This window comes from Salvia splendens, chromosome 21 (assembly GCF_004379255.2).
Source record: "Salvia splendens isolate huo1 chromosome 21, SspV2, whole genome shotgun sequence".
NCBI classification, from domain to species: Eukaryota; Viridiplantae; Streptophyta; class Magnoliopsida; order Lamiales; family Lamiaceae; genus Salvia; species Salvia splendens.
The window spans coordinates 27,462,603-27,514,584 of record NC_056052.1 but is presented as its reverse complement, the minus strand read 5'-3'; the positions used below and the strand labels follow the sequence as shown (position 1 = coordinate 27,514,584).

Here is a 51,982-nt window from a genome sequence, read left to right as displayed (position 1 = left end):
GATGGGCTTCTGGCAGCCAGTGGGTTAAGGCCTCCCCTTAACGAGCTACTGCGTACCTTGAATGAACCTTCTCACATGATGTCGGGCCGGAGTGTGGAACCACCAAGGCGACGGAATTGTCTTTTTTGCTGCAATGCAACGAGGAGAAATCATTATGATTTTTTGAAAATCATCTGAAACAGGCATGAACTTTGCATCCAATCATGCTGTTCACTTTTGGCCTTATTGTGTACTTCTAGCGAGGCGTATACGTCACTTGTATCAAGACACAAATTCAACCTATAATAGATTAATTTCCAATCAAAATTTGATCAAATTATAATTTCTCACACATTTCAAAATTTGAAATTACAAATCACGAAGTTTTAAGAATTTTCAATTGTCTCACAGTAACTTTTTTAGGGCAAATAATGTGATGACATGGATGACTAGACGCCGCTTTGAACCTAAGAAACTAAAAACATAAAAAATAAAATAAAGCAAATTTGGTCACATGGGACAATTGAGAATTTTTAAAACTTGTCTAAAAGACATGGGAGAATTTTGTGATATTACATGCAATTAACACTAATAATTAAAGGGAGTTACAAGGAATCTAGTGTGCAATATGGTAGGTTTAAGTGGAAGAATGGAAGCAGCTGGATCCTAACTACACACTCATACATTGTTTCCATACACTCAAAACAATAATCATAAGAAATTAGAAATTACTAGAAAAAGAAAAGGAAAGTCTTGCATAGCAGTAGTTCGAGTAAATTGTTCATGAGAAAGCACAACAGATGAGAAATGAGAGGCACAGAAGATGACCTTAAGAGTAAGATATCTTCATCAGAACTAATCCTAACTTTTTCTGTTCGGGGTTCACCTTGAAAGAGGTGCGCTGAGAAGCATGATATTTTCGGACGAACTCTAGTAGAGCAACTCATCAAATACAGGATCTACACTTTGTCCCCACTTCTCATGGTACAGAGCAAGGAGTTTTTCAGCTGGAGTTATACCTGCATTACGCATTTTCAGAGCAAACATCAATCCATTTTCGTTGAGGGGCAGTGCATGTATAATCAACCACTAAGGGGGTGTTTTCGTTGGGTGATCGTAATAATGAACTCAGGATGGAAATATAGTGACAATCATTTGTCAAATCTTGTGAACTCATTTTAGGTACAAACAACGGGTAAGGAGTAGGAGGTTTCAAAGAGGATTTCATAATCCATAATACTAGTAATTTTGTCAATACTTGATAAGATGAGAAGTAAATTTAAAAGGAACCCAAGAATTAATGCATGAAAAGTAAGTTCATTTGCAAGGGCGCCATCCATCTTGTTCGTAATGAGCTGTTAGACATCTAGCACATGTGTAACTCAGTAAATTATAAAAAGATAAGACCAAGGGATATTTGACCCTAGAAGTTTTTTTTGACCTACGCTGCTCACCTGTATTAACAACTTCAGTCACCTCATTTAAAAATCCAGTTTCCTTGTAACCTCTTCTTTCCAAGCCATCCTATGAGAAAGAAACACAAAGATAAACAGTGGAAAGGAAGAAATGATGGAAGATCACTCCACTCATGTCCCAATAACCGAGTAAAAGCTATACTATGTACAATCAAGCAAACTGGGAAAGACAATGTTATTATTGTTAAGTCACCTTAGCAAATTTGACAACTTCTTGTGCGACATGCTTCAGCAGGCCATCCCGAAATGGCGTCTTTAGCCCACTCTTTGGGACCTACAACAGAAAATTCAGTTAAAAGGGGTGGATCTTCATGGCCCAGTATAAAAGAACCTTGCAAGTTCAAAAATGGTATTGCAGGATAATAAAAGATATCTGAAGCAGTTACTCATCTTCTACCGCTAAAGACAACATAGCTCCAGATTTCAACCATCGAGAACCCAAATAGAAAGGTGACCATACTTCAATACAGATATGTTTGCTCAAAAACTCCTTTGTATGCTTTACTCAGCACTACAAGTTGCAGAAAAGAGGGCATAAAAAGGGTGAAATCCTTAGTGTGGCCTAATTCTAATGACTGCTGATGTAGAAGACCGGACTCATCATATGAAGCCAATTCTGGATGGAACTTCATGCACTAAAAAGCTTGTATATTGCAGCAGGCACATCACACATACATGCAAAGATGCGTATGCACATGAATACCACCTCTTTATACGAATAAAATTCCTTGATCCTAAATCAAAATAGTAATTTTTGCACATTTTAGTTACTGTGAAATTAAGCAATGAACTCAGCTACTAATAACGTTAGATTCGGTGCATTGCTAGATGTACTTGTTAGCAGCTGCAACTATTAGAAAGAGATGACACTAATAGCCAATAATGGACACATATAAGTGTAAGTATGCAGAAATATTAAAAGCATAGTAGCAGTTGCAGGAGCTGAAAAAATAACAAATTAGAATTGATTAAGTAATTTGCAACAGAGAAAAATCTATATGTTCAGAAAGTTGGGGTTGTCAAGGAGTGTTCAGATTGGAAGATACGAAGCTAAGGAATGTAGCATGGCTTGGGCTTATATCTCTCATAAAAACTAAATCCATTTTCGTGCTGATTACTCTTCTGCCCATTATTTCAACACAAGTCTCTTTTTATTTGGCAAAGCACACCAAATTTTATATCCGAAATTAATGCTCTAGCCCAACATTAACCAATTTTGTAAAGATATTTCAATCAATTGGAATAAGTTATTTTGGAATAGCAACATAAACTGAATCAAAATCATAATAACCTCACCACTGAGATACGCAGAAATCTTTTAACTTATTCATAGTCAATGAATCAATAAATTTCTATTAGCCAAAACACACAATTCAGAACTCAAAGAATCTGCTTCTTATATAGTACTATAGTACTAACAAATAAGATTACCATCACAGTCAGCCTACTGATCATGTTACCTTATTTCTAAGCATTTGTCTTTCCTCTGGAGTCCAATCTGCTGTCATGTCCAGAACATTTTGTAGAGAGACCTCATCATACAAGAGACCAACCTGAAACTCAGTCATATTAGTACAGAGATCTGTAAAGCAACCAATATAGTGCTAAAGAAACCAATTAAAAGAAGCGGGAATTTTGAATCAGTAAAGTTTTATTAAAAATACTAGAAATTCTTATGTTCGCTATTTTCATAATTTGATAAATTTAAGTGTCTAAACCACATAAGTAAAAGAACAAGATAGAATACTGTGCAACTAAGAGAATATACCCAAAATGCAGGTAGGGCACATAGTCGCCTCCAAGGTCCTCCATCAGCACCCCTCATCTCCAAGTATCTTTTAAGCCTAACCTGAGGAAAGATAATAACAGAAATTAGTACAACTGTGAACATGACTTCCAAACATTTTTTGCTGAATTGATCACAATACGAACCTCTGGGAATATTGTTGTTAAATGATTCTCCCAATCGTTAAGAGTTGGATATTCACCTGGAAGACAAGGAAGTTTTCCAGCCAAAAAGTCCTGTAGAAGACTTATCAGAGACGATAACAGTCACCCAGCAAAATTACAAGAAAGCAATCTATACAGGAAGAATAATGTGGAGATAAATACCCGGAAGGACATTCCAGCACAATCAATATACTTTTTCTGCCGATAGACAAAGTACATTGGGACGTCAAGAGCATATTCTACGTACTGTTCAAACCTGTGCCAGCAAACAAACACTCATGAAATACAAGTAGTCCATTAATATTGAAATTCAAATACATGTACTCAAAGTTCCTAAGGATTTAGTGACAACATAAGAAAACTTTAAATAAAAAACGTCAAAAGCAGCCAACTAATTTGAGCTTTTGTATTATGTTGTGTATACTTAAACGATTAGTTAGATATGCATCTTCCTGCAACATTTTGGGATCAATTAACTAAAGAAGCAAAGTGATAATCTACAAAAGATAACATAAATTAATTAGGGAGACGTGCCAGTACTTGTAGACTGATAACATAAACATACAGCTAAAAATAGCTGGTTGATAAAACAGCAACATTATTGTCGAAATAAGGCCTCCAAAACTTCACTCTTTTCAGCTGGAAAAGTTGCAGGTGAATTTTAATTTTAGCCAATAGAAAACGAGAGGTTATGATGCTCAGTGTCAAGAGGCGTAATTTATTCCATAGCATAAATCAATTTAAAAAGGGTAAGGCCTTAGAGATCACCACATTAGAAAAGGTCAACCAGAATATACAAAGTCAATTGTTAATCAAGTTTTACAAGAATATGTCTAGAGATTATACCGAAATGGATCTGGTGTCAAGGGTAGTAAGGACAATCAGTATATTATGGTTATAAGAGTGTAATTAGATACTGCAGTTGGTACATGCAAGAACAGGCCAGTTCCTCAGATTTTTGTTAACATGGAGTCAAATTCACATACGTACAAGTCAACAATTTCGGTACATTTTCCAACATAAAACTTGGAGTGGGTGGGGGGCATTGCAGCTGTACACAATTATGATTGATGGAAGATATGCACATAGCAAGATCAGTACCAAGCATTCAGATAAAGTGGAAGAAAAATGTCCATGGTTTTCAAAATATTTTTTGATGCAGTGAGTCTTTATATGTACATGCTTCCTGAAGAGCAAAGAAGTTTGGATTAAATGCTTTTACTAAAAAGGGTGGGTGTAGAACCCTAAGTAGAAATTGTACTGTCTTTATATGGCAGCAGAGTGTCAGACTATTTCCAAATTTCCAATAATAAATATTAGATTTTTTCATCACAAGGGGACATACCCAAAGGAGTCGTAAAGACAAAAGGGAGCATTCCAGCTCGGTTATTGTCGGTGTCTGTCCATATTTGGCTGTGCAGAAATATGAAGTATTATGAGAATCAACTTCTTCAAAGCCTAAAATTAATTACATATAACTAAGGGTAGTAAAAAAACTGAACTGTCACAATCATGGAAAAGCATAACTACCTTCTCATGCTAAGATAGCCATTTGGTTTCCTTTCAGTGAATGGTGAATTTGCAAATAATGCTGTAGCTATCTGTTTAATAAATATATTAGATCCCATGTAATTAAATGGTTCCTGAAAAAGATAAATGCCAACTTACAGGCTGTAAGGCAAGACCAGTTCGGAACTTCCTTATCATATCAGCTTCAGAATCAAAATCCAGGTTCACCTTTATAAGAGAAACAGAAACCAACACCTGATAAAGCATCTAAGGAAGACTAAAAGAAGTACGTTGAGAACTAAAAGTAGAAATAACAAGCTGTAGATGAGAATTAGGGATTACTCCTCACCTGGACGGTACATGTTCTAAACATCATATCAAGTCCCAGTGACCCAACTTTGGGCATGTAATTCTTCATAATTACATATCTTCCCTGAGAAAATTATGTTGTCAGTATAGGTAGAAACTCATCAGATCTTACACAGTAGTCAAACCTTCCACGAATGGAACAGGTCCAAATTGAAATATGCAACAGACTATCCCACAAGGCCACAACTGAAGGAAACAGATATGTCAACTCAAGAAAATAAAAAATCAATGTGCAATGAAAAGTGGCTCTCAGTTAGAACTGCCATAAAAACCCACATAATGCATGGTTATCTACAATGCAACTAGGGAGAAAAGAGAATACACCCCTCAATAAAATTGAAATTTATATTTATAAGTTCATATAGATGTTACCTTGGGCATTATTGGTATGTCTTCTCGTCCCCGCGTGGGCTGGAAGCCAATTCCTAAAAATCCAATCCCCATCTCCTCTGCAACAGCCTTAACCTGTGCATTTCATAAACCAATTATTATCTGTTGAAGTCTGATTTGGCTGGTTAAATAGAGTGTCCACAACCACAAGTACAATAGGCTTGACATCTTTAAAAAGGACTAGACATGATTTACTAGTCTGTGGAAAGCTTCTCTTGTTAAGGCACATTTACAATTCTGACAAAATCTATTTAAAATGTGATTAAAAAATTTCGGAGTTCATGATAGGAATTGATTCTAGATAATTATTTTCCCACTCATTCAGGTTTATCATCACATTAAAATGGAACAAACATACCAGATAAAATAACTCAGAACAAATCTACAAACCTGATAAAGATGAGAATTGACTTCAGCACAAGTTTGATGCAGAGTTTCAAGGGGCGCACCACTAAGCTCAAATTGGCCACCAGGCTCAAGCGAGATACTTTGTTTATCCTGCCAGTTACAATAAACTTAATCAATCAGTGTGTTCTTAGCATCACATATGTCAAATATGGGAATAGACTATTCACTTGGAATCTAAGGTCTAGCAATATGTATCAGATAGAATAGGAGGTTATATTAACAATTGTGTGATGTTACATGGACACTAGCGTGTATAGCATAGACAAAGTATTGTGGAAATGACCATATATTTTTTCAGGGAACTGAAGAGATAAATTACATACTTGCTTGAGTCCAATAATGTTTTCACCTTCCATTATTTTATCCCAGTGAAATCTCTCAGATATAACGTTAAGAAGCTCTGCTATCTGTTCATATCTCATGGGGTTTAATGATCCAATCTCAAACCCAAACTTTTCATGTTCAGTGCCTATCCTGTACAAGCCAATGATATATACTGTGTCATCAGGTGTCAGATCTTTATTAACATAAGAACCATTAAACTATTAACTAGAGATACAAATCCAAACTGCTGGTTGGAAATAGGAAGTGATTAATCAATAACTGATGCTGGGTATTCAGGCCCAGTGCAAAGGCATGGTAAGGAACAAATGGACATTATCACATAACAGCGTCCAAGAATAATGATCTCAGATTAGTGGAATGTAAGCATGACCTTTCCAACTACAGTATAAACTGGAAAGGAACAATATGGCTAGCAATTTCAAGTTTAACCAGCTGAAAGTAATTGAAAAAAAAAATAGATTTTAAAAATAATCCCAGTAAACTGGTTGTTTCACAACAAAAGCAGGAATAGTAACACTAGATTGCATATTGAAACCAGAGGGTATTTTCAAAAGAACAAGATGCAATCAATATTTTAGTACCAAGAAAAGCTATAACTCCGACCTCCAGTTTTCCTTAGGCTTGCAACCCGAAGCAAGGTAAGCTACGAGATCTTCTTTTGTAAGTGGCTCGGTTGAGATAACAGCATCTTCTGTAGGAGGACTTGCAGCAACAGTTACCTGGCGCTCTTGCCTCCATCGCACTCCAATGCCAAAAGAACTTGAGCTTGGTTTCACCTTCAGGGAACTCCACAAAGGGGACCGCATACCTAAGGAGGTTTCATTTCTTCGGGCTGAGTCAACTGTTTTGGAAAATCTATTAACTCCATTCCACCTTGTTTTACACTGTATAACCTCAGAATGAATGCTGTGAGATGAACCAGGATGGGACATCAATGTCATGGCTGGAAGCTGCAGTGTCAATCACAAAAACATAAAAGACCCAAATATTGAGATTGAGAAAGATGTTAGTTAACATTCAGATCGACAAGTTGTTATACAATGTTAGTGTCTTCAGCGTCAGGACAGATACTCAATGTACGTTGCAGAAACAATTATATCGTGAACTAGATTTACAAAATCTTCACTGCTGCTCACTCATTTCTAGCAGCCAATTATACAATTGAGAGCAATCCGAAAAAATATCAAATATAGACTTAGAACTGTTACGAAAATGCTGAATAACAGTAATGCATTCTCAAACAGACTTCAATTGATGCCGAAAAAGCCAACAAAAAAAAAAGGAAAATCCACAATAGGTATATGAAAGCTTAGGATCAAAGGTAAGGAAACATACTGAACAAGACAATACCTTGAATCGGCTTCAGATAAACAGAACAAGAAACACGAGTCCTCTACAATGAAGTTGGCGTGTTTGATTTTTCAGTAGAATAAGAATTTAGTAAGCACCAAGCAGAGACTGAAAAGATGAAAAGAATGGCGGAGGAGGCACGGGGTGCAATGATGTGCGGCACCATCCACTCTTTTGCCGTGGTCCGTTCCATCTGCATCTGACACGTCATCGGCCTACCTAAATTTTGATTAAATTCCTTTTTTTATTTTTATGTTTTTACCAAATTTATTTTCAATTTTGTTGTTGAATGTCAACAATAAAGTGATTTGAGTAAAAAAATAATTACGAACAAGGTCCACTATAATAATTAAAAGCATATTTTTCTCGAAAATAATTTCGCTTTTGAATGTAGAACGTAAATTTAATGTTCATTCCCATCAGTAAATTGATTATACGCAACATTTTCGCTCCAATTAATAGGTTGCTTCGTGTACGATTTTGCTCAAATCAACATCTGCAACGGTGAGAGCATCCACAAGGGGAAATAAAAAAAAAAACGGTGAGAGCATCCACAACGGTGCTTTTATCAGCGGCATGGTTGTGGGCCCGGCCCCACTTTTTCTGTCTGCTCTCTGGCAAGAGCACAACACCCACAGTTGTGCTCTTCCGCAAGGACGAGCACAATTAACTTAAAATTCAATTAAATAAAAACATTTCCATAATTAAAATTCATTAAAAAAACCTAAATAATATTACAAATGACAAATAAAATAAAAACGACATAATTAAAATCCTAAAAATTAAAAATTACATAATTAAAATACTAAAAATTAAAAAAACCACTACTCGTTGCCGAATTTCGCCCACATTTGTTTGATTAGGTCTTCTTGTAGCTGAATGTGGTTTCGGGTATCGCGCATTGTGTGCCTTGTCTCGATCCTCTGGCCAACCGTCGTATGCTCACCTCGGTGTGGGGGAGACCTCGCTGTTGAGCTTCCGGCTTCATCCTCGTCGTAGAAGCTAGCCGCCCTCGGCCCTTCGTCGGCTATAATCATGTTGTGTAAAATAATACACGTGAACATGATGTCGACTATATTATTCACGTACCACAGCCGAGCCGGGGCCTTCACAATGTTGAATCGAGCTTGAAGGACCCCGAAGGCTCTTTCGACGTATTTCCGCGCGGACTCTTGACGCTGCGCACAAAGAACCCATCTCAGGTCGTGCGGGTTGCTGAGCGTCTTCACGAAAGTCGACCACCTTGGGTAGATACCATCGGCGAGATAGTAACCCATGTGGTATGTAGTTCCGTTGATGGTGAAGTCGATCGCCGGTGCTACACCATTCATCACATCATTGAAGAGGGGTGACGAATAGAGCACGCTATAGTCGTTGTTGGATCCGGCAACGCCAAAATATGCATGCCAAATCCATAGGCGGTAGTCGGCGACCGACTCAAGGATAAGTGTTGGGCCGCCGCCTTTGTGACCGCTTAAGTGTTGCCCCATCCAAGCAGTCGAATAATTCTTCCACCTCCAATGCATGCAGTCAATGCTGCCAAGTATTTCGGGAAAGCCATGGACTGATTCGTGAAGACGAAGCAATCGTTGGCAATCATTGGTGGTGGGTACCCGAAGGAATTCATCCCCGAAAGCTCAACGAACGCCCTCGCAAAAATTCTTTAGACAAAGGATTCCAGTGGACTCACCGATATGCAAATACTCGTCGAAGATGTCGGCCGTTTGCCCAGTAGCGAGTTGTCGGATGGCACACGTACACTTCTGCAACGGCGTGATACTTTGCCGGTCGGCTGCATCTGGACCTGTTTGGAAGAATTCAACACTTGCGAACAATGTGTTGACAATTCGCATAAACAAGCGCTTTGACATGCGAAAACGGCGCCTGAAGTAATCTGCCGGAAACCGCGGTTGGTCGGCAAAGTAGTCGGCAACGAGCCTTTCGTGGGCTCCCTCCCCGTCCCGATGGATGTAGCGGCGAGTTGATCTAGTTCGTTGAGGAGGAGGAGCAGGGGTATTCGCCGCGACATACGCTTCGTAAGCGGCACGATTTTGTTCGTAGTATTCTTGTTCTTCGCGCTCCGCTTCCGCCATTAGATGGGTGAAATCCATTTGAGGTTTTGAGTGAGGGATGAACATGTTGATAGTTTGTATGAGAATTATGAATGAGAGATGAATGAGAGATGATTTGATATGATAAATGGATGATGAATGTGTGTATTTATAGATGATTTTGGGGGAAAAATAAAAAAAATTCCAAAAAATTCAGAAAAAGGGCAAAAAACGGCAATATTTTTGGGATTTGGAAATAAATTTTTTAAATTTTTTATCACTGTTTATAATTAAATAACGAATTTTAAATAAAATAAAAAAATTATTCAAAGGCAACGGCTATGCCGTTGCCCAATCGCGTGCCGCCACGTCACCTGCTCGCTGGCACGGCGCGAGGGCAGCGGCGGCGAGACACGTCCGTGCCAGCGGCGCGGACGGACGCGGGTTACGGCGCCACCGTTGCGGATGCTCTAAGCTCACCGTCCGTCCTTGCCGCTGGCAAGGACACGCTTGTCTTCCGCTGCGCCTTGCCGCTGGCACAGACGTGCTCTATGCATAGAGCACGTCCGTGCCAGCGAGTAGAGCGACGTGTCGTGTTTCTATTGGCAGTTGGCATTTTATTTTTTTGTTTTTTTAAAAAAAATCGAAAATAATACCAAAAATTTTTTAAAAAAATATTTTCGAATTCCAAAAAATATAGCCGTTTTTTTTGAAAAATTTTAAAAAAAAATTTAATCCCAAAACCATCTATAAATACACACATTCATCATCCATTTGGACGAAATTCGGTCACTTATGAATTTAATTATGTAATTTTTAATTTTTAGGATTTTAATTATGTAATTTTTTTATTTTTAGGATTTTAATTATGTAATTTTTATTTTGTAGGATTTTAATTATGTAAATTTTATTTTATTTATAATTTGTAATATTATTTCAGTTTTTTAATGAATTTTAATATTATGGAAATGTTTTTATTTAAATTGAATAATAAAATGGTGGGACCCTTGTGCTCGTTCTTGCGGAAGAGCACAGCTGTGGGTGTTGTGCTCTTGCCTAAAAGCAGGCAGAAAAAGTGGGGCCGCCCATATCCGTGCTCGTTGGTAAGAGCACGGTTGTGGGTGCTCTTAACACCAATCAATTTATCATACTCCCACATACTTCAGAGAAAAAGGAAATACAGATATTTGAAACAAGTAGGAGTATATTTTTAATTATTAACATACTAAATAGTAGTAGTACATGATAGTGCACATGGTAACCCAATGTAGACTACCTTCTGCATTTCTAGACACTTTTCCTTTGCAGAACCAACCACCCTTTGTATTTTGGTCTATAACACATGACCAAGAACTAGAACATCCTGTACATTTGGGAAAAAATATCACCAGAAACCATCATACACACCTACTGATGTGGACGGAGGCCGGTCATCTTCAGCTGAAGCCTCCATCTCCTTCTCTGGCTCGAGCTCCACTGCCTCAATATCAGCAAGGTTCTTCAAGTCCACCACCGTGAGCTCATCAAGGTGCCGGACCACCAGGTCAGCTGCCCCGAGCTCGTACATAGGGTTCTTGCTGGCAACAGCAACGCACTTCATCCGTGCATCATGCGCGGCCTCAACCGTTTGATTCGAGTTCCCAAACACTATACACCGTTCGGGTATAAACTGCAGGAGCTGCGCTGCATACATGAACATCTCCGGGTCAGGCTTCCCTCTGTAGACATCCTCAGCAGTGACAATGACACTGAACACTCCTTCAATCCCAATCACTGCAATGGCCCTCTCAAGAGACTTTCTAGGCCGGGTGGAGACCAACGCAACGGGCACCTTGTGATGCACCAGAAGGTTCAAGAACGCCTGGGAGCCAGACCGGAATCTGTACATACCGCCCTGCAGAGCTTGGTGGATCTCTTCCTTCCTAGACCCCATCCTCTTCAACACCCCGGGATCCCTAGACCAGCAGAGAACCTCTGCTATAGCCTGCTCGTTCTTCATCCCTTCTATTCGTCTAAGCATAAAGGCTGGTGGTGGCGATTTCCCTTCTTCCTGAGCAAGAGTCAACCAAGCTTGCTTCTCGAGATCCGGATTGTCCTCAACCAGCACCCCTTCCCATTCAAATATAGCACCTAACCAACCACAACCCATCCTCTCCTGTCGAAGCAACGGGTTCTTAAGGGCAGGGTTATCAGCCTTGTTTTCCGGTGGCCACAGCCCCGGCCGGCTATCCACACCATAGTCAATCCCGGGAGGTTCTCGCTCTTCCTTGTGATATGAATGTGCCTCTCTTGTCAATTCTGCAGCCTGAGCCTTTGTCAAAGACCTAATCGGCTTCTTAACATGCCAGCTTCTCACAGAAGGTGAGATAGCATATTTCCTATTCATTGACTTGGTAAAAGACAGCCAATTATAGCTACTAAAAAATGGGCGGTGCCCTAAGAGAGATGTTGCAGCTATTGAATCCACCATCATTTTGTAATCAACAGCAGCCTAATTCTAGTATTTGGCTTCGCAGATCAATCCAAATAATACTTAAGGCAGTTTTTCAAACCTAATCGGCCCAAATCCCTTCAAAGACGACGATAAATTGCATGCTGAAATCACCAAAAACAGAAACCATATAATCAAATCTGTAAAGCTTCCAACTTCACCAATATTCCATCAAATTGAACATCCCAATCGATGAATCAAGCTACGCCCCACCCAGCCAAGATAATCAATTACAAGAATAGAGACAGCCCTAGATTCCTATAGCACGAAAGAAAACATAAAAATGGGGAGTACTTGCATACAGAAAAACAGAATGATTTCAGCTAATCCGAGCAGGAGACGGAAACAATCGAGATTACCTATTCTACAAAAGAAGAGAAGATTCAAACCTGTGTTGGGTGGTAGGAATGAGAAAGCTAAACTGTTTCTATACGGATCCTTGGAATTTATATTTATCCATGATCGAATATAGTAGTAGTAATAAAATTGAAAATATATTAGTAATAAATTCGGATTTATGATTCATCAATATCGTTTAGTGGTTTTGAGTTAACTCATTGGACACGGCAAAGACTCATAAAAGGACGTGCTTGCGATATCATCAATTAACAGTTAATTACTATTACTAATAATTACTACTCCACTTACTAGAAAATAGAAATGTTAAAATCATTTTGCATGACATTTAAGATGTTAGAGCATCCACAATGGTTTTAGACGAGCAATAGCTCAGTTATAACCTAGCTACAAACTCCTCATGCCATATCATCAGCACTAAAAACTTCTCATGCCACATCATCAGGACAAGCAACTAGACAAGCAATAGCCTAACCATAGTCTAGCCACAATAAACAAAATAATAAAAATAACAATTACACAAAATACGGACTTCAACTTACGACACAGATACGGGAAAATGCAATAATTTTATTTAAATTAAAAAAGGTACATTAAAAAAATTACATAATTAAAAAAAACTAACTACGTGCAGTCCTCCGCGGCCACAACTCTTCAATTAAATCCTTTTGGAGTCGAATATGAGCTTATACTTGGCGCATGTCGGCATGTGCTTGGAGGCGGTCGGCTTCATCGTGAGGTACCCCACTTCGTACGTTCAGGGCGGCCACGCTGTGGCTTGGACCAGCTTCATTACCGTTGTTGGCCCAACTAGTCAGTTGTATACCTTCATCTTCGACAATCACGTTGTGCATGATAATACAGGCGTACATTATATCAGCAATGCAGTCGACATGCCACAACCGCGTTGGACCCCTAATTGCCGCCCATCGAGACTGGAGCACACCAAATGCGCTCCACGTCCTTGCGCGCCGACTCTTGTCGTTCTGCAAAGTAGGCCTTCCTCTCATCTGATGCGCACATGATCGTCTTCACAAATACGGACCACCTAGGGTATATCTCATCCGCTAAGTAGTAGCCCATATCATGCTGGTTCCCGTTGGCGATAAAATAGATGGCCGGACCGACGCCCTGACACTGCTCGTTGAAAAGGGGCGACGAGTTGAGGATGTTGAGGTCGTTGTTCGACCCGGCTACCCCAAAATATGCATGCCAAATCCACAGCCGGTAATCAGCTACGGCCTCGAGGATCATTGTGGGATTCTTTCCCTTGTAGCCGGTCGTGTAGAACCCCTTCCATGCAGCGGGACAGTTCTTCCACTCCCAATGCATACAATCTATGCTGCCTAACATACCCGGGAACCCATGCTTCTCCCCGTGCATCTGCATCAGCTCCTGACAGTCTTCGGGGGTAGGGCTTCGAAGGTACTGATCACGGAATATTTCAACCACGCCCTGACAGAAATACTTCATACATTCAAGGGCAGTCGTCTCACCGATATGGAGGTATTCGTCCCACATGTCTGCCGCGCCTCCGTAGGCCAACTGTCTGATTGTCGCAGTGCACTTTTGAATAGGTGTGTGGCCGGGTTTGCCAGCCGCATCGTGCCTGAAGCGGAAATACAGATATCGACGCTCCAAAGCTTCAACAATACTCATAAACAGGGCCCTGCTCAGCCTAAAACGCCGCCTAAAAAGGTTGGCGTTAAACCGCGGCTCCGGTGCGAAGTAGTTTTCATATAGCCGCTGATGTGCAGCTACGTGATCCCGCTCAATCACTGCTCGGCGGTGGACAACGGGTCGAGGTCGAGGTACCGCCGGCTGCAATGCCCTCTGTAACAGCCGGTCTATCTCACGGGACTTATACGCCTCCAACGCTTCGTTCATTCGCCAGTCGTGCTCCTCAGCATCCCCACCACTACCACCACTACTACCACCCGCGCTACTCATTTCGCGTTGTTGCTCTTGTACAGAAATTAAGATAGAGAGAATACTCGTTAAAACAAGTGGTGCAAATGAAAATGACGTGCAAATCGCGTATATATAGTGTTTCGAAAATTAAATAAAAATAATAATAAAATCCGCTTGTATGTCGCTCGCCGATCGGGAACCTGCAATGGCGGCGAGCGCATCGGCCAGCGGTCGGGAATCGGCGTGCGCTCACCTTTTTTTCGCCGATTTGGCGCTCGCCGGCTCCAATGGTTCGGCGAGCGGACCGGCGAGCGCCAGAGATCGGCTAGCCGGTGGGCTCGCCGCCATTGTGGATGCTCTTAGAGCACCCACAACCGTGTTCTTGCCAACGAGCACGGTTGTGGGCCCGGCGCCACTATTTATGTCTGCTCTAAGGCAAGAGCACAACACCCACAGTTGTGCTCTTCCGCAAAGACGAGCACAAGGGTCCCACCATTCTATTATTCAATTTAAATAAAAACATTTCCATAATATTAAAATTCATTAAAAAAACCGAAATAATATTACAAATTACAAATAAAATAAAAAAGACATAATTAAAATCCTAAAAAATAAAAATTATATAATTAAATTCCTAAAAATTAAAAATACTTAATTAAAATACTTACAATTAAAAATTACATAATTAAAGCTAAAAATATCCCAGTGGAAGACTATTCATCCGGCGACACTACCCTCAATTGTTTTTGGAGGCCCAATTAGGGCTGGCAATTTTTGATCCAACACGATAATCCGACACGAATCCGCACGAAGTTAACCCGACACGGACACGAACACGCATGTTTAGGATTTGGGTCCTTATAGGGTCGACCAAATAAGAACCCAAAAATTTTGGGTTGGGTTGGGTCGGGTTGGGTTATCCGTTAAGAAAAAAATTATTATTTTGATTATTTTTATTAATTAAAATAATATATTAAATTTTAATTATTTTTATTAATTAAAAAATATTATATTTTAATTTTATTAGTAAAAATATGATTAATACTATTATTAATTATTTTTTATGATAAAATATATTACTTCATACTTAAATTTTATTAAAAAATAATTATTTTAACTTTATTATTTAGATTTAATTTTAATATACTTTAATTTTATTATTTGGATTTAAAAAATATTTAAATTAATTATTTTAATTTTTTAATATCTTATTTTATCGTGTAATATCAAATTTTAATTATATAATATCATATGTCGGTCGTTATCGTGTAGCGTTAAACTATATTGTGTAGTAACTTACTATCATTAAAAGATGACCAATATTTTTTTGGATGACACGAAATCCGCACGAGTCCGACATGAATCTGTTGGGTTGTACCCGATAAGAACACGATGATTTCGGGTTGGGTTGGGTTGGGTTGGGTTGGGTTGGGTCCCGATAAGGTTGGGTCGATATTGGGTTGACCCGATAGCGACCCAATCCGCACGATTTGCCAGCCCTAGGCCCAATATCATGGCCTCGTGCGATCGAAGTTGCGAGGGGGTCATAGTTGACCTATCGGCCATATTGAGTTGGGCCAAAATCTCCCACAATGAGTTGGTGGGGGTGGAGGTGGCGCATAGGGCACAGGAACGGGAACGGGAACGGGTTCGGGAGCATTGCTAGATGGAGTCACGGCGCGACGGGGGTTGGCCGCCGCCTTCTTCCTTCCTTGCGGTCGGCGTTGGGAACCGCTCTGGCCGACGTCGGGGCTACCCAAGTTAGCTCCGGCGAGTTGGCTAACCACGTCTTCGGAGCCGGTGTCGGATAGGGATACCTATTACCGACGTTGACCGTTTGGAGGAGCCGCTAGAGGAAGATGTTACGTCTCCCCTATACTTCGGATGCGACCGCGTCTCCTGCCAAATGTTGAGGTACATGAACGCCTTGTAGTTCATGGATTGTAGGTCGACATGGCAGAACTGGTGATGTCGACCTCGCTCCGGCCGCTCCCCTCCGACCGCTCTTCTTGGAGGTAATACCCCTTGAACTTTTGGATTTCTTCGTTGGCTCTGTAGATGGTTGATGTGTATTTTTCGAGCTTTTATATCAATGAACTAATAACACACAAGTAAATCAAATAGCTCTAAAATTACAACCTTTCTGCAAGAGTACAGATGTAGTTGTAGTAAAAGAGTGTCGAACCACAGAGAGGCGTAGGTTATTTAATTTGAGATTGATAAAATAAAATTTGATAAAGATATGATAAAACACACAAAGATAAACAAAACACAAAATTTAGAAAATAGGATAAGAAGAAAGCATTGCTCCTATATGTCTCGGACATATGAATTGGGATACTTCGATGGATTACTACGATCAAGACTATGTTTAAGAGGATTAAGTTTGTTTTACGCTCCCTACCCGTTGAACACTTCAAGGGAATTGAATACCTAGGATAAGCTGAAGACGTCTCCAAAGTTCTACTCACTAACCTATCACCACTACTAGGTCGCGTAGCAAGCTTTAGATTAGTTTCTTCAATTGTCAAACACGATAATTAAATCATATATTAACTTAATGCCCACACGGAAGCGCAGCAGACACCAAACCAAATTTATAGATAAAAACTATCGATCCACTCGAGACTATCTCTCTGAACAAGTATCAAATCTCGAGTTCCTTGCATATGAGTAATGGCCAAAATCTATGCTAAAGAGGCAATAGAATAATGGCTACAAAATTCTACCTATCTAGACGTCTCAAGATTAGTAGAATAATTAAACAATTCATAAACAAGAATCATACATAAATTAAACCATAAAAGTCATCAAAGTATCCAACAATTCACCCTACAACATATTCGGAGCAACAAAGAAGATCTAGCCAAACATACTAAAATGAATTACACCAAAAGAACTGTGAACCGTGAACTCCATGGTGTTCTCCAACTATAGAGATGGATGATCTCCGGAGTGAAGGTTTGGATCGTTCCTTCCTCTTCTCTTTTCTTTCTTATTTCTCTAATTTCTTGTCTCTGTTTCTCTCCCCCAAAAAATGTCCTCCCCCAAAAACGTCCTTTCTTTTTTCATGCATGAAACTGCTCCAAAAACTGCCCAAAATTGCCTATAGAAACTGCTCCAGCAGTTAGAAATGAACTACCCGGCCGGGTGTATTTTGAAACTAAAAATTCACCCGACCGGGTGATAGAAATTCCACCCATTCTGGACTCCTTTTGCCTTTCGAATCTCACCCGACCGGGTGTATTTTGTTGGAGCAAAACTCACCTGGGCGAGTGATAAGCTCTGGAGTCTCCACGCCTTCGAGAATCGGCCCGGACGTGCGTTGCGATGTAGGCCCGGGCGGATAAGTAGCTTTGCTGCGTGAAATGGCAGATAATGGTTCTGTTCGGAGCATTGGGCGTGCATTTCCGGCGGGTCTCCGGCGAAATTCTATCCTCTACGCTGTGGTGTTGAATTTTGAGTTAAAACGAAATGCACCCCAAGTGTTTGATGAAATGCCTCAAAGAGGATTATGCCCTTGTCTTTTACATAGCACACCAAGTGTTTGATGGAATGTTTGAGAGAGCTCCAGCCAGCTTTTTACATCCAAAACTTCGATGAAAACACGATTTGATGAGTTATAATTTACATAAAAATGTGTAGTCTAAGGGGGAAAATATAGAAAATATGCTTCGCATCAATGGCGTTGCGCACCATACTCTCGTTGCGCTCGATTGTTCCCTCCGGCCGGTTTTCATTGTACCAGCGACAAATACGCCATCAAAAGTGATAGCCGGATTGGTTCGTGCCAACCTCCGGATCTTCGGAGATTGACAAGAACGCCTTGAACAATTGCTCCATCTCCGCCGAAGTGTACGGTGTGCGGACACCGCAAGTAGGAGGAGTTGGAGTTTGGGAGGGGGCGGTCTTCCTCGCTCTAGGTTCGGGTGTCCACCCGTATAGCCCTTCGGGGGCATCTTGGTCGTTGATCGGGTAAGGCCGGTAGCCACCTGGAACGCCTGAACTTTGGGTTTGAGGAGAGGTCGAATATTCCATTTCCGGACTAGGAAACGGTTGTGAACCGAACCAATCGGGGTTCCAACCGTGGGAGCCCGGAGGGTGATCGCCCCGGCCAGACATTGTTATGTTGTATGAGTGGAAGAAAGATTGAGAATGGAGATGAGAGAATGTAGATGAGAATGGAAATGAGATAATGTAGATGAGAATTGTGTAGTGTGGTGTGAATTTTTTAGTGTGAAAGTGGGGGTATTTATAGATGAAAATGTGTATTTTTGGGGGAAAATTTTTTTAAAAAATTTAAAAGTGGGTAGAAAACGAATATATTTTTTTTGGGAAGTGGGAAATAATTTTTTATTTTTAATCGATTTTTTTAATTAAAACGGATTTTTTTTAAAAAAAATAAATTCAAATGCAACGGCTATGTTGTTGCTCAATCACGCTCGGCCACGTCACCTGCTCGCTGACACGGACGACGTCTTCTATGCCGCTAGCACGTGTCCGTCCACCGTTGCAGATGCTCCTAGATAGCTAGATTCTTCTAGGCGAATCAATGGACACAAAATCATAATCCAAGTTCACAAAATTTATTGGGACAACCTGGTGACACGTCAATATTGTCAACGTGTCGTTTAGTGGTAGTTGAAACGTGTAAGAAATAACCAAGTTGGATTATGTATAGGCTTAGATATTGTATTCAATTCAAATAAAATATGCATGCGTCAGAATTTTACGTATCGAAAGTTTGGGAATTATCAATTTGTTTGTATAACTGATTTTACAAGTGAGAGAGAGAAATATTGAGATTATTTTAAAAAAGGTATATGTTGGAAATAATAAAGTAGAATTATTTGTATGAATTGGTTATTGTTTATAGATTAAAAATAAATAAATGAGGTTGAAGAATTTTCACTTTACTCGTCGTTTCACTTAGCCTTTCGGCCCATTAAAGTGTTTTGATTTTTGACATACTGTATCAATTTTGGGCCTCGTTTGGCAATGTCGTTATTTATAACCCGAGATCATAACAAAGCCTATTACTAAGTGGAAATTCTGCAGCGTCAGCCCACAAACTGTTTGTTGAAATTCCTTGTACATCACAAAGTTTAGCTACAGCCACGTGATGGGAAGGAAGAAGAAGGGCTCCGATTCGGCACCCGGGTCGCGGCCGCGCGGTTCCATGACGCTGAAAGAAGAATCGACTGGTAAAAAACACGGTAACGTGAACGCCAAAACCATGTGCAAGATCGATCATCTCAAAGACCTAGCATTGTGGGCGGCCTCCGTTCCTTCGCTCGGCGCTTTCTTCGGGGAGCGCCTCTCTGCCACCAACGAAGCACTGGGCCTTGGCGGTGATCCTTCTATTTTTGTTTGTGAAAGGTTAAGTCTCTAGCGTTTTTCCGCATTCGATTTTGTACTACTTACTAACGATTAGCTTAGATTGTTAAAAATAGTACTCCAGGCTAATATAATTGGGGAAAATTATTGCTTATTCTTTATCCATTTAAAAAAAGGATACCCGTGTTTTCTAACTTGACTGACTTGTTTAATAGTAGTGTTACTTCAAATGGGAGCCTAATTGTGATCTCTTATATGTTGATGGAAAATTGGTAAAGATTGGATATGACAGAATCTAACAAGTTGAGAGTCATGGCAAGATATGAAGAGAGAGCAGCAAGTCTAGTAAAAACATAACTTTCTGTAATTTGAGTTCCATAATTTGCCAGAGTAACTTGGTTTTGCTCATTCAACTTGTGATTTTCTTGTGTTTCTACTTGATAGATCCATGTGTTGTTTTAAGTTTGGAGCATTGTTTAGAAAATAATACTACTACTATAGATCATTGGTTTACTATTCAAGTTTGATAGATCATTGTTTTGATGTGTTATATATACAGTGTTCAAGTGCTCGTGTTTCTTTCTCCTAGGAGTACTTCTCTTAGACTATTTATGTATACATTTGAAATCGACTGATGAGGTTTACATATTAGAAATATTAATGGCTCACACCAATGCTTTGTTGTTCAACAGATGTGAATCTATTCTTCAACCTGGTAACAATTGCAGTGTTCGGATTGAGAAGAACAACAAGTTGAAAGGGAGGCATAGACGAAAGAGATCAAAGGCTACAGTACAGAACAATATTGTTTAAAGATGACACTTTTGTTCTCATCAAAATATGATGAGAGGAACACCAAAGGGCTATGTCAAAGAGATATGTCCACCAAAGCCTAAACCAGCACCGAGCTTTAAAAAAGTGCGAGAGAACCACCCCAGCTCAGGAAATGCTACAGCTACTGTCGAGTGCATAGGGATGGACTCCAGTGCTCTGTTGCCTTTAGATGGACAGGATCTCGAAGAAAGCTCTCTGCCCACTCCATTGCCCAAACCTGGTCTTTCTTTATTGGATTCGAAGCGGAGGAAAAGGAATAGGTCCGGTGTAAAGAAAGTTGATGAACCTCCAATTAGCTCGGCTGCAGCAGATATGGAGAAGAGCACTCAAGCTTCAAGTAAGAGAAGGAAGAGGACGTGGACGAGTCTGAAGGAGATTGCTGAGAGTAGTGGCCAAGAAGCTGGCACAAAATTCATAAACTCAACTGTTCCATTCTCTGTGGAGTCCAAATATTTCATCAATATTTAATGTTAATACAAAATAATTTATCATTATCTTATATTGGTACAAAGAAATTCATTATTGTTTCATATATAAATAAAGAATTAACGACGTTCAAATATATATCAAATTAATTTGCAGATGAAACTTTTTGCATACTTTATGCAAACTAACATATATTTTATACTAATATAAAACAAAAATGACACATTTTATATGAATGAATTGTGTATTCAACCACCTCCCCCTCCAAAAAACATTACAAACTACTCCATACGTTCATAATAAGTAAAATGAATTAGCAAAATATGAAACTTACCGGTATTAATTTTATTAAAATTTAAATACTAAGATTTTTAAAGGGTTGACGGACAACATTTACGCACGTAGGTGGGTGTTCACTTTGTGCTAATTGGGCAATTCTTGGTCAAATTGGGGAATTATGTTTGTTCACCTTCCACTAATTAATTGGAGGAAACCCTAAAATTTGGCAAAGACCCGCACTGTTCAAGGAAATGGGCATGAATTGAAATCTTAGACAATAGGTAAAATTTGGTTGTGCATTGGGTTCTCTACCAAGAAATAGACTTGATTTTACACATTTGTCCCACCTTTTCACCTCATTACCTTCTCTCTCAGAGCATCAGCAATGGCACGGAATTCCCAAAAACACCTCCTGCCACGTTATACAGACTTCCCACTGCACTGCCACGTCATAAGGAATTCCCACTGCACAGTGGCGGACATTCCCAAGGACATCCCCAAGGACTTCCCACAATTAAAAAAAATCACAAATTAAACAATTCCCGTAAGTGAGAAATTTACGGAATTAAATAGTCGACACGAATACAGAGAAAATGCAACCACTTTATTTTAAAAAAATACCTCATTATAAAAAAATACATAATTACTAAAAAAAATTACATTATTAAAATAAAAAACGGCTTCTCACTCCTCGGATTCCCCGCTGCCGTCACCCCCCCTCGCCGTCACCGTCCGACATGTCTCCAAACCCCAAATCGCGCCGCATACTGTTGATTAGGGGTTTAAGAGATCGCTTGTAATGGGGGTCGGTCGATTGGCGCCATTCAACCATTGCACGTAACAAGGTTTCATGTGCCGCGATGCGGGCGAATGAGGGGTTCTCTGGATCGTTTTGGGCGGGTGCTGCCGATTGGGCCTCGGCGGATCCGCTGGTGCTTCCCCTCGCCATCCGCGACGCGGACTTTTGCCCAACCGGGCGACGGCGGCAGGCCGACGATGTGGGTATCGGGAACTCTGCCTCGGCGGGGGGGAGTTCCGCGGAACTGGCACTGCTACTATACTCTCCGGAGTCGCTGATCTTCGTCCGCTTCGGCCAGCCAGATTCAACACCCGCAGTGAACTTGGCCAAAGACTGCACCACAAGTAACATCGACCAATAATTGAATTTCCCGAAGCCCAACTGAGTGTCAGGAGTTCCCTGATGAGACAAGAGCTTCACATCCTCGGCAGACATGCCGCTGGTTGCCGAGCGGAGGTTGTTTGTGTAAATGCCGGCAAATCGGCTGAGCTGTCTCTTCAGCCGATCCCACTGTTTCCGGCATTGCTCTCCGTTGTGAGCCTTCCCCCCTGGCGGTTTGAACTGGAGGTAGCTTTGGCTAATGCGCCACCACATCCGGTCGATGTGATGGTTCGCCTCGACGTAAGGATCCTCCACTACACTGATCCACGCCTTTGCCAGCGCGACGCACTCGTCCATGATCCAGACGGTCCTCTTGTTCCCGCTGTACATCGGGACGCCCCGTCCCCTGCCCCTCATTCGCCCTGGCCTCCCCCTCCTCACTGTCGCCGGTGGTACGTCAGTGGGAGAATCCCGGATCGGAGAAAGCCCCAACTACTAGAGCGAGAACGAGTCATTGCCAGTGAACTGAGTCTCGAGAGGAGAACTCGTCGGGTTGTCCGTCGACAGTAAATCCATATAGGACCGATAGACGTTGTCCACCGGCGATTGGGGGACCCCCTGCCTACTCCCCCACAGCGACATGCGATCCCTGCATCATCCCCGACGTTTGGGACATCATTCCGGGCATCATTCCCGACATCCCGGGCATCATCCCCGGCATTCCGGCACTCACCCCGGGTATCTGGGGCATCATCCCATACCAATGCGGGTACATGTTGTAGTACCCGGGCATCATTCCCGATGGCATTCGAGATTGGGGCATCATCCCCGGCATTCCGGCACTCCCCGGCATTCTGGCACTCCTGCCGACGGGAAAACAAGGTGCCGGTGACTCGCTAGTGGCGGGAGAATCGCTATCGTGGTGCTCCATTGTTATTCGAAAGAAAGGTATTTTTAGAGAGAGAAATACTCGTTAATACAAGTGGTGCGAATGAAATGAAGTTCAACGGGATGTATTTATAGAAATTTTAAAAAAACATTTAATGCAATAAACGGGAATTCTGCGCGGACGTCCGTGGGAGTCAACGCAATGGCGGACGTCCGCGCGGCGTCATGACGGAATTCCGTGTAAACGCCGTGGAACTGCGGTGTCCTCGTCGGAATTCCGTATCCGTGCATACCATGCACAATGGCGGACGTCCGCTGTGGAATTCCGGCACTCCGGTCGAAATTCTACCGGGACGGACGCCATTGCTGATGCTCTCACTCATCATTTGGGTTAAATTTATCTATTCATAATTCTATTAGGTCAAAGTCAGCATTTAGGTTACTCTTCCGGCCATATTTGAAATCATACAATAAACAATGGAGTCTTAAATTATATATGTATAAATTATCCCTAATTCTTGAAAGATTTCGATTCTTGAAAATGTTAGAAATAGAATTCTTCTAAACTGAATCCGTCTAAGCCTCTAAGGCCATCCACAATAGGAATAGCCCAGCAATAGCCCAGCCATAGCCTAGCCACTGCCACATCATCAGCACTAAAAATCCTACTGCCACATCATAAATAGCCCAGTCATAGCCTAGCCACATCATAAATAGCCCAGCCACATCAATAGCCACATCACTAATAACAATTATATAAAATGACATAATTAACAATCACACAATATACGGAATTTAATTTACGAGACATATACGTGAAAAGTTTAATAATACTATTAAAATTTAAAAAAGTACAATAATTTTAAAAAAGTACATTAATTTTTTTAAAAAATACATTAATAAAAAAGAGTGACAATTCACTCCTCGTCTCCGTCGTCGTCGCCTCCGTCGCCACCATCGCCGCCGCCACCATCGCCATCGCCTCCGCCGCCTACGCCGCCGCCGCCGCCACCGGTCTCCCTCCGTATAGCCTCCAACTCGTCCTGCAGGCTCATGAGCAAGGTTTGAAGCACGCTCTTCTCCACGGGATCCGTCGCCACCCGCCATTCGGCCATCGTCTTGATCAACTGAGCGCGCGTTTGGGCGCGAGCGAAGAATTTGAGCTCCTGGGTGGATTGGCCAAGGGGGATGCCGACTGGACCTCCTGGGAAGCCCTGGCGTTCCCTCTCGCCGCCTGCTGAGCGCGCTTGCGCCCAATCGGGCGAGGTCGGCCACCGACCGAACGCGGCGTGGGGAACTCCTGCGTCGTCTCGGGGAGGTCGTGGGAACCTCCGCTGCTGCCGCTGTAATCGCCGGTGTAGTTCAGTCGTTGCTTCTTCGGCCAGCCAGAGTCGACACCTACTCGGAATTTCTCGGACTCGCTCAGTACAAGATAGCAGTTCCAGTAGGTGAAGTCCTTGTATAAACCCTTTAGTGGGAAGACTTTCTCCGCTATTCTCCTGCAGTCATCCTCCGTTTGGCCACTGCTCATCATGCGGAGTGCGTTGGTGTACAAACCCGAAAATCGGGAGACCGCCGCCCTGATTCGGTTCCAGCCCTTCCGGCAATCCTCCCCGTTGCGGGGCCTCCCCTCCGGGCAAAATCTCTGGTAGGCTGCTGCTATCTTGCCCCACATGTTGACGATCCTTTGCTCGTTCGAAACGAGAGGATCGTCGCAAACACTCACCCACGCCTTGCTGAGCGCGACGTTCTCGTCGTCCGTCCACCTCCTCCGTACCTCCTCCTCACCTGGCTGCGACGACTCGCCGACCTTCTTCTTGCCCTTCTTCTTTGTGGCGCCACGCCCCGGCACTGCCCCCCCTTGAACTAGAGTCTCCGGAGCTCCGAGAGTATCAAACCCCAACTCATCTAAGGAGAAACTATCAAACCCCAAGGGTGTTTGGGTCGATGTGTGCGAAGACCCAGTCGAAAAATCAAAACTGGGGCGATAGACATCCCCCGCCGTCGCCGGGGACCCCCCAGGAGTTCCCTGTGTAGCCGGTACGACCCCCGGAGTCCACTGTGTCGCCGGTACGACCCCCGGAGTCCACTGTGTCGCCGGTACGACCCCCGGAGTCCACTGTGTCGCCGGTGCTCCCTCGGGCATCATCTGCATCCCGGGTACCCACCCCGGTATCGGCGGAAACCCCCCCGGCGGACTCCCCCCATTGGGGCCCCGGGCATCATCTGCTGCCACGGGTACATGTTGTATTACCCGGGCACCTGACCCCATCCACTTCCCACAGGGATCGTCGGAGTTTGTGACCCGCTACTCCCGGAACTAGGCTCGTTGTTGAGATCCATTTCCCGTTGTTGATCTTGAACAGAAATTAAGATAGAGAGAGTACTTGTTAAAACAAGTGGTGCGAATGAAAATGACGAACAAAGCGCGTATATATAGTGTTTCGAAAAAAAAAATTATTTTTTCGCGCTAGGCGGTGCGCTGGGCGATCCGGGCGCTGCAATAGTGCCGAACGGACTGCCCAGCGCACCGCCCAGCGCCACGCGACCGCCCAACGCTGCGCGGTTTCTCTCTCCAATCGCCCGCTGGGCGGCTGCAATAGATCGCCCAGCGAACCGCCCAGCGCCGGCGCTCGGCTGGGCGGTCGCTGGGCGCCTATTGTGGATGGCCTAATTAGAAAAACATTTCTAATTTGTGATCTTGCACCAATACTACAACATTTTGATAGGGTCCCGCACACAGGCACTAACCCAAAACCCTCGTTCAGCTTTGCAGGGTTTTCCAAGAAACGCCTTTTCCTCCATTTGATTCCCATCTGAATCGATCTTCACTCCTCCCTTACTGATCCTGCAATTTCAAATCCCAAGTCGAGATGCATGCTCCGGTCCTCGTCCTCAGTAACTAACTCTTCACTTTGATTTTCGCTATTCTTTTACGTATTTTTGTTACTATTTTTCTGTTGATGTGTCGATTTGAGTAATCATTGCACCAATTCATGCGCTTTCGATCGATTCATAGTTGAGCCTAGGGTTTGTCCAAGGTTGTCTCTTCGGAGACCTCTGTTCATGACATTCTGTAGTCTGTATTCTCTGGACTCAGATGCATTGTGTGTTTCACCTTGATGTACGAGTTTGGAGGGCATCTACCGAGAGTATTGGATGCCTGTGCTTAAGATCTTTCATTTCTTTTTGATGTATGTTTTGAGCTAAAGCTCCCGTCTTGCTTGTATGAACACTTGAGTTAATGTTTTCAATGTATGACAATATATGGCATGCTAGAGATGCCACCTTTTCTCTTATATTTATACTCTTAATTTGCTAATATATTGTGCTTTCTGTTGAGCAGAAGATTCGTTGAAGCGTGAGTCTGGAAGCAAGGTTCACCATGCTAATATCCAAGCATCCAAGGTAGTACTGGTTTTCATCCTCCTTTTGGCTATTAGCTCTCTATCTGATTTCATCCCCTCATCACACATTTTTAATTGGCATGGTTGTAAATTGCTATTGAACAATGATACCTTCGACATGGAGATTGAATTTTCACCCTATTTCGATTCACCCCCGCACAAGCCACCACACTCAGTACCCCCTTAATTTAAAGAAGGTCTAGGAAAAATATGTATGACAAATTCCTGGGAAGTTAATGGATTGTGTGTGCTAAATCCTAGCATCTACTGATTTTGAAAGAGCCACACTTGTTTTTTCAGTATTCTCTCTAATTAACTCTGAGTACTTTGCGCTTGACAGGCTGTCGCCGATATTATTCGTACTACTTTGGGTCCACGATCTATGTTGAAAATGCTGCTTGATGCTGCTGGAGGTGGTCTCTCTAGTTATTTTATATTCAACTGATTGTGAATGTAAACTAGGGCGTGAAGAAGAAAGGATCTGTCATTTATCAGCTTAGTGAATATAGGATCACGAAGGAGTTTCATTTCTAAGTAATGACATTCTAGATATATCTGTCATCCTATGTCTTTGTACTCTGAAATACTTTTTTTGATATATACAGGGATTGTAGTGACAAATGATGGAAATGCTATTCTTCGTGAACTAGATGTTGCACACCCAGCAGCAAAGGTATAGTCTTTATTTCCATGTAACTCACAGAGTCACAGATGTAGTATTCTGCTGATTGATACTCACCTCACTGAACATTATCACTTGGTTGCCTCTTTCAATGGTGACAGTCAATGATTGAGCTGAGCCGAACCCAGGATGAGGAGGTGGGAGATGGGACAACATCTGTGATTGTCCTTGGTATGTCCTAAATATACTTGGAATCTAACTCTGTTATGCTATTTCATGCACATTATACATAATCTGTATGCGATATAGAAATGGAACTCATGTGAGTGCATTTATATAGTTAAATTACACGTGCATATCCAATGCTGCAAATGTGTCTAAATTCTGGTACTTGTTTGTATTTCTATGCTGGTAAACATTCTACTTCACCCCACACACGCCCTCAGTCACAAACCTTTATTACATGGGGCTTGAGTTCGGGAGTACTCCCATCTTTTGATATCTTTACAATTTTGTAGTTTTTCCTTTGTGCAATAACCCTACGCCTTTTAGGTCGCTTGTGGTTCAATGCAGAGGTCTCCAAATGAATAAATACTAGAAAGATTACATTTGGAGACTTGTAAATATGCATATGGAGTATTATAGATGCACACTTAGTCACATACACTCAGATATTCATGCACAAGTATTTTAAAACAAATACTCCTTTTACATTAACTGATCTCTTCCTCTTTGAATAATCTTTGTTGAAGCTGGAGAAATGCTCCATGTTGCTGAAGCTTTTATTGACAAGAATTATCATCCCACGGTCATTTGTCGTGGTAATAATATTTTCTATCAAATCCTAAATACATGTTGCAGATATCTATGCTGACAAGTTTCTTTTGATTGGACTGCAGCTTATAACAAGGCTTTGGAGGATGCTATTGCTGTGCTTGACAAAATTGCGATGACTATAGATGTAAAGGACCGTAAGTTCATTTCACTTATTTTCATTTGCCTGTAATTGTATATCACATGCCATATTAACTTGACTAATAAACATATGGTAGTTTTTAATCAACCAAGCTCTAATTTTAGTATTTTTCTCATTTTGCAGGAGCAACAATGCTTGGGCTTGTCAAGAGTTGTATTGGGACAAAATTTACCAGTCAATTTGGAGATTTGATTGCTGTAAGTAATTTAATAGTAATTAGTTGCTGCCTGGGTTGTAGTAGTTGTATCTTCTCCTTCCCAGCCTTTATACCTGTTGTATGGAAATGGATTTTACAATTACTAACCTGTGCGCTAGGAATGCTAATTTAGTAAAACTTATTAGCAAATTCAGGGATTGTTTGGTTTGGAGTTCCTGGTTGCATTTTCTTTTGTTAACCACCTCTAGTGAGTTACTTGGTTGATTGATTTAATACGCAAATGGATTAATTCCTGCATGAATGTTTTGAAATTTTAAAATCATAGGTTTGAACTTGAACTTTAAAATGCATTTGATTGATATTTTTCCGATATTTCATTTTATATTGTTACTCCACGATTTTTAAAATGACAATTTTTGGTGCGACTGTCAGGACTTAGCAATTGATGCAACAACCATAGTGGGAGTTGAACTCGGCCAAGGATTGCATGAGGTGGATATCAAAAAGTACATTAAGGTGGAGAAGGTTCCTGGGGGTCAGTTGGAAGACTCAAATGTTTTGAAAGGGGTCATGATTAACAAGGATGTTGTGGCACCTGGTAAAATGAGAAGAAAGATAGTAAATCCACGAATTATTCTTCTTGATTCTCCCCTTGAGTACAAAAAAGGTGAGAACCAAACCAATGCCGAATTGTTAAAGGAAGAAGATTGGAGTGTCTTACTGAAAATGGAAGAGGAATACATTGAGAACCTGTGTGCTCAGATACTGAAGTTCAAACCTGATTTAGTAATAACTGAGAAGGGGCTGAGTGATCTCGCTTGCCATTATTTTAGCAAGGCTGGTGTTAGCGCTATCAGAAGGCTCAGGAAGACAGATAACAACAGAATTGCCAAGGCTTCTGGGGCTGTAATTGTTAACAGACCTGATGAATTGCAGGAATCTGATGTTGGTACTGGTGCTGGACTTTTTGAGGTAAGGAAAATAGGTGATGAGTTCTTTGCTTTCATTGTTGACTGCAAGGACCCAAAAGCATGCACAATCCTTTTGAGGGGCGCTAGCAAGGACCTACTGAATGAAGTGGAGAGGAATCTGCAGGTATATTTGTTGAGTTTAGCATCCAGTACTGGTTACGTGTACAATTGTTGATTCTAAATTTCTCTGATCTCTACAGGATGCGATGTCTGTTGCAAGAAACATAATAAAGAATCCAAAACTTGTTCCAGGTGGGGGTGCTACTGAGCTGACTGTATCAGCTATGCTAAAGCAAAAGAGCTCATCTATTGAAGGCATAGAAAAGGTAAGCAAATTCACTAAATTTTATCTGTTGGTTGCTCTTTAATTAGTCTCAAACATTCAACTTCACTTTCAATTAGGTTTGTAAGCTCTACTGAGAATGTCATGTGAACATTAGATGATATCTTATTGTACAATCTCGATAGCATTGTTTTCAATTTTGTATTGATTGCTAAAGAAGTTACTTCAAATTTTGACCTTGATAACTATTCGATCAATCTTGTATCATTGAAATGGATAAGGCCAATAATATAATTCATCCAAGTAACTGTTTCTATACTATTCATCCTGATGTAGTATTGACATTCTCTTTTGATGCTTGAATCTGAACAGTGGCCTTATGAAGCTGCTGCAATTGCATTTGAGGCTATCCCAAGAACTTTGGCTCAGAATTGTGGAGTCAATGTGATTCGGACCATGACTACCTTGCAAGGGAAGGCAAGTTATCCTTATTATGTATGTTCTGAGCAAGCTTCAAGTTATATGTGCTTATCTATGTATTTCTCTTTCTTTTTTAGCATGGAAGTGGTGAGAATGCTTGGATTGGCATAGATGGAAATACTGGTGAAATTACTGACATGAAAGAGCGTAAGGTATGTTTTGGGGGTACCTCTCTTCCTTTGCCTGCCTATCTATGGTACTTGATGTACTCCCATCTTTACATTTTGGGGGGCAACAGAAGTAGCTCATATGTTAAATCATGAATAATGTGATGAGAAGAGCCTCTTAGATCTATAACTTACTAAGCTTTTTACTTTCTACATATTAGTTTTCTTTATAGTATATTATATCCTCCGTACCATCCTGAATGCATATGTCAGTGAACCTTTTACCATTTCATAAATTTCCCCCTATATGTATAGATATGGGATTCATACACTGTGAAGGCTCAAGCATTTAAGACTGCCATTGAAGCTGCCTGCATGCTTTTGAGAATTGATGATATAGTGAGTGGCATCAAGAAGAAGCAAGCCCCTGGAGCTCAGGGTCCGTCGAAGCCTACAATCGAGCAAGAAGGTGATGCAGACAATGAGAATATGATTCCAGAGTGAGGAAGTGCAGGCGAATTGTAAATGATTATCAATCAAGGCTGGTTCTCAGAAAAGAAGAAGGCGACATTGCTATCTGCTGCTGTTTTGGTTGGATGCAGAATGCATCGTCTATTAAACCCCATGATCAAGTTTAGGTTGAGTTAGTGTTGATTTATCTCCTTAAAAAACTATTGCCCCTTGGCTGGCATGACATATCATTATTAATGTGTTTTTTCACGAATTTTTGTCCTCGGACCTAAATTTTAGTACTAATGTAATTGTTTTCTAGGGATATATATCCTTTTGGAGTGAATGATTTTCGACTTTCATCAGTTTAATTTTTGTAGTCCCTAAATTTGTGACGGTTGTTGCATTTACCAAATTGGCAGGAAAACAAGTTTGTTTACGTGGATTGAGAATATGTTTATTTAGCATAATAATGATCTCATTAGGTATGTTTTGCCTAGCTGACAAATTTGAAAAAATGATCTCATTGAAGAATCATATGCAATCGGTTTATATTGAATTAACATAAAATCTTTATTGTTTGTGAATGCTGTAATTTAAATCGAACGAAAAATGAGAATCAAATCTACTTATAACAAAATCGGTTAGACAAATAGGGGTCCGATTCAATTTCCATCGACACAAACAAAAACTAGAAGAATACGGCAAAAACAGCTCCTTATTTCCGCCCAAATCAAATGAGGAATCGACGGCAGGTGCCTACTAGCGACGACGAGGACGACGTACTGCCGCCTCGAAACTCGACTGTCGGTGTACGGAAGCGCAAGAAGTTTCACCTCCCCCCTGACGAGGAGGAGGATGATGATGGTCAAAAGAAGAAGAACAAGAGCGAGATGCCTGACCCCGACCTCGAGAGTGACACCGAGGAGCAGGAGGTGGAGGCGCAGCCGGTGGGGGAGCCGATCAGGTTCTCGGGAAAAGGGAGAGGGAGGCGAAGTCATTTCGACTCCTTCGAGTACGATGGTATTCAGTATCAGCTGGTCAGTTTGCTATTTCTTTTCTAGGGTTTTCAATTACTTTCTGTTTTTGGCTTTATTTTCTTGCTTTTGATAGAAAAGTAAGCTCGATTCCAATTCACTGGCTTAGGTTAGGTCGTGCCGAGATTTTAGAAACAGAGGTGCTACAACAATCATTGAGAATGATAACTGACAGATGGATTTTTATCACGCAATCACATTTGGTTATTTCAATTGTTGGTATGTGGGAGACCGACCAGTGCTGTAAATCTAGATGTGAAGCTGTGTACCATTTTTGGAGTTGCAACTCACACTCACCTGAGGTGACTCAAACTCCTAGCCTATTGGTTGGAGGAAAACATTTTACCAATTGAGCTGTGCTTTGTCACCGTGAAGTTAGTTGTGTACCATTATGCCATAGTTATTTTACTCATTTGTGATAATTATGTGATGACCTGTAAAATATGACTTGTATGACGTGCCATTTGTATCAACTATTAGCTTGTTTCTGTTTCCATTTGTGATTTTGAGAAATGAGGATACATCTCCCTTCGTTTCTCTTTAATTATGTCTCTCAGATGGCTAGTTTTCCTCCCATGTGCCGTCTTCTGTTCTTTGGTGGGAGTTGACGAGAATGGATACATGCATGCATGCTATATTCAAACTGTTGTAATCTTATTTCTGCAGGTAGGTGTAAACATGAGTGTGTAAATCCCTGGCCCATATAGGAAAATAGCATTTCATGATTGGTTGATGAGTTTTTGTAAATCTTTTGTATGCCACAATTCAACCCCCATTGGATGTTATAGTTGATACTTGCTGTAACACAAACTAAGCTTACTGATGTATTGGCTTAGACCTCACGCTTTTTATTTTTATATATTATCTTTAGGAGGATCCAGTGCTTTTGGTCCCTGAGAAAGGAAATCAGAAGCCTTATGTTGCCATTATAAAGGTAATCTCCTGTTCTCTCACACACACTCACATGCACACAGAGAGACACAACTTTGTATGACTATATGGTGTGTACTACTGTACTGTATAGGAATGCTAAGTACTTCATGATTTTTGACGAGTGTTGTATAATAATTTAGAGATATTTTCGCATTCATGTCCTTCAACCACCTAGTGATGAGTTCCAGGTTTTGGCACTGGGTGCAGTTTAGCAAGTTAATTAACTCATTATTGTTTGTGGGTTGTGATGATAGTCTTTTAGATTGAGTTATCATGTTAGAAGTTTAAAGATAAAAAGTTTGAGTCCCCATTTTAAGGTTCAAGTGACGGAATCTCTTTGAATTATTTTTCATTTGGCTGATATGTTCTCTACATCAGTGTTGCTTGATAGATAAATCATAATTCATAAAACCCACAACCCCTTGGGAGTATTCAGCACTTGGAAGAACGAGTAGACAAAGGAATAAATATCAACATCATTCTGATCATATTGGCTTCTTTGACTTTATTGCTGCTTATGCTTAAATTGATTTACTTCAGTTTGTTTCAAAAAAATTGATTTTCCTACATGAGGTCTTTAGAAGTATCATTTTTATGTTGTTTGCGCTGTCCTTTTATGCCAGGTGTATTAAGTCCTTGATTTGGTTTACAGGATATTACTCAAAAACAGGATGGGAGGAGCATGATGGTTACCGGGCAGTGGTTCTATAGACCAGAGGAGGCCGAAAAAAAAACTGGGGGGAATTGGCAATCACAAGACACTAGGGAACTGTTCTATAGTTTCCACAGAGATGAAGTGCCTGCAGAATCTGTCATGCACAAATGTGTTGTGCACTTTATACCTCGAAATAAGCGAATTCCTGACCGCAAAGAACACCCTGGTTTTATTGTGCAAAAGGTATATGACACTGAGCAGAGGAGGCTCTTTAAGTTAACTGATAAAGACTATGAAGATAACAAGCAACACGAGATTGATCTCCTTGTTCAGAAGACTTATGCACGACTTGGAGAAATACCTGACATTGAGCCTGAGGATGCTAATATGGATCAAGAAGACCAAACTAAGAATAGGCGACTTTTAAGGAAGAAGAATGTTTCACCTTTGGATGTTTCCAGGGAAGATGAAGGAAACAAATCTTTTTCTCTCAAAGCAGAAACTCCTGGAACTGCTCCTGCTGGTGCAACAGAATATTACTCCATTCTGTCAAAACTTAAGATGTTGACTGGGGAAACACAGCGTGATAAGTGGCTGGAAAAGCTTCTTCAGTCAATTCAGTTCATGTGCACTCCAGCAGACGGTAAGCAGAACAATGAGGAACAAGGTGGGATCAAGAATGGTGGCCCAGATCAGAGCAATGAAGTCCCGAATAAGGTTATAAAATTGTCTGAAATGCCAAAGTTACATACTACTAGAATGCTCTTCTGTTATATCTTATGGTCCTGACTAATTGATATTTTGTCTTCTCTATATGCTCTGTAGGGTGATGTATCATTTGACTGGCCTGATGCTGCTGTTGCGTCTGTGGCTGCTCTTGAGAAAGCGGCACATGAAGCACTCTCTGCAGATTTCCAGAAGTATAACCAAAAGATGCGTCAATTAGCATTCAATCTTAAGGTCCCTTGCTGGTTTCCGTTGTGCATTTTCAGATAGCTCAACATACTAACCTTTTGAGTATCTGATGATAACTTTTTGCTCAAAACTTTGGAAAAGAACTACAATTTTTTTAAAATATTAATATAAGTATTGTGGTTTCTTCACTTTTTCAAGAACAACTTCAAGATCCTAACGTCTTTAATTTATTTCATTTGAAACATTATTTTAAAGGGGCCAGGATCTGTTTGCCTTTCTGAACATATTGAAGAGGTTATAAATCACTTCTAAAATGCTGGGAGGGGAGGAGGGGCACTTGAATAGTATTATAAGCCGTCAGATGTCTTATCAGGCTGGAAAATAGTCTACAAACTTATCAAGCACCCTCCTGATATATATTCCATTTTCATCTTATATTTCATTATACATGCAAATCTTCATATTGTCTTCTGTTTATTCTTTAAAATTGTTGATTGAATGTACAGCATGTTGTACTGGCACGGCGTCTTCTGAGCAAGGAGCTGGAACCTGCACAAATACTTAATATGTCACCTAATGAGTTGAAGGTTCTTGCTTGTTCCCTCTGTGTAATTTTTCAATATTTTTGTTCCTTGTATTCTGTCTTGGGCTTCCTTTCGTATTTGATTGGACTTGTGGTCCATATCCTGTGTATGCGAGAATATCAACAACTATTGGTGTTTTTATTACTCTTCTGCAAATGACTGACAATTTTCCGACCAGACTATTTTTTCTGGATTTTGTACTGCTATCATTTGTTAATTGTGTAGATTCTATGAACACTTGCATTCAGGGAGCACTTTGCTGCATCGTCTTCCTTATGAACCATCCTCAATACCCCCTCCCCTGTCTCCCAAAGAAATAGGAAAGAGAAACTATTTGAGCATCATGCAAACATATATCAAGATATAGCAAGATATAGCATCTCTTTTATTTAATGAAGCCAAAATTTAGTCTTCAATGCACATACTTTGACTTTCCTCAGGAGGGTTTAACAGCAGAAGAAATTGCTAGGAGAGAACCAGAGGAGACGGGGCGCATGCAGGTTCCTACTCTTATATATTTGACTGCTGATTAAACATCATTCTTGCTAAACATGCAAAGATCAGTTTTTTGATCAACTTTATGGATTCATCTTTTTCATTATTTTTCCTGATGACTTTTACGCTGATTTGATTGTTGTTTGTTTTTTGTGATCAGATGACGGATGCTCGTTGTAGAAGATGCTCGGCAAAGCAAGTGGGTTTGACTGATATTATTCAGACTGGGCATGGTGACCGCTATCAGGTTTTTTTGCTTAGCTTCTATTAGTTTATATTTTGTGGATATCGATATGCTATTGTAGTAGAAATTACATTGATATAGACTGAAACTCAAGTGTTTTAGTATATGGATTTAGAAAAGTAGATGATTGAGATGTGATTCATAGTTCACAATTCCGCACATGTTAAATTTTATAGGCTGATATTGGTTTTGTCTAATGGTAACATGAAATCTTGGTAATAGCTTGTGATCCAGCAATTGTTGTTTCCAAACCAATATCCCAAGAACCTGTGGATGGATAACATTCCTTTCAATTAACCCTGAAAATATTACAATAAAAAATGTAAAAAGGGAAGAAGAGGAATAATTGTTTCCCCATTTGTTCATTTTGTGTCCTCAGTTGGAATGCGTTTCTTGCGGTAACACTTGGTATGCTTCGAGAGACGATGCTGCTACATTGACCATAGAAGGGCCTAACTCGGGCAAGGCTGTTGTTGGTACTGCACCATTGGCTACTGCCAAGTTTGAAGATGTCGAGAAGGCTTTGGTTAGCCCGCATGCAGCTGAGGAAGGGATGGGCGATGTGCTGAAGAAAACCACGGAAGCATTTGTTCCAGTGTTGGAAACTCAGCGATCGTTCAAGGAAAGTCCTGCAACCAACAAGGCCAAGTAAAATGCATGTTGTACATCCTCTAGTTGCTAGTATTTTGGCCGAATTTGTTTTTTTGTATAAGGTCTAGTTGCGCGCGCGTATATACATTGATATATCCATAACATAGGGATGTATTACCTATTAACTGCTAATGATTTTGTATCTAGATGAAGAAAATGATAGAGAAGACTGTAAGGTGACACTTTAACCGGATTTTTACACTTTCATATGCTAATCATAATTGAGAGTTGAGACCCTATGGAATGGAAATTTGTCGTTCCATTTTGCAAGATGTGTTAACTTTCCTGTTTCCATTATTCCATATGCAATGGGAATTCTAAAAGAAAATTAAATTGAGAATATAGGAGTGAAAAATGGACAGGAATCTATAGGCATCATAAATATGGCTAAGAGGAATATTCTAAGATTTTTTATTTGTCTTATAGAATCAAGAGACGGTGGACTTACCTAGTTCAGTTCAGTTCAGTTGGATCTATCTCACAAGCCAAGTGTATCTCCATGCCAAATGGTCTTTATTTGGTCTTTCCATTTGTAGACCAATTGATACTAAAAATTAGTTATGGTCTTTGAAGCTTCAAACAAGAAGAATGATGCTTTTAAAATGGAGTATTATTATAATCAATTTTGAGTATAGTCATATGCGACAACAACATCATATGTTCTTATGAAGATTTCGTCCTATAGTAACATGGATAATATGAAAATTTACCAATGTTGTTTCAATTGCTTAAAATTGATGTATTATACGATCAATTATGCGAAGAATGTAGGATTAAAAAAAATTGGCTTCCTATTTTATTAGCAATGCTCTAATACTTGTTTTTCTCATTTCTCTTTTATTTTACTAAATTATCAAAATATGACAATACTGTTCACTTTATTAATGAGCAATAAAACTCTTTATGGAGTAGTTATATTTTTTGGGTATATTGTATAGTCAAATCTCATATGTGGCGACAAAACAGGTAGGAGTATTTCGAAAAGGAGAAGAGGTAGTACAATTTTGGAGCTCAATAATACAACTTCCCTTGAACAATGGCTAGAATTAGCATATGAGGAGCAGCAGCCACAACAAAAAAGAGAAAAGAAAAACTCTATACAAATCGTGGACGGTTTCAGCACAAACTCAATTCCACTTCAAATGAAGAGAGGCGCAGGGTGGATTTTGGCTTTGGCGCTGCAAATCGTAGCAGCCTTACAATCAGATGCCTCCACCACATGTTTTTCGACGCTCAACTTCTTCAATTGCTCCTTTTTCTTCAGTAACCTCTCCTTCTGCCGCTTCTGCTGCACGTGCAACGCCGCGTAGCTCGCCCCCATGGAATACATTATCGCAGAAAAATCTCTATCTTGCTGTGTAAGTGAGTGCGTTGATTAGAGGTGAAAATGGGGGAATTTAAAGGGAGGAAGGGTGAAAGGAGGCGCCCATTGATAGGGAAATTGTGATAGTGGGCGTCTATTCTGGTGATGGGAAAAGGCGGTTTAGATTAGAACACAGATAAGATTGAAATGGGGGTTTTAATCGTAGCCGCACGATTTCGGCCAACCTCTCATCGATCGATCTCCCTAATTTACGCGCATTTGACGCTTAGATTTACATTCAATCAATGTTCAAATTATTGGAGACAATTCTATATGGCATGTCCTTTTTTTTGTACTTCTATATTTTTTTGTTTTTTATATTCTGTTCATATTCAAATTAATAAAGGCAATTTGCCTCTAAATTTTGTCGAATACTAGCTTTTACAATAACTTAAAAGATTGATCTGTTCTGATTTTATAATTAAATAATTGATTTCACCGATAGCATACTTTGATGACTTATTTACGTGCCATAATTGGAAGTTAGTTAAAAGCTTGCCATGTTTAGACATTGAAATACGGTCGTATTATATTGAATTAAAGAGTTTTGTTTATTAAATTATAATTATATTATTCTATGTTATCCCCAAAATCGTACTCCCTCTGTCCCACAATAGGAGTCACGTACGATGTGGGTACAAAGTTTAAAATTGTGGGTGGGAAAAGTTAGTGTGACATGATGCCCATTTTTTATATTAGTTTCATAATAAAATATGAGTGACGTGAGTTAGTAGAATGAGTGGAACCTATTTACTATTATGGTAAAAGTAAAATGTGACTCTTATTATGGAACAGATTAAAATAATAAAATGTGACTTTTATGGTAAGACAATTGGAGCAGTGATTTGTAATTTGATTGGGCTATTCTAATTTTTTGAATTTAAAAGGACTTGTGCTACCTATTTCATTTTGAGTTTTGGCCCTTAAACTTTTTTAAAAAATCAGTTCAATTATTAAACTTCTGGGCTTGAATTGGGCCAAATCGGCCTCTAATTGCTACTTCAAAATTAAAATAACTAAACACAATTTGGAGGGTTTATAACTCTTTAATGGTCATTCAAAAAGGTGGGTTTGTTACTGATATTGGAGTTTGTTCCAGTTTAACTGCAGAAATTTGGCGTATGTATTATGGGTTATAAGTTGTTAAAACTTTGGGATTTCGGAAGTTGGAGGTAGAGAGTGATAGTTTCGTAGGAGTTTCTACGATTATGGGGCTCCTCGATGTATCCATCTGTTGTCGGGCAATTGTGCACAAGGTACAAGAGTTATTGAAGGATTTTGATTCAGTGGTGGTACAAGATGTGCACAGAGAAGAGAATTTTGCTATTGACTTTATGTCACATTATGCTTATAGGATTCATAGAGGAATACATGTATTGGAAACAGTCCCTATGGAGCTTCGTAGTTGGCTGTTGCATGATAAAATAGACATTTTTTATATTCGGTAGTTTTGTTTATTTTCAGGCTCTGCCTTAGTTACCAAAAAAAATAATTCTTTTTCACTATTTGATGCCTACACAAAAACTAATTAACTCTAAATTATTTATTCAGATTGACATCATAAAATCAGAAGTGATTTAATATTTAAATCGTAAATTTATTGCAGTTCACTATTACATAAGACTACTATAGGTGAAACTGGTGATAATATAAAAGACAAAATATACTAGTAAAATTACAATATAAAAGTTATAAACATATATGGAGTAATTATGTGTTGAATAGTTGAATAAATAGTAAAAATATGAATTTACAGGGAGACTTGCAATTAGTAAAATCAATAAAATTACAAAAGCACATAGCCTTTTCAACGCCGCCGCCACTCACAATGGCCACCGTCTACCTGAAGCTGACCACCATCACCGCCGCCGCCAACATTTCCCCATCCAAATTAAGATTCAATCCATCCACCTCCGCACTCCCCATATCCAAATCCAAATCCACCGAGCCCCTCCCCCTCTTCTCCTCCGTCAAATCCTTCGCCCCCGCCACCGTTGCCAATCTAGGCCCGGCTTCGACTTCCTCAGCTGCGCCGTCAACGGAAACGTATCATTTTATCAACTCAACGTATTATTTTTATAAGGTTACTGTTATTTTATCCGCTTAGATTATCATTTTATCAGGTAAAAGTATCATTTTATTAAACAAAAATGTCATTTTATATACCAAAAATACCTATCATTCTATGGGCTGAAAGTATCATTCTACCCGGCAAAACTATCATTCTATCAGCTGAAAGTATCATTCTATCCGGCAAAACTATCATTTTATGCAGTAAACCTAACATTTATAAGCTAAAAGTATCATTTTATCAACTCAGAGTATCATTCTATACGGAAAAACTATCATTTTTATAAGGTTTCTGTAATTTTATCCGCTTAGATTATCATTTTATCAGGTAAAAGTATCATTTTATTAAACAAAAATGTCATTTTATACACCAAAAATACTTATCATTCTATCGGCTGAAAGTATCATTCTACCCGGCAAAACTATCATTCTATCGGCTGAAAGTATCATTCTATCCGGCAAAACTATCATTTTATGCAGTAAACCTAACATTTATAAGCTAAAAGTATCATTTTATCAACTCAGAGTATTCTATCCGGAAAAATATCATTTTTATAAGGTTACTGTCATTTTATCCGCTTAGATTATCATTTTATCATGTAAAAGTATCATTTTATTAAACAAAAATGTCATTTTATACACCAAAAATACCTATCATTCTATCGGCTGAAAGTATCATTCTACCCGGCAAAACTATCATTCTATCGGTTGAAAGTATCATTCTATCCAGTAAAACTATCATTTTATGCAGTAAACCTAACATTTATAAGCTAAAAGTATCATTTTATCAACTCAGAGTATCATTCTATCTGGAAAAATATCATTTTTATAAGGTTTCTGTAATTTTATCCGCTTAGATTATCATTTTATCAGGTAAAAGTATCATTTTATTAAACAAAAATGTCATTTTATACACCAAAAATACCTATCATTCTATCGGCTGAAAGTATCATTCTACCCGGCAAAACTATCATTCTATCGGCTGAAAGTATCATTCTATCCAGCAAAACTATCATTTTATGCAGTAAACCTAACATTTATAAGCTAAAAGTATCATTTTATCAGCTCAGAGTATCATTCTATCCGGCAAAACTATCATTCTATGCAATAAACCTATCATTTTATCATTTTATCAGTCAGTCAAAAGTATCATTTTATCAACTCAGAGTATCATTCTATCCGGCAAAACTATCATTCTATGCAATAAACCTATCATTTTATCAGTCAGTCAAAAGTATCATTTTATCAACTCAGAGAATCATTCTAACCGGCAAAACTATCATTCTATGCAATAAACCTATCATTTTATCATTTTACGTGATATTTGGCGAAATTCAGAAATTAAATGAGGGAAATGACAGTTTTACCCCCGCACTTTTTTTATGAAGTAAATCTAAGTTTGAATCTCAAAACTATCATTCTATGCAATAAACCTATCATTTTATCATTTTATCATTTTACGTGATATTTGGCAAAATTCAGAAATTAAATGAGAGAAATGACAGTTTTACCCCGCGTTTTTTTTATGAAGTAAATCTAAGTTTGAATCTCAACCGCATGATTAGAAATATGTGTGGTCCAGATTTGGTTATAGGGTTATTACGATATTTAGGGGTTATCATATGATCACGACTCTATATATATATATATAGAGGTGTGATCAATGTCGAACCAATCTCAAAGACCGAACTAGAGACCAAATCTCATCCACCCATTAATCACATCTAATGATTATTAATTAAATTGAGAAAAGGGTAGTTTTGGAACAAAAAATAATGCAGTTACGTGTATACACCTCTTCTTCCCTTCCCAAATCCAATCCAATTTTCTCTCTCTACAATTCTCTCTCACCTGTCCTCGGCACCAACTACCTCCATCGTGCTGTATCCCCGCCCCACTATATCGGAGTTGAGGAAGAAGCGCCACTCTGCGGAGTGGATCTCCGATCTGGTGGAGATGGAGAAGCTCTCCCATTACATGTGCAGCGAGGCATACACAACATTGTGAAACAAGATAATGGCGGAGCAAAACAGATTCATGGAACAGATTCGCTGCAATTTCCCGTTGGCGGCGGTGAGCGGGTTTGGGGAATTCAACATCGCGCATTTATGGGGCGTGAAGATGAGGATGTCGGCGTATTGGGAGGTGGTTACGGGGAGGATGGTGGATAACATGGTGCTGCACTTGTTGTTCAACATAGGGAAGGTGGTGAATAAGTAGATGCAAAAGGAGATAATTGTTTAGTTGTGATGCAGATTACTGGCAAGCATGCAGTGCAAAATAAAAATACTACTTGGGAGAATTATTCAAAAAAGAAATGCATATATTGCTTGATTCGGGGTAGAGAAGCTTCGAGAACAATTTATCGTCGTCCGGTTTGATTTTGAAGGATTTCTGGTGGAAATTGTCGCTGTAGATTGAAGGAATTTTGGGGAGCGGAGAAGAACAGTTGGAGAACTGTGTTGTATGTATAGTTTGAGAATAATTAATATTGTAATGAACTAAATAACGCACTTGATGAAGTTATAACCTCAAATAATGAAGTGATATGAACATAATTGTATTATATGCATAGTTTTTGAAGAATTATAATTTTAATGAACTAAATAACGCACTTGATGGAGTAATAACATCAAGTAATGAAGTAATATGAATTGAACCGTGTTGTATGCATAGTTTGCGAAAAATTATATTTGTAATGAACTAAATAACGTACTTGATGAAGTTATAACCACATGTAATGAAGTAGTTAACCACTGAAATGAAGTATCAAAACTACTGGAATGAAGTAACAAATTACAAACAAATAAATGTATCATTATATTGTCAGAAAATAAATAAATAAAGTAATAAATTACAAACTAATAGATGAAGTGATGGAACTATCTGAATTAAGTAATAGCTTGGTTAAATGAATTAATATATAATGAATGAATAATATTAGAAATGAAAAGAACCAAATGACTATTATATTGACGTATAACATATTGTACTAATAAATTGAAAAATACCAATGCAGAATTTATTTCCAGTAGGTATTACTTCATTTTAGTAGGTGTTTACTTCATTCCAATAGGTTTATTACTTCAATCCAGTACGTAATAAATTGAAAATGAATATATTTTTACTTCATTCTAGTACGTTTATACTTCATTCAAGTAAGTGTATTACTTCAGTCCATCTCTTACGTAATAAATTGGAAATGAACATATTTTTACTTTATTCCAGTAGGTTTATTACTTCATTCAAATGTGTCATTACTTAATTCAAATAGAATTTTAGTTCATTCCAATAGGTTTTCACATGATTCAACACATGTTTCTTTCAAATTCATTGAACAAGGTTTTTTACTTTATTCTCAGTAAATAATAGTACAATTTATTCCAGTAGGTTTATTACTTCATTCCAAAAAGTTAATACTTCATTATACTAGGTTTTTACTTCATCCAGTAGGATTCCAAATTCTTCTACAAATACTTCATTTCTGCAGTGTACAAGGAAGAGCCTTCAGCTTCAGAAAACCAAAACTCTGCCCCAATAATTGAACAAATGGATTGAGGAAGAGTGATCACTACTTCATTCATATGTGCATTTACTTCATTAAATAAGTATACCACTTCATCACAATAGGATTTTACTTCATTGAACTTCAATTGAGTTATTACTTCAGTCTTTTACCTTGTTAAATGAGGTTATAATTTCATCAACATTGACATACATCATAATAAAGAAGAAATACTTCATTTTAAAAACACTTCCACATTCTATTCGCTTTAAATTTTGTAAAAAAAGTTAAACAAATTCAAATTCAAAGTGGAATGAAGTAATAACAAGTAATTAACTATTGGAATGAAGTAATAAAACTATTCGATGAAGTAATAAACTATAAATGTAATTTGACAAAAACACCATCGGTTGAAGTAATTTGGCTACCTAATGAATGCGAAAATTTTCACTATATCATCTCATCTCATCCATTAAAAATTAGATCTAAGGGCCCTAATTTGGTTTCTAGTTCGGTCTTTAAGACTAGATTTGTGAATAATGGGACTATATATATATATATATATATATAGAGTCCCATTATTCACAAATCCACTCTTAAAGACCGAACCACCGAACCATACCAAATTAGGGTTTTTTATCTAGTTTTTTATGAATGAGAGGCACAAATTTATAATTTATTTTCACCTTCATCACGATATTTTAATTCATCCGAAGGTAAATAAGTCATACAAACATGTTACAAAGATTTAAATTCATTCCAGTAGGTTTTTACTTCATTCCAGTAGGTTTTTACTTCATTCCAGTAGGATTATTACTTCATTCCAGTACGTAAATGCGGTTTCGCCGTTGCGTGTCGTTCTTTCTCTCTACAATATCTATCACCACCGCCACAACACTGATATGATGTAATAAACACATGGAATGATGCAATAAATTATTGGAATGAAGTATGTGAAGTCCTACTGGAATGAAGTAAAAACCTTATCCAATGAAGTAATAACGTTTCTGAATGAAGTAATAAACGCACTTGAATAAATTGCATTTTTTAATGTAAATAAAGTAAAAACTCAGGTCAATGAATTCAAATGAAACATATGTTGAATCATTTCAAAACCTACTGGAAGAAAGTAAAAACATGTTGTAGTTTCAAGGTATTACGTACGGAATGAAGTAATAAATCTATACAATGAAGTAAATGGGCTTGTAATGAAGACCGAAAAATTTACACAGCAGCACATCTCATCAAAAAAACTAGATCTAATGGCCCAGATTTGGTCTCTAGTTCGGTCTTTAAAATTGGTTCGACATTGATCACAACCATATATATATATATATATATATATATATATATATATATATATATGCATTTAGGACTATACGAGAATTAAGAAAAAATTGGTAAAATAAGAGGGAGGAGGAGAATGATATAGTAAAGTAAGAGAGAGAAGAAGAATGATAGTTAAAATGATGTTACTGGATAGTGGGACCTATATTATTAAATTAATATAACTTTCCAAAAATGGAATGCATATATTTTGGTGGGACGGACGAAAATGGAAAATGCACATATTTTTATGGGACTGAAGAAGTATTTCATATTTTTAGTTGGTAAAACAAGTAATGCGAAAAATGCGATAATTTGGAATCGTATTCCCGCCTTAGAGCATCTCCAACCATTCCACCAAACTCAAACTCATTTTAGTGTAAATGTTACACTAAATATTGATTTTGCTCCAACCATTTACACTAAACTCAAACCCAAAAGAATATTCCTCACCCACTAACTTTTTATACTTTCAATCATACATATATATTTTATCTAAATTACACACTAACCCCATAACACTTTGTTAATATCTTAAATTAAATTAAATAATACTCCATAAGATAAGATTTATTAATTAATACTACCTCCGTCACACACTACTCGCACCTTTCTTTTTGGGCACGGAGATTAAGGAATGAGTGATAGACAAAGTCAACAATTACGGCTGTAGGTATAAATTGTTACTAAAAATGGAAAGAGTGCAAATAACTTGGGACGCCCAGAAAGGAAATAAGTGCAAGTAGTGCGGGACGGAGGGAGTATAACTAAATATGAAATCTATTATTTATTAAATAATAAATTATAAAATTATAAAATCTTATGGAGTAATAAATACTCCATAAGATAAGAATATTCCTTCATAGTTGAGTCATTTTTCCATTTCGAGGAGTTCCTTCATAGTTGAATCATTTCTATATATGGTAGTAACATTTTCCTCTCTCTTACTTTCCTCTCTCTTACTTTATTATCTGTACTTTATTCACTTTATACTTTATTCTCTCTACCTTTTCATTTCACTTACTTTTTTATCTATTTATTAACATTCATTTTTTTTAAATTTCGTGGTGAAAAATTTCACATCAGCTATGAAGGGAATAGTTAAGCTAGAAAAATGGGAGTAGTACTTTAATTATGAAATTAAAATGAAATGTTGAAAAAAAATCCTCGAAATCAAGGGCATAGTTAAGATAGAAAAATGGGAGTAGTACTTTAATTATGAAATTAAAATGAAATGTTGAAAAAAAATCCTCGAAATCCATCTTCCCCAGTCTTTTGTAAATCCAAATCCCTAAATCCGTCCCTTGTCCGAATACCCCAACGCAATCCGAGTTATCTGTTGATTCGCCGTTGGTTGGCTGCATCGCTTCTTCAACAACTGCTGAATGCTGATGAGTAATGATGCTATTCCAGTTTATCCAATTCCGTGAAAGCATTTGAGCTCAGTTTAAAAGCGCCACTTTCTACGCTCAAGCCTCATCAATGGAGAACGAGGAAACGATTATTGGCGACTCAGAGGTCAAAGCTTCAAATGCGGTGGCCAGTCACACTTTTCCTTGCCATGTCGACAGCGGCGGAGGCCAGGAAGATGCGCAAGGCGATGCGTTGACTGAGCCGGAGCCGGAGCCGGAGCCGGAGCCGGAGCCGGAGCCGCACGGTCGGAGGAAGGAGATTCTGAAAGCGCTGGAGGCAGTGGAGAGGGATTCGGCTGCCATAGCCGAGAGCTTCTCCTCTCTCTTCAGCTCTCTCCGCCAATCACTCTCACAGGTTTCTGCTTTCTGTAATTAGACATTCGATTCGTTCCTAATCGCAAAGCAATTTGGTGACTTCAAAAATCTCTATATAGTTTTGATTTGCTGGCTGCGTGGTGATTTCACATTTCATTTTTGTGTTATGCATTTTTGTGTTTAACTTTGCTCAATTGACGTGTGGAAGTATTCATTAGGGTTCTTGCTTGATTTCAATATCAACAACACATGATCGTATGACAAGCGAGAGAGGCTATTTTGTATTGAAGTGAAGGTCATTGATCAATGCTATTTAAAGATGTGCAGTTTTTTCGTGTTCTTGACACTATTTGCTCTACGCCTCATAATGCTGAAATACATGTTAGTTTTAGTTTATATGCTTCGCTGTTCAAGAAAGGCGTCACAAAAATAATAAAAGTTGGTTAAATTAATTAGCCTATATGGACTTGATTTAGCTTGCAGTTTCTCCTGTCTTGTTCTAATATCTGGTGCAACTATTCTAATCAGGAGATTGTAATTTTTAGGCTACTGGCTCTACGGTTGAACACATGAACTGCTTCAGTGATGCAGCTGGACGCCTTCAAGAATGTGGTAAATTAAAGCTTCACATTAGTTAATTAGGAAAGCAAGCCTTGTCATAGTTGTCCAAGTTATGTAACTTATGTTATTATCCTAAATTTGTCCTCTTGTCTCTTCATTTGTTACCCTCAGTGTGAGGGGTACCTTTTTTTTGAAAAAAATTCATACTATTTCCTCTGCTAGCTTTTCTTATGTTCTTCTCGAGGCATTGGTTCTATTGTGGGGCGTTTATTTTGGGTGGTAGATTAGATTGACAATAAGTATCATATGATTGAGTATTAGTACTCTATATATTTATGCATCATTCAAAGTAAACACTCCGTTAAGCTCTTACTTAGGTTATCTCTGAGGCGTAAGGGTTCAGGATTTATGTCTTCTATGTTTTTCTAACATCAATAACTCGTGAGCTCTATATGGATCTTAAAATTGCCTTTTTTTGGCTGTTGTACTGCAGTGCTTGATGCATCAACAAAGGGAAATCGATACATAAACTCTTGTCTGAGGTTTGGTTCTTGTTACATACATATTTATAGTTCGAGTAGATGACTCTTTTCAAGGATTATATCTGCACAATCGTGTACACTCGTTCGTGACGATTGAAGTTGGGTCTGATTTTAAACCACTAATCTAATATCTCTAAAGTCTAAACATCTCGACAAGGACGTACTTGAGAAACTGTCTACTTGTGATTTGGTAAACCCCTTCAAAACTTTCATTCACCAAAGTACAACCTACCCCAGAAAAATTAACGTACTGGGAAGTGGGACTAGTTCATTCTTGTTACTTCATCTTATAAGTTGAACTTATAGCTGAAGTCAAACTTATGAATGATAACAAATCACACCTTGTTTAGATTTTAATTATATGAAAAAACATCTTCCATTTTGAGTTCTGTTATTCCCAGAGTTGTTGAAAGATCTTACGCCTTTCAATTTTGAGTTTAGGAAGGAAAACAATTCTGTGTTTTTCTGATCCAAACTGGTTAAAACACACTTTATGATCGGCTCCAGTTTACATCATTAATTCATACATTAAGAATATAGTGTTTCCTAAGCAAACCTTCTAGAATGACGAATTGTGGACCTGGCAGACCCTCTGGTATTTGTTGAAATTCTAAGTCTTAAGCAGTCTGAGTATATCAGAGTAGTTATATACCACACGCTTTTCTTTGTTTTCTTTTCTGATTATATTTTTTGTTATTACTTATTTCAGATTAAATGAAGAGATGAAAGACATGGATGCTCTCGCAACAAAATTGTATCCTTTGTTTTTCATTCTCTTCTTTTGTCTAAACTCCCTCATATAGGAATTTGTGTTGCAAATACTTATAAATCATTACAACCTGTCATATCACTGCATATGTTGACACTAAAGTAGGATCAGATCTAAATTTCCCCTGTCACAGATGGCCGAGTGCTAGTTCTTAGCCGTCTCCCATGATACTCTCCTCTTATACTTTCTTCATGTGCGTATAATATTATAGATTGTGATTTGGTGGAATGTACTCGTTTGCTTCCTTAAGTCTATGTATCAGAAAAATTCTCAGGAGACATGTTGATGCACTGGACTCTGTGGTGAATCGAGTTGTTCGTTCACCTTGATTATTCGACATTGACCAAAAACAACTTCCTTCCTCTTATGGTCGTAATGAATTTTGTTGATGCACTGGACTCTGTACTGATTTATGTTGTTTCTATCCAGTTACAGAAGTTGAGATGGCGAAAATTTCCTAGCTAAAAGGCTTCCCTCATATTTTTGGATGTTCTACTCTGTGTGCAGATACTATATTATACAGTACATCTTTCTAATGTTCAACTCCCAAATTTTATTTTATGTTAATTGATTGTATTTTTTTTCCTCGAGACTGAGATCTACAAGAGAGGTGATATATATGCTATATTGTGAGAGAATTGTCGACGTTACAAAAAAAAAAGAGAGCATATTATGATAAATTTAGAATTTACCCCTCTCAATCTCATCATAACGTCGACCATTCATCCAAAAAAAATAATTTCTTTTATTAAAATACTACTCCCTCCGTCCCGGATAATTTGTTCCATTTTTCCATTTCGGTCCGTCCTACATAATTTGTCCTATTTCACTTTTACAATTTTTGGTAGTAGACCCCATATTCCACTAATTCATTCCTACTCACATTTTACTATAAAACTAATACTATAAAAATAGAACTCACATTCCACTAACTTTTTCAACTCACTTTTTATTACATTTTTTAAAATCCATGCCTGGTCAAAGTGAGACGAATTATCCGGGACGGAGGGAGTAATTATAGATGCTCCACCTAGAGTGGGTGTGGGAATATATAGTAAATGTATGGTCAACTAAAGCAAAAGTTCCTTGATTAAGAAAACAGAGAAAAGTGAGGCTGCATGTCCTTTGATTGGCGGGGAAAAAGCATATAGACAAAACCACTCTGTTTATGGTTCCTACTTCCTACTAATGTTAAAGTTAAGTGGAGTAGTACATAATTCAATTTAATAAAATAAGTAGGAGTATAATTTTGTATGCACTTCTAAGTTCTATCAGAACTCACAACACACTCTGTTTATGGTTCCTACTAATGTTAAAGTTAAGTGGAGTAGTACATAAGGGCACCCACAATGGGGCGCCCGATGGCATGCCCGATGTCCTCGGGCACGGACGATGGCACCATTGTGGGTGCCTACCATCGGGCGCGGCCGAAGCACACGCCGGATAGATCGTCCGCGGCGTATAGCGCGGACGATGGCCTATCGTCCGCTCCACTGTGGGATCGGCGGACGATGGTCGAGGACGATGCCACGCATTTTTGATTTTCCTATTTTAACCTCGTTTCTCATTCACTTGTGTATACGAACATATCGCCTCTCTCATTTCGCTCATCTCTCACGATTCTACCTCTCTCACATACGAAAATGAACCCCGGCGACGACACCAATAGTTCTAGTTCCTCGGAACCAAGTAGTTCGACATCTGAAGCCTTAGATGCAGCCGTTGAAGAGGCCATGGCGGCATGCTTTGTGGAAATGCAGCGCGAGGCGGCGGAGGCGGCAGCGGCCGAGCAGGTCCATAGGCCTATTCGACGTCGGACGTATGTCCCACGCGATTACGCGGCAGCTCACCAACGTCTGGTTGAAGACTATTTTGCCGATCGACCACGGTGGGGGCCGACTGTTTTTCGCCGCCGGTTTAGAATGTCGCGGTACCTTTTTCTCAGCATTGTGCGGACGTTGTCGTCACGTGATGAATACTTCACGTATCGGGAAGACGGCATCGGCAAACCCGGCCTTACACCATTGCAGAAGTGCACGGCTGCAATCCGTCAGTTGGCCTACGGCACCACGGCGGATATATTCGACGAATACCTCCACGTGGGGGAAACAACAGGCCGCGAGTGCCTGAGGAACTTTTGTAGGGGGCTTGTGGAGGCCTACAGCGACACTTATTTGCGCAAGCCGACTGTCACTGATTGCCAGGGTCTGATGCAGATGCACGAGACGGTGCACGACTTTCCTGGGATGCTAGGGAGCATCGACTGTATGCACTGGCAGTGGAAGAATTGTCCGACGGCTTGGAGAGGTCAATTCACTCGTGAATACAAGGGCAACCACCCGACGATGATCCTCGAAGCCGTTGCTGACCATCGGCTCTGGATCTGGCATGCTCACTTCGGCGTAGCCGGGTCGAACAACGACATTAACGTCCTCAACTCATCCACCCTCTTCGCCGAGCAATGTAATGGCAACGGCCCGACCATCGAGTTCACTGCCAACAGACGCCAATACCACATGGGGTACTACTTGGCCGATGGCATCTACCCACGGTGGCCTGTTTTTGTGAAGACGATCAACTGCCCAATTGGTGAGAAGAGGGTTTTATTTGCGCAGAAGCAGAAGTCGGCGAGGAATGATGTCGAGCGGGCATTTGGTGTGCTCCAAACACGGTGGGCAATTGTGAAAGGGCCGGCTCGTTTCTGGTTCAAGGAAGTCATCGCCGATGTCATGTACGCGTGCATAATCAAGCACAACATGATAGTCGAGAATGAAGGCGGAAGCATCACCGATTGGAACGAAGATGACAGTGCATCTAGCTCGTCCAGCACGGTGACCGAGCCCCCCGTTAGAGGATTACCGTCGGGCTTCAATGAGGTTCTAGTTAGACAGGCCTCAATGCGCAACCAACAAGACCATGCTCAGCTCATGAACGACATGGTTGAAGAAGTGTGGGCCCGTAACCACCGTCGCTGAGTTTGCGTATTTTTTATAATTCGTATTGTAATGTATTAATTTTTATAAATGAAATGAAATTTTTTCATAAATTTTGTAGTTATTTAAATATTCAAAAAAAATGCATAGGGCGCGCCTTAGGGCGCACCTTAGGGCGCCCCACTGCAGGTGAGGGTAGGAGGATAAAACTGATGACGTGGCGCGCCTTAGGGCGCCCCGCTGCTAAGGGTGTCCACTATAAGGCGGACACGCCCAATAACCCCGCCCCAGTTTTTGTCCATAGCCCCAATTTTGTTGTCCACATCCCCAAAATTCTATTTCCGCCACTATAGTGGACACCTCCAATAGCCCCCAAATTTTATAATCAATTTTCATTTTAAAATATTTTTAGTTTCAAGCAAATGTAATTTAAATAATCACAGTGTAAATAACTAGAAAACGAGGTAATTAGGGCCGAATATTCGTTGTATTGCAAACCGGTAAAATTATACAACGAATAATTAAAATAAAATACAACTACAAAACTCCGCCACCGTCTACTCGGTGTCGGAGTCGACTTCCTCGTCTCCCTCTTCTTCTTCTTCTTCTTCTCCTCCTCCCCTCTCGCTGCTGCCGGCCGCGGTATCCCCAGGTGCATTATCAACCAACCCCAGTCGACTCTCAATCCGAGTGATGAGCCTCTTGCAGACGTTCCTAACGTACGGGTCAGTTTCCCCTGCGTATGACCTG

The 51,982-nt window shown here is 39.6% G+C and overlaps 6 protein-coding genes across 12 annotated transcripts; 4 read left to right on the top strand and 2 right to left on the bottom strand.

The window, feature by feature from the left end:
• Positions 1–807: 807 nt before the first annotated feature.
• Positions 808–7,928, bottom strand: LOC121785504 (glutamate--cysteine ligase, chloroplastic-like). Its single transcript, XM_042183956.1, has 16 exons — positions 7,776–7,928; positions 7,029–7,375; positions 6,404–6,554; positions 6,063–6,170; positions 5,655–5,747; positions 5,263–5,346; positions 5,073–5,141; positions 4,935–5,005; positions 4,746–4,817; positions 3,567–3,660; positions 3,387–3,476; positions 3,223–3,303; positions 2,915–3,007; positions 1,648–1,728; positions 1,434–1,503; positions 808–998 (listed from the first exon to the last, which is right to left on the bottom strand). The coding sequence occupies exons 2-16, from the start codon at positions 7,364–7,366 to the stop codon at positions 910–912; spliced, it is 1,584 nt and encodes a 527-aa protein (XP_042039890.1). The 5' UTR covers positions 7,367–7,375; positions 7,776–7,928; the 3' UTR covers positions 808–909.
• A 3,084-nt stretch (positions 7,929–11,012) lies between these two features.
• On the bottom strand, positions 11,013–12,848 carry LOC121785016 (5-amino-6-(5-phospho-D-ribitylamino)uracil phosphatase, chloroplastic-like). 2 transcript variants are annotated; one of them, XM_042183338.1, is made up of 2 exons: positions 12,707–12,848; positions 11,013–12,421 (listed from the first exon to the last, which is right to left on the bottom strand). In XM_042183338.1, the coding sequence occupies exon 2, from the start codon at positions 12,297–12,299 to the stop codon at positions 11,211–11,213; it is 1,089 nt and encodes a 362-aa protein (XP_042039272.1). In that variant the 5' UTR covers positions 12,300–12,421; positions 12,707–12,848; the 3' UTR covers positions 11,013–11,210. The 2 variants fall into 2 exon arrangements, with proteins under 2 accessions (XP_042039272.1, XP_042039273.1); XM_042183339.1 differs by having other exon boundaries at positions 12,677–12,717.
• Positions 12,849–19,638: 6,790 nt separating this feature from the next.
• Positions 19,639–21,250, top strand: LOC121783565. The gene is given in 2 exon segments (XM_042181676.1): positions 19,639–19,964; positions 20,615–21,250. Coding segments are annotated over 2 exon segments (867 nt in total). The 5' UTR covers positions 19,639–19,707; the 3' UTR covers positions 21,225–21,250.
• Positions 21,251–26,194: 4,944 nt separating this feature from the next.
• LOC121785447 (T-complex protein 1 subunit gamma-like) lies at positions 26,195–31,293 on the top strand. Of its 2 annotated transcripts, none has more exons than XM_042183880.1 (13): positions 26,195–26,367; positions 26,816–26,877; positions 27,217–27,289; positions 27,482–27,549; positions 27,660–27,729; positions 28,251–28,319; positions 28,398–28,469; positions 28,598–28,671; positions 29,064–29,726; positions 29,803–29,928; positions 30,258–30,362; positions 30,443–30,517; positions 30,788–31,293. In XM_042183880.1, the coding sequence occupies exons 1-13, from the start codon at positions 26,343–26,345 to the stop codon at positions 30,974–30,976; spliced, it is 1,671 nt and encodes a 556-aa protein (XP_042039814.1). In that variant the 5' UTR covers positions 26,195–26,342; the 3' UTR covers positions 30,977–31,293. The 2 variants fall into 2 exon arrangements, with proteins under 2 accessions (XP_042039814.1, XP_042039815.1); XM_042183881.1 differs by having other exon boundaries at positions 26,199–26,354.
• A 227-nt stretch (positions 31,294–31,520) lies between these two features.
• On the top strand, positions 31,521–36,675 carry LOC121785446. 5 transcript variants are annotated; one of them, XM_042183879.1, is made up of 10 exons: positions 31,824–31,962; positions 32,069–32,261; positions 32,517–32,625; positions 32,831–32,893; positions 33,545–34,264; positions 34,373–34,507; positions 34,969–35,049; positions 35,487–35,546; positions 35,702–35,788; positions 36,165–36,675. In XM_042183879.1, the coding sequence occupies exons 3-10, from the start codon at positions 32,581–32,583 to the stop codon at positions 36,435–36,437; spliced, it is 1,464 nt and encodes a 487-aa protein (XP_042039813.1). In that variant the 5' UTR covers positions 31,824–31,962; positions 32,069–32,261; positions 32,517–32,580; the 3' UTR covers positions 36,438–36,675. The 5 variants fall into 5 exon arrangements, with proteins under 5 accessions (XP_042039808.1, XP_042039811.1, XP_042039813.1 ...); XM_042183877.1 differs by lacking the exon at positions 32,517–32,625 and having other exon boundaries at positions 31,822–31,962; positions 32,074–32,261; XM_042183878.1 differs by having other exon boundaries at positions 32,069–32,625.
• Positions 36,676–45,913: 9,238 nt separating this feature from the next.
• Positions 45,914–48,866, top strand: LOC121785222. Its single transcript, XM_042183606.1, has 5 exons — positions 45,914–46,467; positions 46,973–47,039; positions 47,482–47,530; positions 48,240–48,284; positions 48,562–48,866. The coding sequence occupies exons 1-5, from the start codon at positions 46,183–46,185 to the stop codon at positions 48,626–48,628; spliced, it is 513 nt and encodes a 170-aa protein (XP_042039540.1). The 5' UTR covers positions 45,914–46,182; the 3' UTR covers positions 48,629–48,866.
• Positions 48,867–51,982: the final 3,116 nt, after the last annotated feature.

Excerpts from the sequence above, each read along its gene's own strand:
- LOC121785446 (XM_042183874.1), top strand. The coding sequence starts at position 31,660 with ATGAGGAATCGACGGCAGGTGCCTACTAGCGACGACGAGGACGACGTA. Across the intron at positions 32,894-33,544 it reads CTTATGTTGCCATTATAAAG|GATATTACTCAAAAACAGGA; the intron begins GTAATCTCCTGT and ends TTTGGTTTACAG. Across the intron at positions 34,508-34,968 it reads AATTAGCATTCAATCTTAAG|CATGTTGTACTGGCACGGCG; the intron begins GTCCCTTGCTGG and ends TTGAATGTACAG.
- LOC121785016 (XM_042183338.1), bottom strand. The coding sequence starts at position 12,299 with ATGATGGTGGATTCAATAGCTGCAACATCTCTCTTAGGGCACCGCCCA.
- LOC121785447 (XM_042183880.1), top strand. The coding sequence starts at position 26,343 with ATGCATGCTCCGGTCCTCGTCCTCA. Across the intron at positions 27,550-27,659 it reads TTGCACACCCAGCAGCAAAG|TCAATGATTGAGCTGAGCCG; the intron begins GTATAGTCTTTA and ends CAATGGTGACAG. Across the intron at positions 27,730-28,250 it reads AACATCTGTGATTGTCCTTG|CTGGAGAAATGCTCCATGTT; the intron begins GTATGTCCTAAA and ends TCTTTGTTGAAG.
- LOC121785504 (XM_042183956.1), bottom strand. The coding sequence starts at position 7,366 with ATGACATTGATGTCCCATCCTGGTTCATCTCACAGCATTCATTCTGAG. Across the intron at positions 3,661-4,745 it reads TTTACGACTCCTTTGGGTAT|GTTTGAACAGTACGTAGAAT; the intron begins GTCCCCTTGTGA and ends TTGCTGGCACAG. Across the intron at positions 1,504-1,647 it reads AAGTTGTCAAATTTGCTAAG|GATGGCTTGGAAAGAAGAGG; the intron begins GTGACTTAACAA and ends TCTTTCTCATAG.
- LOC121785222 (XM_042183606.1), top strand. The coding sequence starts at position 46,183 with ATGGAGAACGAGGAAACGATTATTGGCGACTCAGAGGTCAAAGCTTCA. Across the intron at positions 47,040-47,481 it reads TGGACGCCTTCAAGAATGTG|TGCTTGATGCATCAACAAAG; the intron begins GTAAATTAAAGC and ends GTTGTACTGCAG. Across the intron at positions 48,285-48,561 it reads GATGCTCTCGCAACAAAATT|AAAAATTCTCAGGAGACATG; the intron begins GTATCCTTTGTT and ends TCTATGTATCAG.